Genomic DNA, 72,089 nt, shown 5'->3' with positions numbered 1-72,089 from the left:
CTCCGGACAACTGCGGTGGTAAGGCTAATCGATAAGCAACCTCACCAATCCTCTCAAGGATCTCAAAAGGACCAATAAACCGAGGGGATAACTTCCCACTCTTCCCAAACCTCATCAGGCCTCGTCTAGGTGATATCTTCAGAAAGACATGATCACCTACCTCAAACGCCAAAGGCCTCCTCCTACGGTCGGCATAACTCTTTTGTCGACTCTGGGCTGTAACAAGACTCTTACGGATAAGCTCAACTTTCTCCGTCGTCTCCCTAACTAACTCTGGACCCAACAAAGGTGCATCACCCACCTCGGCCCAACACACTGGAGACCTACACGGTCGGCCATACAAGGCCTCAAACGGTGCCATACCGATGCTAGACTGAAAACTGTTGTTGTAGGCAAACTCTACCAATGGCAAGTGCCTCTCCCACGTCCCACTGAAATCCAGGACACAACCCCGAAGCATATCCTCGAGGATCTGAATAGTACGCTTGGACTGCCCATCAGTCTGAGGATGATAAGCCGTACTAAAGGTCAACTTAGTGCCCAGTGCACTCTGCAAACTCTGCCACAACCTAGCAGTAAAACGAGGATCTCTATCTGAGATGATCGTCACTGGGACCCCGTGCAATCTCACTATGTCCCGAATATACAAGTCGGCAAGATGATCTACCGAATCTCTCACGCGCATAGGAATAAAGTGCGCCGACTTAGTCAACCGGTCTACAACCACCCAAATAGCATCACTACCCCGCTGAGTCCTCGGAAGACCTACAACGAAGTCCATAGTGACATGCTCCCACTTCCACTCGGCAATAGGCAAGGGTTGCAACAAACCCGCTGGCCTCTGATGCTCGGCCTTCACTTGCTGGCAAGTAAGACATTTCGATACGAAAACAGCCACATCTCTCTTCATACCCCGCCACCAAAATTGGCGACCCAAATCCTGATACATCTTAGTACCTCCCGGATGCACCACAAGGCGCGAATGGTGAAACTCTCGGAGTACTTCCTCTCGGCAAGACTCCGGTACAAACAAACGGTTTCGGTATCTCACACTCAGGTCGGGATACACCGTCAAACCCTTCTCAACTTTCCCACTGGAGATCTTCTCTCGGAGGGATTCTACCTCAAGGTCACCTCTCTGTGCCTCTAACACTCTAATCACAAGTGTAGGCTGCGCAACAACAGAAAACAAGGCCGCAGCCTCGACAGATTCGCCCAGTAGCAAATCAAACTCGCCAAGTGCTCCCAACATCTCCCATTCCCGGATGGCTATACAAGCTACATCACTAATGGTTTTCCTACTAAGGGCATCGGCCACAACATTGGCCTTTCCCGGATGATAATGCAACTCAAAATCATAATCCTCGATGAACTCCATCCATCTCCTCTGCCTCAGATTCAAGTCTCTCTGTGTAAACAGATACTTCAAACTCTTGTGATCCGAGAATACCTCGAACCTCTCACCATAAAGGTAGTGCCTCCAGATTTTCAAGGCAAAGATCACAGCTGCTAACTCTAGGTCGTGTGTGGGGTAATTCTTCTCGTGTATTTTCAACTGACGTGAGCCATAAGCTACCACTTTTCCCTCTTGTATCAACACACAACCCAAACCCTCTCGTGAGGCATCACAATAAACCGCATAACCCAACCCTCTCTCCGGAATAATCAACACCGGAGCGGTGGTCAATCTAACTTTCAACTCTTGGAACGACTTTTCACAAGTCTCACTCCACACAAACTTGACTCCCTTCCGAGTCAGCCTAGTCAACGGTGACGCTAACCTGGAGAAATCTTTCACAAACCGACGGTAATACCCAGCTAATCCCAGAAAACTGCGGATCTCAAACACACTCTTAGGCTGTGCCCAATCTTGCACTGCCTCAACCTTGGATGTATCAACAGACACCCCTTCCCCGGATACCACGTGGCCTAAGAATTTGACTTCCCCCAGCCAGAACTCACACTTCCCAAACTTGGCATACAGCCTATGGGCTCTAAGTAACTCAAGCACCACTCTCAAGTGTGCCTCGTGCTCCTCCTCAGAAGACGAATAGATAAGGATGTCGTCCACGAAAACAACCACAAATCGGTCTAAGAACTCCCGGAAAATCCGGTTCATCAAGTCCATAAAGACTGCCGGTGCATTGGTAAGCCCGAATGGCATCACCAAAAACTCATAATGGCCATACCGCGTACGGAATGCCGTCTTAGGAATATCTTCCTCCCTGACCCTCAACTGATGGTAACCTGATCTCAAGTCTATCTTAGAGAAACAACGGGAACCCTTCAACTGGTCAAACAAATCATCTATACGGGGCATAGGATACTTATTCTTAACCGTAGCCCGATTCAACTTCCGGTAGTCTATACACAATCTCAAGGCACCATCTTTCTTTTTAACAAAGAGTGTCGGTGCTCCCCACGGTGAAACACTAGGGCGAACAAAACCCTTATCGAGCAATTCCTGGAGCTGAACTTTCAACTCAACCAACTCTGCTGGAGCAAAACGGTAAGGTGCCATAGAAATCGGCGCCGTACCAGGCACTAAATCAATAGAGAACTCTATCTCTCGGTGAGGTGGCAAACTAACAAGATCTTCGGGAAAGACATCCGAATACTCACAAACCACCCTTGGCAATACAACCTGGGTCTCATCACTCTCACCACTCTCAAAGCTGGCAAGTAGACTACTAAGCTCACTTCGCCCTCGCGAATCATACCCCGGTGGCAAAACACTACCAACCCGGTCTCCCAAGAAATGGAACCACTCCCCGCTCAAGGTACATAACGTGACCCTCTGGTGGTAGCAATCAATAACAGCCCGGTATGACGATAACCAGTCCATACCCAAAATAACATCAAAACCCTTCATGGGCATGACAACAAACGGAAAAGGAAGCCTATAATCGGCGACCTCTATATCACATCCTCTAACACCCTGTTTCAGGATCAACTCACCACCCAAAGGCGATACCACACAAATAGGAGATGCCAACTGTGCTAACTCCTATTCCAAAACAGATGCAAATGCAGCAGATACAAAAGAATGAGATGCACCCGTGTCTATCAACACATTAGCAACTGAGTTGCAAAACAGAAAAGTACCTCTCACTACTGATGGAGCCGGTACTAAATCCTGCGCGGTAACAGCATACACGCGCCCCGTAGGCCCCTGGTCTACCTGCTCACCTCTCGGAGCAAAAGACTGCTGCACAGACTGGGATGACGAAACTCCCGGATTGGCCCTCGAGGCCTGCACAGACTGAGCTGGCTGAAAACCCTGCGTCTGCCTAGAACCAGACGCTCCCGAAGTGGCACTCAACTGTGGGCAAAACCTCTTCATGTGCCTAGGTTGTCCACACTGATAACAAGTCAAGAGCTGCCCCCTGCCCAAACTCTGACTCTGCGGTCTAGCTGAAGAAGAAGCAGCTTTCTGACCCCCACCCTTCTGCGGGCAAACAGAAACCTTGTGACCCAGCTGGCCACACTTGTAACAGTTGAAATCCCCCTGACCACCTCTCCCGGAGCCTGCACTCGGCACTGGGAAGGTCGATCTAGCAACACCACCCTGCGACTGCTGAGGGTTATAACCCTTCTGCCTCCTGCCATCACTCTGACTATCCTGGCTCCTCTTGGAGCCTCTCTGACCCTCATCCTCCTCCTGCATCATAAGCTCCATATGAGCTGCAGCGTCCACTAGGTGTCTATACTCTCGAATATAAGACCCACCAATTCTCAACTTGAGGCCCCGCCTCAACTTCCGCTCAAACTCATAGCAACGGCGTTCCTCAGACGCCACCAGTTCAGGTGCAAACCTAGACAGACTGGTAAAAGTAGCCTCAAACTCGGCCACTGACAAGCCCTGCTGATTAAGCCGGCTAAACTGATCCCTCAGCTTCTCCCTAGCTGCTGCTGATAAAAACCTCTCCTGAAAAGCATTCACAAACGCCTCCCAAGTACCACCAACACGAGCTTTCTCGTACTTCCACCATTGACCCGCATCTCCCTTCAGTTGGAAGGATGCCAAGGTCACTTTCAGTGCTCCGTCCTCGATGCCAAGCATCTCAAACGTCTTCGTTGTCTGTTCGAGCCATTCATCTGCCTTAAGCGGCTCTTTAGGATCCCCGATAAACTCGTCCGGATTACACCGAAAGAACTCCCTCTTCAAGAAGGAAGGCCCTGTCTCAGCTGCCTGATTCCCAGCTCTAAGAATACCCAAAGCTCCCGCTATCTCTCTGGCCAAGGCACCCATAGCCTGCTGACCTACTGGCTCGGCCACAGTGGCCTGCCCAACCCCCTCCTGTACTGCCGGAATCTCACCAGGTAACGGTACTTCCTGCCTCGCAGGTCTACCACGCCTAGCACCTCTTCCTCGTCCTGACATCCTAATAAAGGCAACACAGAACATTAGCACATTCATAAATGTGCCGAAACTAAACACTCACGTCCTAATACATGGACAACTGTAATTCACTCCACATAAGCACATAAACACATAAGCACTTACGAATTTCATTTCCGGATAATGATAGTCCCAAGGCGTTACTAGAGTTCCGGTTAGAAACAGCATTGATCAAGTGCTTTTCCAACAAGACTCCCAGAAACTCAAGGATCCAATCAACATCCCAGAAATTAAATCCCATACCCACATAGTCACATAAGCATGTTATCACTTAAGCACATAGCATATGATACCACATTTAAGTCTCTATCAAGCGAGACAAACCCATTGTGATCCTAATCACTTCCCACGTACCCAAAGTATTCGAACCCGGTACGCTCTGATACCAAGTTGTAACGCCCTCAAAATAATAACATTAAACTAACCACATTCCTTGATTTCATTGAGTTTCATTACATAAGTATTACATGTTAACATCAAAACAAAATGCCCTACGGGCTTACAGCTTTCCAAGTTAACACTTGGTTTCAACAAAAGAGTACAACTCGTTTACACATTAAGCCCTTGGCTTGTAGTTACATGTAATACATCAAAAGTAAAACAACTACACTATGTCCGCCTCTAGCCTCCCAAGCTATGTCCTTGGAGGTGGCATGCTTCCTGTACCTGAAAATGATATTCCCATATAGGGTGAGCCACAGCCCAGTAGAAATACACTAAACCAACCATGGACAGTGACTAAAACATTAGCAATTGGTAGTTGGTCAACACTGATACAATCACATAAATTACATATTTATGTCAACGACTTACAAGTCCCAATTACTTTTCATTTTCCCTTTTTCAACAGATAAGCATGCTAGCTCTATCATCATTTCCACAGATATGTATAAAAACAATATCTCACATTCAGATAAGCATAAAAGTTATATCCACATTCTCAACAGATATGTATATCAACAATATCCACGGATAAGCATACAAGCTGTATCCACACTCTACAACAGATATGTATATCAACAATATCCATAGATAAGCATACAAGCTGTATCCACACTTCACAAAGATAAGCATATGAGCTCTATCTTCACTTCTCTAGACAAGCATATGAGCTGTGTCTACGGAGTTCATCCCCTATCTCCTCCCAATACCTATCCGGTTTAGAGGTACATCCCCTATCTTCCCCTAAACCGCGGAGTACATCCCCTATCTCCTCCTCTAAACATAACGTATACAAACACAATGGTTCTATATACAATCACCCAATACATACAAATAATGTATTCTATCAACCGTCAAGTTCCATGACACATTTCATTGATTAGTTTCAGTTTACCTAATCATCATGCATTGTCTACAACAATCACGACTATCCTCCACTGATAGCCCAAAGCAGTTATTTCTAAAACAGAAAATAAATGCACAAATGGATATCCAATCAACATTTCATTTCTTCATTCTTCTCAATTAATTATCCCAATTAATTAAACAATGTAGTTAGGGCAATTCCCATAATTAACATTTCAACCCTTAGGTCCCATTTTCATCAATGATTCAACAATCATTCCATTCTTTTCATGCCAAACATGCATCTAGGTTTATTAAGAATAAAACCCCAACTTTTGTAAAATTACACAAAAGTCCCAATCTTTCACAAAATTACCAAAACCAAGCCCAACATCTCAAAATACCAAAATTTAAAGATAAAACCCATAGAGAGGAGTAGGATATCCCTACCTCAAATTCGGAGTCCCAAAGGAGAAGACGACAAAACCCAACGTGCTCCAAAACCCGAGATTTTCAGATTAAAATGAAGCCCTCGACGATCAACAACTTTTTTGTAAAGGCCAAAGGTGAGTAAATCACTCCTACTAGATCAAAACCTAGAGAGAAGGTAGAGTCTAGAGTGAGAGGCTCAACAATGGTGATTTTGGAAAAGTAAGAGAGAGAAGAGAAAGTGAAAAAGTGATTTGAAAAGTCACAATTTCGGGACTTTAACCCAGGTCTCCGCTCGAGCTCCCAACCCTACGCTCGAGCTCACAACACTGCACAACAAGATACTGGATGGGTATATTTCTCGCTCGAGCGCCAACACCTCCGCTCGAGCGTACAGGCCAAAAATCTGGGCAACTAGTTTTGGTTTCTAAACTCAACCAACCTGAAACAAATCCGCCCAACACATCCTATAACTCAAATACGAAGTAAAAGGATGTAAACAAAATAATAAACAACTACCAACATCCACGGACACATGTCCGGATCACGGTATAACAAGGGTAAACCCGGGATCGCTATAGTTATATTTTAGTTAATGGAATCTGTTGAATTAAATAAGTTTGGCTTTCGGATTAGCTCGATGTAAGTAATTCTAAATCAAAAACTAATTAAATCCTATTGAATTAATCATATTTTGTTTAGTTTAACTCACTTTTCGGCAATTTGAATTTTTTATTTTTTGTATTTTTTTGTTTTTAATAATTTTTAAAAATATTTTAAGCAAGTTTTTTTACTTGCTAAATATACTTAACCTAGATACATTTTAAGAGTATAATAGTTATGAAAAAAATCTTTAAAAAAATTCACAAAATACAAAAAATATCTATATTAAAATTCAGTATATTTGTGTATTTATTGAATTTTTAAAATATTTTTTCACAAATATTTTAATTTTTATGTGCATTTAGATTAGGTGCATCTAAAAAATAAAAAAATAATATAAAATATTAAAAAACTCACTAAAAACAAAAAACTCAATTTTCGCAAAGGAAAATGTTTAAAACTCACAAAATACCTTCACAATTGTATCCACAATGATGTGGTATTATATTTGTCAACTTCTAATTTATTACACATCCAATCATATAGGGGCCACCTCCCTATCACGTCATTGTAAGTGGCTTGTGGGTTTGAAAGCGTGGATCTCTAACATTACTCTTCTACAAAATCAACCAAAACCAAATAGACGCTAACAACATTAATCCACTATTGGCAAACATGGCTTTGGAGTGTTTAGTGGAGATTATTTTAAACTAAAAATTGATAATTAGAAAGTAGAAATTAAAAGTATTTCTCACCTAGCTTTTATAAAATTAGTGTTTTTCAATTTATTTAAAGTGTTTCTACCTGATAAGCTATAACCGTATACTAAATAGTCTAACACAAATTTTTAAATTAAAATAAAGTATAAGTTGCTTGTATAATCTCCACATTTATGTCACTCCATAAACCCCTCTTTCCTTTCTTTTTTTGTTAAAAAGATAAAATATATATATATATATATATATGTACTTTCAAACCCCATCATAATTATAAAAATCTTGTATAAAAGATAAAATTTATTATTTAAATATTTTATCTAACTATTATACTCTCAACTAGATTTTCAATTTGATCATGACGAACTCACCACCATGGTGTTTAGATCTTAGATCTCTCTCTCTCTCTCTCTCTCTCATCTCTTGTTCATCTCAATCAGTATCTCTTTCCAACACCACCGTCTCCCCCCACTGTCGCCTCCTGATCGCGTCAAATTTGAGATCTCAATCTTACTCTTCTGTTTAAACTTAGAAGTCTTACTTTCTCTCTCATTATATACATATATATTAATATGTCCAGACCTTTGCCTATGATTTTAGAAGTGTTGATGGCAAAGTGAAGGAACATGAGAGTTCTATTATGCCTAGCAGTGAGGTTCAATGCATAATGAATGATTATATGAGCTGTGCGAGCTCTAATCTGTTTGAGTTAGAGAACATTGGTGTGATTGGGGTTGGAACGTATAGAGAGTGAACAAAAATGCATATCAATTGGTTTATTTATTTATTTTATTTGTTTATTTGTTCATAGATCTAAAAGTAAAATTTGATTATGGTTCATTCATTTAGTATTATTTTTTGTAACAGTCAAATTTTATTCGGGTTAAAAACATGTTGATTTGCTCAACGATATAAAATTTTACTTTAAATCATAATAAATTTTATTCTGAAATATAATGTGAGTATGACTTTACAGGAGAGCTGATATATATATATGAGGGTAGTATAATAAAAGAAACAAGTTTTAAAATATTAGAGAGTTTTTAAAAGATCTATATAATTCTTGTCATTTTGAAAGGCAAATTAGACAATGAGAGGTCACCAAATCCCCATGAATTTATCATATTGGCAAACACAGCCTTAAACCGCTAAGAGAGCAGCAGCCTGGACACATTGAGGGTTCTTTGTTGCAATACAAGTGGGGAACCCGATTAGCCGATCGTAGCACAAAACCTATCACACACCTATGGAGGAGGGGTCCCTGCTGTGGGCAACTCACAGCTGTGACTGCTGTGAGTTAAAATGGTGGCGTTTTAACTTTTATTTATTTATTTAATTAAGGTGAGGGTTCATTAATTCTTCTTTCACTATAACAAACAAAACAATAAACCTAATAGGGACGCCGCCATCTTCACTGTAAGCAAAAGGTCTCTATTTACATGGAGTGAAAAGTTAGCTTTTATTTTTTATTTTTTTATTTTTTAACATTTTTGTCTTTTCTCAAACAGATTGAACAGTGTTCTCTATCTTTGCTTCACCGTTTTTTGCTAAATTTACAGACCATTATTGTTCAACAAACTGGTATGTGTATCTATCTATCTATCTATATATATATATATATTATATGTATATATGTTTTGTATTTTATTTTCTATAGTATGTTAGTGGGTTCAACAAGTATAATAGTTTGGTTTGTTTTTTGTGAATGGATTGAGAAACACAATTGTATATTATAAGAAAAAAAATTTATTATGTAATTTGTTTTGTACATATTATGTATTTTTGTATAAATATTATATAATTTTTTAAGGAGTTATGATAATTTGTAATTCATAATTTTTTTTTATAGCAATGTTATGTATTTTTGTGGAAATATTACACATTTTTATAACAATGTTATGCATTATGGTATAAAAAAAGTTTCAATAAAAAAATCTATAACCTTACTATAAAATGTGAATTTAATTTTTTAATCATAAATTGTTATAACTCAATAAAAAATGACAACATTTGTGACAAAAATACAAAACATATATAAAAAATTTATATAATAAGAGGGCATATGATTCACATCTTTAAGCGTGTCTGCCAAAAGATTCCCCATATTATATAATATACTAATTCTAATATAATTTTGCAATTGTATATTATAATCTACTAAGATACAATAAATTTCCAATGTTGCTCTACAAATTACACATCTTTTTTTTTTCCTCTCCCCTATCCTTTTAATTAATTTACATTATTAATTAATTTATTAGATTTCATTGAATTGTTTAATTACTCAGCATTTAAAATTAATTAATAACTTTTTTGCTCAGATTCTTGTTTCGTTTAATATATATATATATATATATATATATATATTTCCCCATATTTGTTAGTGTTGAAATGGAGGATAGTATAATGGACAATGGTGGACTTGAGGGATGCATCGAAGAAATGAGAGAGTTGGCCAAGGATAAATCACCATATCTTGGTATGGAAGTTTCCATCAGAAGAAGCTGCATATGAGTTTTATAATGAATACGGAAGAATTGTAGGGTTTAGTATTAGAAGAGATTATTGTAACAAAAGTAAGAAAGATGGTGTTATGACTAGTAGAAAGTTTGTTTGTTGTAAGGAGGGAGAGAGGGAAAAAGATAAACGGTACACGATGATAAAAAATTCCCAAAGTGAGACAAGAACAAATTGTAAAGCCTTCATGCATATATCTTTTAAGTGGGACTTGTCGAAGTGGATTGTGTCGAAGTTTGATAACAACCACAACCACCCTTTGCATCTTCCTCACTGTACTCATTTGATGCCATCTCAGAGAAAGGTATGTGATACTCAGGGTATAAATATTGACATAGCTGATGAGACTGGAATATCTCTTAAGGCTTCACATGATCTTATTAGTGCTATAGCAGGAGGAAGGAATTTGTAGGGTTCACGCAGGAGGATCAGAAAACCTACTTACGTGCAAAAAGACAGCGAAACTTGCAGTATGGTGAAGCAGGGAGTTTGTTAAGATATTTCCAGCAGCAAGTGGCAGAAAATCCATATTTTTACTATGCCATTCAGTTGGATGTAGGATGAGATGATTACTAATATTTTTTGGGCTGATCATCAGATGATAACAGATTATGGGCTTTTCGGTGATGCGGTGTCAATCGACACAACTTTTCGAACAAAAAAGGAGTACCGTCCACTTGCTTTATTTTCTGGCTTTAACCACTTTAGAATGACAGTGATTTTTTGTGCAGCATTATTGTATGATGAAACTGCAGAGTCATTTGAATGGTTATTTGAAACATTTTTGGATGCAATGTCAGGAAAAAAGCCTGTTAGTTTTTTCACAGATCCAGATCAAGATCAAGCAATGGCTAAGGCAATTTCACAAATCATGCCTGAGGTTTTCCATGGGTTGTGCACTTTTCACCTAATGCAAAATGCTTTGAAGCATTTAGGTTACTTGTTCAAGAGTGGTTCAAAATTTAGTAGCGATTTAAAAGCTTGCATTTATGACTACGAGAATGAGCATGAATTAATTGAAGCTTGGAATTCTTTGATTGATAAATACAACTTGTAAGAGAATGAGTGGATGAAAAGAACTTGGAGAAAAAGAGAGCAGTGGGCGCATGTGTATATGAAGTAGGTATTTACTGGAGGAATGCGAAGCACACAACTTAGTGAAATTCTAAATGGAACATTAAGGGGATATTTGAAAGGTGATCATAACATTGTTCAATTCTTTACTCACTTCAATCGGATTGTTGTAGATAAGCGGTATGAAGAAATTTCTGCAATATATGATTCTAGACAAAAGTTGCCAAGAATGAAATTGAAAAAGTCTCCCATTTTAATCTAGGTTGCGAGTTTGTACACCCTTCCTATCTTTGATTTATTTAATTGTGAGTTGGATACGTCCCTTTGTTGTCAAGTGAAGCAATTGCATGAATTAGAAGGAGAAGTTAAGTGCGTGATTGGCTTGTATGGTAATGGTGAAGAGTATATTGTGGGGGGTAGGGTAGAAGTTACTGGGCTAAGAGGTGAAAAAAGCTGTCAAGAAATACATTGTACTTGTAAGAAATTTGAGAACTTTGGAATTTTATATAGTTATGCAATCAAAGCACTTGATAGAATGAATGCTATGAAAATTCCCGAAAGGTGTCTATTAGGCCGATGGAGATTGGATGTAAAAGATTGTGAAGTTGAAGAGAAAAATGTTGTAATGGATGAGGATGATCCGAAGTTGTTAATATTAGCACGTTATAGAGATCTTTGTCCAAGAATGGTGAAACTAGCAACTCAAGCATCTATGCATAAACCTGCCTATCAATTGGTTGATGAGGGAATTAAGGAATTGTGTGTAAAAGTAAATAATATGATGAAGGGAGTTGGAAATTTTGGTACCAATGAATTAGATGTGGATGACCCCAACTTTGCACAAGTTAAGGGCATAAAGAAGAAAGATGTTGGACACAAAGGGAGGGGTAGATTAAAACCTTGGCATGAGATGATGAATAAGAAGACAAAAGTTATTTCACAACCTACCCGCCTTAGTAAGGTATTACCTACGTACTTTTGAAATTTCAAATGACATGCATTTATTTTTATAAATTGTGTAAAGTATTGATAACTTTTTGAATTTCTTTAGACTATTGGTCAATCAAGCAACATTACAAATGTTCAAAATTAATCAGCAAGCCAACCACAGATTAGCTATTGTTTTATGTTATTTATTTATTATTATTATTTTTTTTAATAAATTGTGTAATGTATTGATAAATTTAACAACTTATTTAGGCCAAGTTTGGCATACACAAAATAATCCATCTTTTTATTTTTTTTTCCATCACATCACCTTTCTATTTTTCTACACATCTTTTCGTAAAAAGACAAAAAGTATACTTATTTAGGTCATCCCAAACAACCCCTTAGACTATTGGTCAATCAAGCAATATCACAAATGTTCAAAATTCATCTTCAAGTCAACCACAGGTTAGCTCTTGTTTTATGTTATTTGTTTATTTTTTAGACTACATTGTATTAGTGTATTTACTTTTCACAATGTTTTATGGAGTATGATGTTGGAAGTCTCTATTGGCCACAATTGATAAATTATGGGTATAATCTTCTCACACGTGATACTAATTCATACTCACCAAGGTATCCACAATCACAACCTTTGTCCTTCCAAGCATTACATAGGCCACAAAGTTCTCAAGTAAGTAATATATATATATGTTTGTAATGTAATTTAGTCCATAAAATTTATTCTAATGAATTTTCTTTTCTTTTTCCTTTCTTTTTTTTTTAGGGAATATCACTTAATCTGGTGGGGCACAATTCAATGGAGACCGAATTTAGAAATGAGAGTTCTTTTGATTTTTCTATTTATTCCCAACCGCCTCCACAAAATTGACATGGGGATCCACTTTGTAGTTTTTATTTTGAGAATTGAAATTGAAGGTTTTTAGAATTTTGTTTGGATAATTTAGAATGGTTGAGATAGATTTTGGGATATTTGGTAGGAGATTTTGAAGTTTGAATGTCTCAGAATTTTGTTTTATTTTTTTATATAGATGTTGGATGTGAATTGAATATATTTTGGCCTTAAGTTGGGTTTTTTTATTTTTTATTTTTTTATACAACTATTTTTTTTTTTTTTGAAGTTACATTTTTTTTTGCTTATGGTTTGATAAATTAATTTGTTGAAATACAATTTTTTTTCGCTTTCAATTTCACTTTTGATGCATTTAAGCCAATTTTGAAAAAGTCAAAACATGTATAATTTGTTTGATTTTAATTTTAAAATTAATCTTTTTTAAAAAATACAATTTAGTTTCATAAATTGATTTGTTCCATGAATTATTTTTATTTTATTATATTTTCTATTTATAAAATAATTTTTTTTTTAACACAAACACACCCTTTCAACTTTACACGACTGCGGGACCAGAAGATGGCAGAGTCCCTATTAGGTTTATTGTTTTGTTTGAAGAATTAATGAACCTTCAGATTAATTAAATAAAAAAAAAAGAGTTAAAACGCCACCGTTTTAACTCACAGCAGTCACAGCTGTGAGTTGTCCACAGCAGGGACCCCTCCTCGGCCAATTTCCCTCTTTGTGCCATTTTGAACATTTTAATCCCATTTTAGGGTGTACTTTTATCTTTATTCCCAAAGTAGGGTAAAACGGTTTTTGTAATGCCGTTTTTTAGAAACCGGCTTTCACAAAACCGTATTCATCGATTAAAATAATAATAAAATTTGAAAATGAAAATCGGCTTTTCTAAAGCCGTTTTTAATTAAGATTTTAATTATTCTGAATTAATTAAAAACGGTTTTCGTAAAACCGTTTTCCCATTATTTTTTTTTTATTTATATTTTCAACATAAATACTTTTTGTTCAAATTTTTTTTTTTCATGAAAACCGGTTTTAGGAAAGCCGTTTTTTAAAATTAATTTTTTTTTATTTATATTTTCAACATAAATATTTTTTGTTCAAAATTTTTTTTTTCATGAAAACCGGTTTTAGAAAAGCCGTTTTTTAAAATTAATTTTTTTTTATTTATATTTTCAACATAAATATTTTTTGTTCAAATTTTTTTTTTATGAAAACCGGTTTTAGAAAAGCCGTTTTTTAAAATTAATTTTTTTTTATTTATATTTTCAACATAAATATTTTTTGTTCAAAATTTTTTTTTTCATGAAAACCGGTTTTAGAAAAGCCGTTTTTTAACATTATTTTTTTTTTAATTTATATTTTCAACATAAATATTTTTTGTTCAAATTTTTTTTTTCATGAAAACCGGTTTTAGAAAAGCCGTTTTTTAACATTAATTTTTTTTTAAAATTTATATTTTCAACATAAATATTTTTTGTTCAAAATTTTTTTTAATAAAAACCAGTTTTAGAAAAGCCGTTTTTACATTAATTTTTTTTAAATAAATATGTTATGACCAAAAATATTTTTTAATAAAAAACGTTTTTAGAAAAATCGTTTTTCACATTAATTTTTAATTTTTTAAAATTTATATTTTCAACTTAAATATGAAAACTACCAAATTTTTTTTTAATAAAAAGTGGTTTTAAAATATAAAGTTTTTACATTAATTTTTTTAAATTTAAATTTTCAACATAAATATTTTTTGACGACAAATATTTTTAATAAAAAATGGTTTTAGAATTTTTTTTTTTAATTATGTTTTCTCATGTGGGAAAGTTGGACTTGGGAATGAAAAGATGAGTAAGAGAGCAGCAATTTCAATGCATTCAAAGATGGGTTTCTTTAGAAAATTACAGCACAAATAAAAATAAAAATTAAAACGTAATGCTTGCTTTGAGTTTTCTAAAACATTTTTTAGAAAATTCTATTTTCTTATTTTTCAAATTTTTTTGTTTTTGTTGAATTTTTTAATATTTTAAGTTTTTAAACATACCTAGCATAAATACACTAAATGCCAAAAATACAAACAAACAGAAAAAACGAATTTTTGTAGTTCAAATTTTTTGAAAAAAAAATTCCAAAATCACTTTTAAAAAATTTTCAAAATTTCAAAGTGTTTACAAAACCCACCCTAGAGTGGGAATAAATATTTTATGTTTTAAATATTTATTTATTTTTTTAATGTGCACTATATTTGGGGGCTTTTCCCATATTAAGCCAAATTATTATCTTAATTCCCAAACTAGGCCTAGTTTGGACGGAATTTCCAAATTAGGCTAAAGCGCTATTACAAAACACGCTTTCACTATTTGGGGCTGAAAATTTGATGAACATTGAAAGCTTAATACAAATAAAAGTGTATTTCTCCACAAATAAATTTTGTCAACATTTTTGTAATAAAACTTAATACATAATATAAGAAGTCACTAATTTACTAAATACTCATACATGCGTGAAAACAACATAACTGAAGTTGCAAATCTAACAGTTTTCAGTTACATAGGTAGTACAGACATAAGTCTCCCACAAAAATACATTCTGGACACCATGAACTGAACACACAATACATACATCCTAGACACGATGAACTGAACACACAATACATAAACATAATAGTTAGACAGACAAATATTAGGTAGACAATCTGACAAACTCATTAGGGAAACACTTAGTCTAACACAGACATTACATATTAATGCAAGTTGTTATATTGCCGAAGTGTAGACATTAACACCTAATTCGCGCTTAAATCGGCAGGTGGCTCAGAGTCTGAACAATCCGAAAGCTCAGCGTCAGAGACAAGTTCAGGATCCTCCATGATACCCTTGATAGCCGCAACATTTGGTTCTGTTCTGTTCTTCTGGGCATCCTTCTTAAGTATGAGTAGCTGCATATCGCGGGCCAATCTATGACCCATTTGAGAAATCTCACGTTGTAGTGTTTGACATAGTCGATCAACATTATCAGGATCTTCCTTTTGGATCTCAACAGAACGTGCTTTTGGCACCTTCAGTCGTCTTTCCCGACATAATCTTTCGTTTTGCACTCGCTTTATAAATAGTGCGGGCCACTTAAGAAGTCTAGCCTTTGCATAACCATATCCTGTTTGATTTTCTGATGGATCCTCCACCAAACCACATGGATCTCGATAGTACTTGGGCATGACAAAATGTCGCTTCCCAAACCTATCATGATAAGCACAAGAGGCATCCAACAAAGGAAATGGTGGTTCATCTTCAGCATCGCCATTTCCCCTTCCCCCTCCTCGTCGTGAACTTTCACCCCTTTGCAAGTTCCTACCACCTCTGCGACTCCCACTCCCTCCCATGAACCATGTAGCCATGCTAATTTTTTAAAACAAATGAATGATAATTTCGTAGGGCGAAATAAGTTGTAAGGTTGTGTCTTCACCTTTAGTTGTTTATATAGTTGGTTATGAACAGCTTTAGCAAGATGCCTCTGCATGGTAGTCCCACATATACGAACAAGGTATGAGTTGTCACTAGAATGGAAAAACAGACTAAATCAAATATTGTGTGCCAAGTCATGTGACTTGACAATGCATCTGCATATACTGACAAAGTAAGGGTATGCTCACTGTAAGGTAAATCGGTGAATTCACTGTTGCCATGTGACTTTCTGAATTCAGAATCTCACATATATCAATAAAAGATGAGTTGCCACTGTAATAAAAAAAATCGAGGCAAAAATCAAGAAAACCAAAGCCTGTGCACCAAGTCACATGACTTGACAATCCATCTGCATATACGGACAAAATAAAGGTATGCTCACTGTAAGGTAAATCAGTGAATTCACTGTTGCCATGTGACTTTCTGAATTGAGAATCTCACATATATTAATAAAAGATGAGTTGCCACTGTAATAAAAAAAATCGAGGAAAAAATCGAGAAAACCCAATCCTGTGCACCAAGTCACATGACTTGACAATCCATCTGCATATACGGACAAAATAAGGGCATGCTCATTGTAAGGTAAATCAATGAATTCACTGTTGCCATGTGACTTTCTGAATTGAGAATCCCACATATATCAATAAAAGATGAGTTGCCATTGTAATAAAAATAAATCGAGGAAAAAATAGAGAAAACCAAAGTCATGAACTACTTGTTCTGTTTTATGTGTTTTAAGTATTCACATAATTCAACATACATTAATCCATTCATTAATTCAGAACATTCATTAACTTATTGCAATTTATTAAAGAAAGTCATGAACTAATAAATGTGCAGTTATAAATGTAGTTATTTCATAAACTTTAGGTTCATAAAACAAATACTTGAAATACATCCGTACGTTAGATGAACAACAACATTGTCTTACACTCCAGTAACGAAGATACGAGAGAACATACAAACATATATGAAAGATAAAGGTGTTTGATTTCTCATTCCTCATCTGACATGTAGTAGTCAGAGAGATATTTTTCATTGTTTAAGACATTATTTCGCTCAATCACTGTCAAATCTCTGTTGCTTGCTTCTGCCATTTCGGTGGCTAGCTGAAGCATGAAATGTCGACATCTCCGCATCAACATTCTGTTGTTCTCCTTCTTAATTCTGCTAACTGCTTTTTCATAGTCACTCACATTTCGTCTAGCCATGGTTAATGAACGACGATGAGGTACCGGTGCCCCAAAGTTACGTAGATCATTAAACAATCCTTCTTGCTCTGTTACCCTAAACGCCCATTCTGCTCGGATACCAGCATAATAATCCTTCGGACTCGAGTACTTTTCGCTCTTGTAGTCATAAGTAAATGGAGGTAGCAGCCACACTTTCTGATTTCTTTGTTGGCGTGAACTTCCTGCACCTCTTGAAGACATTGTTCATAAAATGAACAAACAAATAATAATAGTAATTGTAGATATATATTACTATTGTTATGACTTGAACAAACACCATACTAGGGGTATCGGTATTTATAGACATCATAGTGGGGGTTAACTAGAGATGATCTAGTGACTATAATGCATGCTGGGGCACTATAGAAGAAGTGATACCCGTGATATTATGACATGTTATGCATTTCATGCAATCCTGAGTACTCGTGACGAAGTGTACCTGTGATGTAGTCACGGACGTGGTTGTCAGATAAAATCATATGCATCAAGTGGCATGCATCTATGCATCACTGCACAAAGTCACATGCATCACTGTATCACTGCACAAAGTCAGATGCATCACTGCATCGCTGCACAAAGTCACATAGCATCTGAGAAAAAAATAAAGCATCCAAATTATTACGCCTGTTCAAGCCACTGTCGAGCATCACTAAGAAATGTTGGACGTATCACTGCGCCGAAGTACAATTTATTATCGTACCATACCTACTGTGTCCATGTGAATTATGCACTTCATAAAAATTTTGAGGGGGTGTCAGAACAAAATAACAATAAATTAATAAATATTTCAATACACCTAAAAAGTAAACAAATTGTACTTCGGCACAACAGTAGCCAGGCTGACACCATCTGCGGCACAACAGCCGATGCTACATGCCTTAGATTCGTTCATGACTTGACAACAGTGGAGTCATGGCATCCGAATGCACTGTATAAGGCCAGTGGCATGCATGTGATCGAACAGGAAATGCTCTATTAATTTTTTGCACTCGCTCTATTAAATTTATGAAATAATTTTTCACAAATTTTTTACTTTTTGTTTTGAAATAGCAATAAATTATGCAATTCATAAAAGTCGAAGTGACAACTCCTATCAAGTTGATGCATAGTTCTTCAGGTCATAAAAGTTGACATGACAACTCTGATGCATAGTTGTTTACAATAATTTCATACATACAACTACCATGTATATATATATACTATAAATATCGCATCATACCACAACAAAAGTCTTACAGCTATTTCGAGCGATATCATCATGAGATATATGGTGGTTGATCTATATTCAGCAATGGGTCGCTATTGGGTTGCAGATGGAGATGAATTTCAATACCCATTAAATCCAAATTTGCGTTACTCGCGTGCCACCATCAATACCATGAGAGCTGAGTGGGAATTTCGCATAACTCGAGCAAACGTTCTCGTTGAGTTATGTCGTGAAGTTAATATTAAATTTCCTCGCCGGTTAGCCATGCGTATGCCAACTGACACTCCACAGTTGTTGCAAAGGGCATTGCATCGTATCCGCGACGAAATTAATCGCATGACCCAACGTTTGCAAAGGTCCTCACTAATGAAGACCGCAAATGAGCGTGCCGAAGATGGGTTAATGGATGATGCACACCAGTACTTCGCCTGGAGCATGGATGTTATGTATGAATCTGATGTTGAGATGTCAGATGATGATGATAATGAATGAAATTGTTTGGATGAATGACCAAACCATTTATCTTGTAATGGATTTGTAATGCTTATTCTCTATGTTATCAATGAAAGGAGATATTTCAATTGTTTTTCAATAGTTCTTGTAATTCTACAAATAGTTCAATGAATGGATTTGTGTACTTATAGATATAGTTATTTCATAAACTTCAGGTTCATATAACAAATAGTTGAAATACATCCATACGCTAGATGAACAACAACATTGTCTTACACTCCAGTAACGAAGATATGACACAACATACAACCTAGAAGTCGGACTAAAATATTCAAAATGCCCCAAACAGGGAAATTGGCCAATCAATCCCAACAGCCGCACCATTATCAATCAATCTTCCATCATAAACCCTAACCCTAATTTTCTCTATTCAGCCTAACAAAACTTCTTCAATCCAACACACTTAACCCTACTAGTTCAATAAAATATAAACTACCCTTAACAACAACTACTCAAAACAAAAACCCTATTAAATCGGACTTCAAATTACATGTGCTATATATAGCAATGTTTTCGCAAGGCTGATTTCCTCTTCCTCTTGTAATTCCTGGTATGATCTGAGAATTCAAAAAAAGTTTGAATTTGGAATTGGAAATGAGAGATCGGATTGGATTGGATTGGTCTTACAAAGATTGGATTGGATTGGTCTTACAAAGGATTTGAAAGTCACTGCTCAACATAAAAATCAGAATAAAAGAGCTCAAGATAAATAAGAGGTGCAACCATAAAGAAAGGAACAAGCCTTTATCATTATACACAAAATTGTTAATAGACAATTCTACTTCATCAAGTTATGCTGTACAACCAATAAATTCCTCCGCTTGTTCTTTAAAGGGTTGAGAATCAACAAACAGAGCATCTAACAAAAAATGAAACAGGCCTCTAGGATCATAGACTCATGATCATGAAAATCCTTGGACTTCAAAACATTGAGAAGATCATGCTGAAGGCACCCTGCAGCCTGCTTGAATACCTCAACAATTGAATTTGTCATGGTGTTTCCTTGTAAAATTTTGGGGGGAGGGCTGAGACTTGATGGCCCCGAAAGAGAAGAACCTAAAGGCTGACCAAGAGGAGTAAGCAAAGATTATTTGTTAGATTGAGCAGGTGACAGACTCGGCATTGCAATGTTTGCTGCTTCAACATCAAATGTGTCGACATCTTGAGGGACAAAAATGGGATGAAATGCAGGGACAACACCTGAGAAGAAATGCAAAATAAATTTGAAACTTGGTTGCCAGACGTGAAGAAAAAGCTAACTGAAGTGTATATTCATACTTACAACAAAAGAAAGGCTTAGGAGCAGGAAATATCAGGCATTGAGATGGTGAAAACACAAGCCGTCCACACCAACCCTTAACATTAAACCCTAAAATTTGACATATGGTCATTCCCTTCAAACAATTATCTGTCAGGGCCACTGTGGTCGTAGGCAAGGCAGAATCATTGTGGTAGTAAGTAGAACCTACACAAGGTGAATTCATATAAGAACCACATTAACAAAATTATTTCTCCACAACCATTCATTCATTCAATTATTCATCCAAAATTATTTCTCACCTGTAACCTGTGCATATACAAAATTATTTCATTCAATTATTCATTCAAAATTATTTCATTCAATTATTTGTCACATGTAACCTGTGCATATACAAAATTATTCATCCATCCATTCATTCATTCAATTCTCAACCATTCAATAAAAATATTTCTCCACAACCTGTAGCATTCAATTTTCAATCATATACACAACTTAACTATTAACCGTACATATCAAAGAAAATAAGAATCCATAAATATAGTATAATCTAACAAATACATATACAATCCGAACCAACAATTACAATTCAAACTAAAAAAAAAAAACTTAATAACAAAACATATCAGTTGTACATGTTTTCCATTAAAAAAAAATATAATGTAAATTGCGCCCATGCAAACATCATCAATCTGGCCCAAAAACATCACTGTATCCATGCCAACATTATCAATCTGCAACAAAAACCAGTGAGGTAAGTAATAAAAAATACAGAGCTTGATTTCTTTTTAAACAGAATATGGTTAAATTTATTTAACAAGTCGAGTTAGCTTATGGAGAAGGAAAAAATTAGACAACTAACTCAGATGATTTTAGATGAATAACACAACGAATATACCAATTGATATACCATCCTATATCAACTTTGGCATCGGAGCTACAACGAGAGTGTTTCCTATCGCTTTCTACATCAATCACGATATGTAGGAATGGATGATGTTATTAGTACAGCATGACCATGCTTAGTTAGGAAAAAGTACACCATGGCCATGACTCAAGAGCAAAGAAAGAAAGTTATGAAGTCATTGTTGGAGAAGTCGATATTTACCTCCAACCGAGCTAGTTTTAGCTCTGCCTCCAGTGGAGTAATTATGGCCTCAATAGGAGGCATCTCATCATCTTTCTTAGCAGCATGGACTCTTCGAAGGGTTGCTTCTGCGGCAAATTGTGCAGCCAAAGCTGCCTTTTTCTCATCATTTATCTTCTTAATCTCTAGGTTCTAGAAAATTAAGGCAAACCCATCAGCACATGTAGAATACAACTTCTACGAAGAGCTGGCTTTCAACAAACAGAATCACAACACAAAGTACCTTGCTTTCCAGAAGAGCTTCAGTAGCTTTTAGCTTCTCATCTACTTTATTCAGTTCATCAGTTAGCTACAATGGCGTTGACCAAAAGAATCAATGAGCAACATCACTATAAATATATTCAGAAAGAGAGTAAATTTAACTTGTAACTTAATCCTTGAATGTGTCAAAAATCAATTCAAGACTATTTAATCCAAGCTTTTGGTGTTGAGCTTGATTTCTGTATTAGCAAGTTCTTTCAAGTGAAGATGAATATTTCAAATTTAAGGATAAAGCACAAAAAAAACAACAAAATCCTACTTCTTACCCAAAGAGCTCCATTCTTTCATCAACTAACTATAGTAAGTGAAGATGAATTTTATAGATTGGAGGAAAAAGGTACAAAAACAAGACAAATGCATTTTTTGGAAGAAAATAAAAAATAAATAAGAACAAAATGAAAATAGGATATTAATGTGCATAAAAAGTAAACCCTATGGAGAAAGTATGAAAATATGTTGTAAGAAAATCAAACACCAAAAGATTTATTGATTAATTTGACTATTACGTGAATGGTCTAGAAATTTAGTAATGTAAAAATAATACTTAAGGAGAAATATAAACCATCGTGTTCAATCAAAAGAGAACTTCCACATTACTTGTTCGTTCTAACTCCTAGTGATGACATCAATATAAGGTCCTTGAAGGTTCAATGCCATTTATAAAGATAAAAATAAATAAATTAATAAATCTAATAAAAAATTACTTAATAGGTCCACAAGCAACCATAATGGTAATTGCCCTTCAATGTTTGCCATGTTATCGATCTGCTATGAACCACTTTGAGTAGATCAACTAAACAAGCCAACCAATATTGGTGAAATTCAACTATGGACTGGTAATAATATAGAATGTTACAAGACATAGAAAGTGGGATTTTATAAAAAAAAAAATTCACTAATATTGTACACCCCAAAGAAAATGTAGTTCAGCTCCTCGGGAGGGCTCTCAATAGAATATGGATATCTGAATTTAAAACATGTTCAAGTTCAAGAAATGATGCATATTAGTGTTTCTTGACTCCTTTAGTTGAATATTAGTGATTAACAAAATTCATGTTGTTCAAATGAGTTATTAGAGCTATAGAAAAATAAGTTCTCATTCTATTGCAACGAAATTTGTCAATGTCAATCAGCTGAAGAAGTACCATCAAAACTAGAAATTCTTGGTAAGAAAATATGAGGATTGACCATAGAGTCAGAGAAAGGCCACGATTTCATATCCATCAACACATAGGTAACCCTGCTTGTTGATATAGAAAAATTAACTGGAGAAGGTACAGATATGAGCAAACTCTTGGAGCTAAAACCAATTAAAATACCTCTTCTACTGCCTTCTCTTTTACACGTTCAGAGTACTTTAATGCCTTGATTTCTGCATGTGCATCTCCCAATTCCCTGTCCTTGTCTGCAGATGCGAAGAAACAACATAAACCCTATCAGATAACTGGACTAACCCCAGCCTACATTTAAAAAATAATATAAAAAAATCTTTTTAAGATCAAATTATTGCCATGCATTTATTAGCAAAATTTTCAAAATGTCATTGCTAAAAGTCTTAGTTATTTTTCGGCTTAACTTTTTAGTGGCTATCATCGCAACAACATGAATTGATCTCCAAATATTTGTTACAATAAAATTTTCACTTTTGGAAACAAAAAAAAATAATCTCTTAAACTCTAATATGTTGTAACAAAAAAATTAATCTCTTAAACTCTAATATGTTGTAACGTCACCATGCATCCATGTTTATATGCATTTAATTTGATTGAATTCATTAGCACTGTCTAAAATCTTGTTCATCAAGTTGGTAATGCTTACTACAGTTGAGCTTGACAACATGATCGGAAGCCAAATCCATGTTGGGTATTCTTCTAGTATGCGAGTACAAGACAGAAGCAAAGACAGTAGTAGTGAGACATTGTGAATGTAAAATCTCGACTAAATTAGCTTGCAATTATTTCCATTCCGGGACAAGAGAATCTTAAGCAGATTTGTAGGTGATATGAAGAAAGGATATTGTGCACTGGCAAGAGAATGAAAAAGAAAATGCAAATCATAAACCGTGATCCAATGAAGGGTTAAAGGAAACTAATAGTAAGCTTACAAATAAATTCATGAACGAAGTTCCACACTACAAAGGTAACGCCAAGACAAAAAAAATAGCATCCAAGCTTGAAATATAAGTAGGCTGTACCAAAGTGTTATCTAATAAGGTAACCCGGTACAGTTATCCCTTATAATTGAGAAATCGGAAAAGTAATCAAACTTTGAATCAGAATATATGGATCTAAACCGAAATTAAAACTCAACGGTTCCCTATCAGAGGAGACGCATGGACCTATGAGTACTTCTGTACTGCCAAGTTTGGCCATCAAGAGGCTAAGAACCAGTAGTTGGAACAGAATTAGATTCTGATGATCCAACTATTTCTTCAAAAACTTCCATGTCAATTGTCATATCATCATTAACATCAGCTTCCTCTACTTCTGTTGTTACTTCATCATTGCCACCTATTACATGTTCAACCCCATTTTCTACCGGATTAGAGGCCACCTGAGGTTCCTCATCTCTTTTGTCAATTTCCTCAGGTTTTTGCATCATTGCAGGTGGATATGGATCAGCAGAGATTGTCAGAGTAGATGTCACCAACAAATTCTACAAGCAGAGAAAATAAATGAGTCATCGTCTGGAAAGTATTCTGGTGTAATCAAAGTTTTGAGATGTTCAAATGGGGTATCTGGAGAAATATCCCATTCTGCATTTGTTAATGACTGCAGCATACTGAAAAAACTACAGCTAGCAACTCCAAAGGTTTGTACTGAACGAGAATCGAATCAAAATGTGATTGTATGGCTATGTCACAAAGGGATACACCACTCATACACCCCCTACATATCATAAGCACAAGTTTTTTCAACTCAATTATATGCACACATATGCATTATATATGGCTTTTCTAACTATCTACTAGCTAATAGACCCTGAAAAATTGTTCAAATCATACATGATATTAAACATCCAGCTGAAACATGCTATTCTAAGGAAAGGGACCTTGAGTAGCTCTACTGTATTTGAAAATTTGTTTGCAGTCAAGCCTCAGCAAAGATTCACTTTTCAGAAGGAAATAATAGATGCAAATGTCAATGCACTACTGAAATATTGTCTACTTCAGCAATATTGCACGCATGTAAAAAATTCAAGATGCCATTTTAAATAGGCCAAACTAAAAAACACACCTACATACCTTTTCTAGTGCTAGAGCAAGTTTCGAGAGATTTGGATAAATGCATCTCGCACTCAAAAGGATCTGATTCACAGAAGGTTCAATGAAATAAGTCATATGGAAACATAATACAACTTAGATACAGATATTTGCTAGGCATAACATATATTTAAACATAGAGAGCAGTAAGCAATTGTTTCAGCAAAAATAAGCCCAACATGAAACAACCCTAGGATGCCCTTCCCTCAACAACAAGGCAATCTCCAAAACTAACAAACAAATAAAATTTGGGATTCCACTGATTCAAAACCTCAAATAAGGTTTGAACCATCACCAGAATTCAGTGCACAGTTGTAACCAATTAGGAGATTGTTGAAGTTATTAGGCAGGGTACAACAAAATGAAACATGATACTCATAATGGACAAGTATGATCACCTCACAAAGCCTCTGCAGGGTAAAAGGAGGACCTTCTATAAAGCTGAGAAGAGCTGCAGTGGAGAATAAACATTCTGTGAATGCTTTCAACAATATCTTACCAAAATTTCAGATTAGGAGAACAAATACATACATAGCTAGAAAATCTCACTAATATACACAATCAGAAATATCCAAAATATCCATCAGTATTATGGAGTTATGCACAACACCTTTCCAGCCTTTATAATGGTTTACTATGCATGAATTCAACAGAGATATGGCTCTTAACAGAGTTGACAGAAATAGAAAGTTACAAGTAACGAGTATGGTTACAAGCATTCACGGAACCAATACAAAGAAGTTATATTTTGATTTTCTCCTTTTTTTCATTTTTTATTTTTTATTTTTGAAGAAAAAAAAAATGATTGCATTATTAATGAATACAAAAAAAATCATTTGAAGTTCTAAGTTAAATGATCAATCATATAGTTTAGTCAAAAGAATAATTTAAAATGATCCACCAAATTAAAGAGCAATAGAGAAGTCTTGCAGGAATAAATTAATAGGGTTATTTAGTAAAATATTATGATATCTGCATTTATATACTGCAATACCACAAGTAAAACTTGAGACTCACAGCAGAGACTGCTAGAAGCAGTGATGATACCATGGTGAGGAATTACCTTCATCCAGCCTCTTCACTAACTCTGGGTAAGTCTCTCATAATGCAGCACTTTGTTGTTCACTAGTCGTCTTCGCCTCCGGATATTCAAACAACACCTTCAGGTTGAGGAGGGAGGGGGAATTAAAGGGTTAAAATCTTTGAAGCAAAGATTTGAAATGCTATCATGATCCCACAACAAAATAAAAACTACAAATGATCACTCATTCACTACAAAGTATTTGAATACCTACATGCAAGCATACCTCCCCATACCTGCTTTAGCCGAAAGGACAGCAAGCTCTTCAATTTGTCCCAATCATGCCTGAAACAATATAAGCAATATGACTATTTCACAAACAAAAATGAAATAATATTTATGACTCATACAATATATAATCTTGAAGTATACAAACAAAACAAATAACTTGCAAATGCATGACATGCGAAGCTGCATATGAATTTCTAACTTTATACTAGCCTATGATCTTTTCCTCACGTCATTTAAGTTTGTTGGTAAAGCAGCAACACATGCATATCAGATTAGGAAAATACAATTTAAGCATTGCACTGCTAATTGGAAACACATGGCCATTATAGGGCTAAGGGCCAAGCATTATCAATGGAGGAGGATTCTACTCGAGCAAAGAGTCAAAACAACTCAACCATGCATGGATCAAGCATGCTTAAAGAACACCCAAGGACCTCATTAGCTCACTTTAAAGAACATTCAAAGGGAATAGGCCAAAAAAAATTCCAAGCCACTTGCCAAGTGGAATCCTGAAGTAAAGTTCTACTAAAAGAAGGAATCATATAAACCCCAAAAGGTGTAGGGATTAATGGTGTTTTGTACACCCTCAATCCAAAAAAAAAAGGAAGGGGGGGGAAGTTTCCATGAAGATCTGGTTCTTGATTTTGATCACTCTGGCTTAAGCCTGACTTAGTAGTTAACCTAACTCTGATACTATATTAAAATATGTAAGAGAGAGAGAGAAAGAGAAATTTGTATCATATTAAATGTTGTAATAATGTATACAAGATTGCATCATATAGAAGGAGATAAATCTAAGTATAGTAATGAATATAATATGGTATGTATAATAGATAAAATATATAGTTACTATATTTAACAAGTAGAATATTGACGATGTTAACTTTGATAAGTAAATTACTCTATTGCCCTTCATGATGTAAAATGAATTACTTAACTACCCTTGCCCTGTCTTTCCCTTGACAGCAATACAGCCACCATAGGCCCCTTACGGTAATTGGTCTCAGAGGTATTGATGCAGAGAAGGTAATGAGATGAACATTCGAACACAAACAACAACAACAAATTTAATAAAAAGATATTCTCTTTGGTAATAATACTAATTCTCCACAATAAATTGGTTTTTTTTTTTTCTAAAGTTTACAATAGTTATTTATAATAGAACGAGGTTCTAATTAAGCTAAAAGATAAATTGAAAAAAACAATATGTGCTCATCAATCTTAAATCAAAGGAATTATAAAAATTATCAAATATGAAAATATTTGCGTTAAGCTCAAATCTAAAAATTACAATGAAAAATACATGTTATGAACAAAAAAAAATCTAGTCCCAATTGGATTCGTTTAAATTGAGTTATATGTGAATCAATTATTTTCAAAACTAGCAAAATTACAAAATTGAAGACATAAACATTAAAAATTATTCAAAATTCATCGTATGCCATGACGAAGCAATGAATATTGTTGGCCATGTCATTTTTCATATTTCGATCAAATTTCACATGATTCTAAAGACATGCCGTATTACGTCTATTAATGTTTTAACATTTATCTTGTTTTTCCTAAATTTCAAAAATTCTATAGCAAGCATGTATCCGATATGCATCAAATTCTCAAGTTAAGAATTGTATTTGCCGCGTATATCAATTGATGAGAGAGAGAGACGTGTGATATACGTAAGTTCTAGAGAGAGAGAGAGAGAGATTGGAGACATATTTGCATGGGGAGTGTTTCTTACCATATCCGGAAGTTGGGCAGAAACATAGGATAAATATTTGTGTAATGATAGGGTAGGGATGCATGTGTGAATAGCTAAGAAACAAATAAAGAGTTGAATGAATCAATATAAAACGTGGCCGATAATACTCTTTTGACTATTTTGTATCTATCTATATCTCTATAGGTTTGTATGTGCACTTGTCCCTCTTTAACACCCCTACCTCTGTTCTACAAAAACCAATCTCTACCATCCATTTCTTTCTCTTCTTCTATCATCGTAATCCACCTCACTTTCCTTTCACATGGATTCTCTCTCTCTCTCTCTCTAATTATATGTTTGTATGTGCACTTGTCCCTCTTTGACACCCTAACCTGACTTTTCAACTAGAGCAAATCATTACCAATCATTCCTTTCCATTCTATTTAAGCTAATCCACCACACTCTCATTGACAATCCCCAACTCAGCAATTCTCTCTCTCTCTCTCAAATTAATTAGAAAAACTGTCATTTGTTGTTGATTATCTTGAGCTTTGTTCTAAAAGAGAGAGAGAACTGAAGAATCATCTTTGCACTTCTCTCTCCTATATTGGTTGTGAGCTTATCTTTGCTTCGCTTCTCACACCAATTTGTATCTGTGAGAGAGCTTTCTCTTTCTTTGGGTTTCTCTTTTGCAGCTCTTATTCTTGATACATTTATATAACTACATTTGCACATGTAAGCTCTCTCTCTCTTTCTTTTCCTTGAATCTCTATTTCAATCACATTCTGTATGATAAATCTCAAGACATACTTCATTTTGAAGGTGGTTGTTAGGTCTTCAATAAGATATTGGCTTGTTATTAGGAAGAAATGGTTGGAATCATCATGCTATTCATCTAAATATAGGCATTTGATTGATTTATTCATCATTACAGCTCCTAATATTAACTAAGTTTTCGTCAATCTTACAAAATTCTTTAAAATATCATAGAAACTATTTTCATATATATGATCACAACCTATCAAATTAATTTGAAAAATTATTCACAAATATCATTTTTATATCATGGAACTGACGAGAAAATTATTCAAAAAATTCTGGCGTTGTTGAATGAAAAGTTTACAACCCTAATTTCGAAATTTAAAATCCCAAATCTGAAACCCTAATTTCAAAATTTAAAATCCCAAATCTGAAACCCTAATTTCGAAATTTAAAATCCCAAATCTGAATCCCTAATTTCGAAATTTAAAATCCCAAATCTGAAACCCTAATTTCGAAATTTAAAATCCCAAATCTGAAACCCTAATTTCGAAATTTAAAATCCCAAATCTGAAACCCTAATTTCGAAATTTAAAATCCCAAATCTGAATCCCTAATTTCGAAATTTAAAATCCCAAATCTGAAACCCTAATTTCAAAATTTAAAATCCCAAATCTGAAACCCTAATTTCAAAATTTAAAATCCCAAATCTGAAACCTAATTTCAAAATTTAAAATCCCAAATCTAAAATGAAATCCCTCATTTATGCGATACAAACCTGAAGTGGGTGTTTGATGAAGGTGTTCCGCCGGTGGTGTGCTTCCTCTTCGTCGCCGGTCTTCTTCGGCTGAGAGAGGGAGAAGAAGATGGGTTGGATCAAGTCGTCGGTCTTCTTCGGCTGAGGGAGGAAGAAGAAGATGGGTTGGATCAAGTCGTCGGTCTTCTTCGGCTGAGAGAGGGAGAAGAAAATGGTTTGTTTCGTAAGGGAGAAGAAGGAATGAAATGGCTTTTGTAAAACCGGTTTTCATTAAAAATGTTTTTGGTCAAAAAAACGACTTTTGTAAAATCGTTTTTAAAAAAAAAAAAAATTCTTAAAAACGACTTTTCTAAAACCGTTTTTTATTAAAAAAAATTTTTTGTCATAAAATATTTATTTAAAAAAAATTAATGCAAAAACGGCTTTTCTAAAACCGGTTTTTATTAAAAAAAAATTTTGACCAAAAAATATTTATGTTGAAAATATAAATTAAAAAAAAAATTAATGGAAAAACGGTTTTACGAAAACCGTTTTTAATTAATTCAAAATAATTAAAAACTTAATTAAAAACGGCTTTAGAAAAGCCGGTTTCTATTTTGAAATTTTATTATTATTTTAATCGATGAATACGGTTTTGGGAAAACCGTTTTCTAAAAAACGGCATTAGGAAAATCGTTTTACCCTATTTTTGGAATAAAGATAAAAACACACCCTAAAATGGGACTAAAATGTTCAAAATGGCACGAAGAGGGAAATTGGCCCCCCTCCTCCCACTCGTCTCTCTCTCTCTCTCTCTCTCTGACTCTAAAAATCAATAATACAAGCTTCAAAAGAGACTACTCCAAAATACAGAATTTGATAGATAGATAGAGCATTTGAATGGAGAAAGGGAAAGGAGTGGTGATGATGGGTCGAAGATGGGCCGTTGATTTCACTGACAATTCTACCACTCCTTCCTCTCGCGACATCCCTGATCCCCCTGGCTTCTCTCGCGCTTCTTCCGATCAGGTCTCCTCTCTCTCTCTCTCTCTCTATATATATATATATGTATGTATGTAAGGATGTTTTTACATTTTGGGTTTAGTTGGGTTTGTTGTTATTTGCTCATCTGATATGTTTGTGAGATTCTTCTAGGATGATTCAACACTAAGTCGCCAAAAGAAGGATGCTGAAGCCAATTGGAAATCTCAGGTAATTTCAATCTGCATTTTTTAGGGTTTTGATCTGTATTTTTTCCCCCTGTTTGTGGGCTATAATTAATTTTCTGTTTATGCTCAAATTTTGGATTCTCGTGGAAAAAAACTCAAAAGTTGTAAATGCCTGGCTTTGAGGTGGCCTAAAATACGGATAATTTGATGTGTTTTGAGGTGTAAAACCTTGAGATTGTTAGGATATAAATGAACTCACTGTTTTGTTACTTCATAGTTTACGAGTCTAGTATGTGGAATAATTAATCCTCTTGCTCATAGATTCACTTTCTACTGAATACTGATTTATGTATGGTGTCATTGTGTCTATATGAAAATAATGGAAATTGAGACATTACCTTTACCAGACAAGTTATGAAAGCCTGTTTTCCACCTCCTTAATGCGCGCCCAATTTTCTATCACTTAATGCTATTTTTTCCAAGTTAAATAAATGTAACTAACTAATAACAATTTGTTTGCTATTCAACCTCTTGCATTTTGTCATGTTGTCCTCAGAAGGTGTGACAATTTAGAACAAAGAGTTGCAATAAACACTCGACTTCATCTTATCAACTTGCTCCCCTACTCTTTTTTTTTTTCCCTCCATTTTCCCATTCCATTGTTGTCAAATTGTGAATCATTTTATGGAAATAATGAATCGTGGATCGTAAGATTCATTTTATTTAATATGATATATAATTTTTATATTTATATACATATGAAAATACACACACAGTGGATAAAATGAAGTAAATATTAATTAACTAAATCTTATATATGTATATACATATAAAATCATGCATACCAATATAACTAATTAATACCTTATATATCTTGATAATTTGGCAAATATAAGGTCATTTCATGCATTTTATAAAAACAGAAATAGAACTGAGCCATGGTGAATCGCAAATTGAATCACATAATTCACTCAATTTCCTATTCAACAAAACGATTCGATTTTTTTTGTTAAAAACTCATATTGAATTGCATGAATCGAGTTGTTAATTGTACAATTCTAACAACCATGTCTCCATCTATTAAGCTAAACTAATTTCTTAAAGACATTTGGATGCATCAAAAGAGAGACAATGGGAAAAGCATTGGAACTTGTGAATTACTGCCATTTTTCAGTAGGTCTGACGATTTGTGGGGTAATGTTGTTAGTTTAGATGGTGCAAGTTGCTGCCAGAAAAGCAACTTCTGAAATGTTGATGATAATCTTAGTGACAAGGCCTTTCATAGCCGTTTTCCGTACATGCAATGCTAATATTTGTAGGTTGCAGTGGAGAGCAACCTAAGAAGTACTGATATGGACACGTAAATTTTCATCAAAAAATGTAGGACGCGACACGTAGAAAACATATAATTTTGGGAAATTTAGTAAAAAGTCCCTTGTAAGGGGTGTGTATTGCTTGAAGTCCAACATAAATTTTCTTTATCCACAAACTCCCTCATTTTGTTTGACTAGGGCATGAAGGACACGCATTGATTTTTGGGGCGTTTACCAATCAGTCCTATTAACTAGACTTATTAACCTACAAGTCCTGATTGATAAATGTCACTGTAAATTTATTCATAATAACAAGAGAAACTGATTATCAAGTGATAAATTTATCAATATGGTTTAATGGGTAATAACTCCCAAAATTAGGACCTTTTGGTAATTTAACTTTGATTTTTATGGACATTTTTGACCTCTGTGTAATTCAAAAACAATAGAAACATTTCGTCTCCTTTGCCCACCCACAATCACAACAACCCAATTCAGTTCTAAAATCCCCCAATTGCAATCTCTCGTGAAAATCATGGAAAGAAGAAAAAGAGCAAATCTGGAATTTCACATGAAGTACATTTAGGGCATCAAGATTTAAAGATTTGGAATAATTTTTAGTCCTGATGTCATTATAGTAGGTTTTAGTAATTAAGGCTACAAAGGTAATTTCAATAATTGTCGGACATGAGTTGTAGGGGGCGCCCATGGGTTTTATTTTAGGTCAAGTTATTAAATGGATCATTATATATAGGTTTTATTATGACTAAAATAATTTTAGTGGTCAAAAGTCCAAGTTTCCTATTTTGATATTGAAGTAGAATAAGAAGTCATTAGAGTTTTCTATTATGATTAAAATAGAATTGTAAGTCATAGTTGGTCTAGAATATTAGTAGTTGCTAAATATTTTTAGTTTCTAAATTTGAGTTATAGTCCTGGTAGAATTAGGAGAGTCATTACCCTATAATATGTGTAATCTCAATGATTCAATAGCAAAGTTAATATTATGAAAATTTGAGATTGTGTTTGATTGGCCTATCCCTTGTGAGGGTGAAGCACCTCTCTCTCTCTCTCCCTCCCTCTCCTGTCCTGCTATCCAACAAGATTACTATTCACAACACTGTTCACAGTGCTCAGAATAGTCACCGACTGCCCCTAACCACTCGTGTTTTCATTCTCAAAACCCTACCATTTTACAAACCCATAAACACTAATTTTTTAAATACTTTTGCAGCAACAAAAGTCTACAAAATTCAGCCCTATAACGCTATTGTTGTTGCTGCCATTAAATTGGGCTCACTACTTGTAGGAAAGTAATCCCTACTCGTTGATATCAGAGCTTCAAGATCCTACATTGTTCTTTACCAATCTTTTGATGAATTTGCTTTCTTTATTATAATGTTGACAAGCATTGAATTAAATTGGAATTTTGAAGCCTTGTCAACAAATTATAGAGCTACTAAGAAAGATTTTGCGATAATTAAGGATGATATTGCTACAATAAAGGGTGATGTACATACTATCAAGACAACTTTTAATGGATTGAAAACTTCTATGGAAGGATTGTTGGCTGCTATTTTATAGAATGATATCTAGGAAAAAGTTGATAGTGTAGAAGATTTTGAAGAACTATGAAAGAGCAAGATGAACATGTTGCTAATATTGAGGATATTGAAGAAACGAAGGCAAAAATTAATTTGCTTACTAAAGAAAGCATGAAAGATTGTCATGATCAAGGTTCTAAAGCCAAGGATGCCAAAGAAAATGATGTGAATGTAGCTGAACTTTCTGATCTTCACCAGAAAAATGAAGCTCACATTGAGTTTATTATTCCTAATAAATTTGATGTGGTCAATGGGCTGATGACAACATTGAACTTTTTGATTTTCTCATCGTTCGTTCAATACAATCAATTTGAATGGTTGCAAGTGCACGATTCTATAATCCTTATACTTAAACATTAGAAAATTGGAGGTCGACTTTTTTTGAATGTAGGGGAGAATGATGAAAATAATGGAAAGAAGAAAAAGAGCAAATTTGGAATTTCACATGAAGCACATTTAAGGCATCGAGATTTAAAGATTTGGAATAATTTTGAGTCTTCATGTATAGTAGGTTTTAGTAATTAAGGGCATAATGGTAATTCCAATAATTGTTGGACATGGGTTGTAGGGGTCACCCATGGATTTTATTTTGGGTCAAGTTATTAAATGGGTCATTATATATAGGTTTTATTATGACAAATAATTTTAGTGGTCAAAAGTTCAAGTTTTTTATTTCGATATTGAAGTAGAATTAGAAGTCATTAAAGTTTTCTATTATGATTAAAGTAGAATTGGAAGTCATGGTTTAGAATATTAATAGTTACTAAATATTTTTAGTTTCTAAATTTGAGTTGTAGTCTTGGTAGAATTAGGAGAGTCATTAGCCTATAAATATGTGTAATCTCAATGATTCAAGATCAGAGTTAATATTATGAAAATTTGAGATTGTATTTGTGTGATTGGCCTATCTTTTGTGAGGGTGAAACACCTTTCTCTCTCTCTCTCTCTCTCTCCCCTCTTCTTCTATCCAACAAGATTACCATTGACGACACTGTTCATAGTGTTTAGAACAGCCACCCGACAGCCCCTAAACACTCATACCTGTTTATGAACCCTTAAACTCCTATTTTTTAAATACTTTTGTAGCTACAAAATCCTACAAAATCCAGCCCTATAAGTCTATTGTTGTTGTTGCCGGTATACTTAAACCGGGCTCACTACTTGTAGTAAAGTAATCCCTACTCATCCTACATCTCTCTCTACTGTATATCTCTCTGTGTGGAGTAGTTGTTGGAGCTTTGGAATGGGAAGTTTTGAGAAGTAGGTGAAGGAGAGAGCGAAAAACCTCAAGAGATTCTTCAATAAGGGAGTCAAAATCGTTGGTGACTCTTGTAAGAAGGGCTAGCACAAGATCAAGCACCCCAAACACTAATCTCTCTCCAAGAAGGGCTTCTTTTTTGTTTAATACGAATATTTCATTCTAGGTTTTGATTTTGAACTCATTAGGTTGTGGCTATCTTTTTTTACTCAGTTTTGCTTCGTTTCGTTTTGTTTCCCCCCCCCCCCCCCCTCCCTGCAGATGTCTTGTTCAAGAATGACAGTAAAGTTTTACTTTGGTAGTGCATTCTTGAGTTACTTTGGTAATGACAGTAAAATTTTACTGTGAATTAGAGTAAAATTTTATTGTGAAATAGAATAAACTTTTACTGTTTACATCAATTTTGACAATATTTTTTATTTCTTTATTTTAAAGAATTTTATAGTCAACCTAGATCTTGTTTGATAGATCTTGAGGATGAGGAGAGGATTCTAAAAATATGAATTTATTAAAAACCGATATCTAGATCAAAAGTTATAGCATTTTAAAGTTTAAAATATTAAATTAGTCACTAAGGATATTTTGGTAATAGTGGTGTGTGCTTGACTTTTCAAGAAAAGCTTTTTGTGCTTGTCCTTATTGCATTAAAGTTTTATTATGAGGGGGCTTTGACCAAATTCCCCTATAATTTTATGTGTTTATTATATGTCATATTTTTAAATTTAATATTTATTTGATGTCAAATATTTAATTTCATCAAATTTATCAACCTTAGATATGTTATTTTAGTCAACGTAGATCTTGTTTGATAGATCTTGAGGATGAGGGGAGGATTCTAAAAATATGAATTCTATTAAAAACCGATATCTAGATCAAAAGTTATAGTATTTTAAAGTTTAAAATATTAAATTAGTTATTAAGGATATTTTGGTAATAGTGGTGTGTTGGATTTTTCAAGAAAAACTTTTTGTGCTTGTCCTTATTGCATTAAAGTTTTATTATGAGGGGGCTTTGACCAAATTCCCCTATAATTTTATATATTTATTATATGTCATATTTTTAAATTTAATATTTATTTGAAGTCAAATATTTAATTTTATCAAATTTATCAACCTTAGATATGCTATTTTAGTAAAAATAAATAAATAAATAATTTTTTTTTTAAAAAAAATGGTCTTCAACGTGTCCCCCACTTGTCCCACGGGTCCTAACATGTCCGACACGTGTCTGTGTCGAACACCCGTACGTGACCTCCGAAGCGGGGTCTATGATAGAGAGCAACTAAGATTGAAGCTAAACTAATATACTACCCCCGTCTCATTTTTTTTGTCCACCTTTCCATTTTGATCCGTCCCAAAATATTTGTCCACTTTCTATTTTGGGTATTGAAATTTTTTAGGTTTTCAAAATTACCTATTATATACAAGTACAAACACATTTTAAATTTCAAAATTAAAGGGTATTATGGTAAAAAATATTTTAAATTTTGAATTGATGTGTAATGATTGCTTGTCTCCTTAATAAGTTGGATTCCCCAAAATGGACAAATAAATTGGGACGGAGGGAGTAGTTGATTAACAGATAACATGTTTTGTCTGATTGCACTCAGTCATTTCGTTAGGCTCTCTAACTTACTTCTATATGAAATCTTTTTGTTTTAAATTATAATTATCAGTTTTTTGGCACTATAATTGCTAATTTGCTACTGACAGCTGTGTATTCGTAATATTAACTCAATGCTGATTTCTATTTGAGCAGAAAGCATGGGAAGTGGCGCAGGCCCCTTTCAAGAATTTGCTCATGATGGGTTTCATGATGTGGATGGCTGGAAATACAGTGCATTTGTTCAGCATTGGTATTACATTTTCAGCTCTTTGGCAACCCATAAGTGCTCTTCAAGGAGTTGGGAGAGGTAAGGCACAGAATGTTGTTTTTATTTTTATTTTTTAACTTTCATATTTCTTTCAACTTCCCTTTGTTTTTTTACATTGCAGACATATTTTCATAGCCTGGGGAATTTTTTTCAGTGGTGGCGTGTGTATGTGTGTGTGTGTTTTTGGGTGGGTTGGGTTTTGATATGAGAAAATTTCTTTATGTTTTTATTCCTTTATCAGCTTCACTCATTCTAATCATCCCGATTCTTCTTAGCTGGGACCTTAGGTCAACTTCACTTTTGTGTCTCCTCTTGTAATATAATGTGTGACTCTTAGTTGTGGTGGTGATTAGTCAGGATAATGTGATACCATACTATTAATAGAAAAATTGAGTTCCAAACGGAAAGTAAGAAACCATTGATTGAAGGTCATTTGTTCAATCTTTAATTAGTGGTGAAGTTTATTCCAATTAACCAAAGTTTCCTGGCCAAGTCCCCGAGAGTTTAAGAGGGCAGGATTTGAGTTCACATTGGAGGCACATTATATGGAAACATAGGAAGAGGAATTAAACATTGACGAGGGTAGTTGCATGACTAGGTTTCAAACTACTTTTGGGTGAGATTAGCGTTAATAGTGGGGTCAATATTGCCACTCCAGCTGTCATTTTTAGTGTTTCAGGAAAATAGTGGGGAAAAGGTAATTGAAGAACTTGGGATGTTGCATTTATAGTATAGCTATGGGAAACTAGTGAGATGGGTGCTAGTTCTGTGTTCCTTTCAAAATCCTAAGTTGGAACTCAAGGGGGTTGGGCTTTCATATAGTCATATGAAGAGTTGTATGGTTTAAGAACTTTATCATGCACCTGAATCCTGTGTTGCCATGGTCCAGGAAACTAAATTGGAGTTTGCTGATAAGAAGGTTTGTAGGAGGGTTTGTGAAAATTATTGGGAGCAATTGCTAAAATTATTTTTAGGAATGGTGTTTTCTCGTCTGGTGGGATTATGGAAAATTTGGAATGAGAGGATGTTGAACAACTATGTTACATGGACTTGCCATTTTAGAGCAAGTACCCATGTTGACACCACTTTTCAACTAGATATATGGGTGTGTTAATTTGTGACAAACTTTTTCTTTTTTGATTGGAATTGTAAATCCAAACAAATGAACCAAACACAAGAAATTGTCACCTCTTCAGGTTTATTTGTTGCATAAGATGAAGAAAAAAATACATTTCTCAAGAGCAACAAAGGGAATGATATCTTGGAAAGGTTGACGAGGAAGACAAAGCAAGTTCAGTGATGGAGGTCTAATGCCAAATTGAGGAAGATAAAGTAGTAATTGCCATTTTTTTGAACAGCAGTCATCGCAATTTTGCAGAGAGATGGATGTCCAGCTATCCCCTTGGCATCATCATCATCATCATCATCATCATCATAAGTAATTTCCTTCTTCTGGTGGCCACCAATCACGACTTGGTGTACAGACGATCAATCTGTGTTCAAGATGATGTTAGAGTCGGACATCTTCATGCCTCGGGGTTCGAGAATCAAGCGCACAAACAATTCATAAGGGTTTGCATACAAGTTCTAATGATCTAACACATATTGCAGATATGAAGGAATGCGATGAACAAAACATGTATCCAAGAGTTTTAAGACTGGATTAACAGAAAGAAATTTACACTGTCTAGGTTCGGATTACAAAAGAGTCACCCCAAAAGAGTTCTAATTGCTAACTCTAAGCCCAAGGTTGATATACATGTATTAGAGATGAAAGAATACGAAGTGGCTATAGCAATAGTATCAATTAACACAAGGATCAAATGGAATTTTGATGATCGATAAAATGGAATGGATCACATTACGGTTTCGGACTTTAATGTGGTCAAGGTTATGAAAGTACTTACTAAACTAGATATCTAGCTTGAAATTGCGTTGGCCATACGCATGTCAAACTAAATATCCAAGATTCATCACTAAGTAAAGACTAAGCATAAAAATGCAACTGTTTATAAGAATTCTCGTACTAGATAGAGTAATCAAGGATCAAAAGTTGTCAATTGATCGTCTTAAGACGATATACTTCAATGAATTGGAAAGACTCAATCAAGATAGAGAAATGATGATTTTTCATTCGAAGAGGTGTCATCAATTCAAGGATGCAACTAACGGTTAAGTTATGATGGTTACTATAACTAGGTTGTCTCTAACCATAAGCTGAAAAACGTGGGTAAAGGTCGAACCCAGGCTTTGATACCAAGTTGTGACACCCCAAAAATGGATTCTACATGTCAAAAAATCTTAGAGTGGTTATTTCCGAAGTCATCAGACCATCCGATTAACCTGGATGCATTAGGATGCACCGTAGCACCAAGGACCGAGAAACACTGGATAAGATTCAGCTTCTTCTTCTCTGAGTAGCTTGCACGAACAGACCCTTTTCCAACTTCCTAACCTTGCTTCGACCTATCTTTCGGACTCCATAACTTTCTCAATTCTCAACGGTTTTACTTCGTTCTTTTGCCGATCTCTTCACCTTGCTCCGTACTTCGTCTCTTGCTGCCCACGCCTCTCCCTCTCTCGGTGCTGTCTCTCCCTCACCTTGACCCTCACCTTCACCTTCACCTTCACCTTCACCTTCACCTGCTCTCTCTCTCTCTATATATATATATATATATCAATCATTTATATATATATATCACATCCACCATGCAACACCAACCCACCACCCATGTGAGCTTCATCATTACCACCTCCCGAACTCCATAGCCACCACCTTTAATCTAACTCCATTACCACTTAGAACCACTCGCCACAGCGTGCCATAGGTGAAGGAGGATGATGGAGGAGAAAAAAACAAAAGAAGAGATATCTTTGAATTTTCGAAGTTGGTTTTGGGGCTAGTTTTGGTGTGCTGAAACCACCCATTACGGGAAGGAGTGAGAAGGCGATGTGGTGTAGGACGAAATACGTAGCAAGGTGAAGAGATTGGCGAAAAAACGGAGTAAAACCGTTAAGAATTGAGAAAGTCATGGAGTCCGAAAGATAGGTCAAAGCAAAGTTGGAAAGTTGGAAAAGGGTTTGTCTGTGCATGCTGCTCGGAGAAGAAGAAGAAGAAGCTCTAGTGCTTCTCGACCCTTGGTGCTACGGTGCATCATAGTGCATTTGGGTTAATTAGGTGGTCCGAAGACTTCGGAAATGACCACTCTTAGGGTTTTTCGATGTGTAGAATCCATTTTTGGGGCGTCACATCCTTCATTTAGAGATTTGATATATCTGACACCTAAATATACACCTGCACCTAGGGCTGCAAATGAATCGAATTAATTGCGAGCTTAACTTGGCTTGACTCATTAAGGGCTTTGCTTGGTTTGTTACATGTATAAACGAGCCCGAGACAGACTTTATGCTGGTTTAATAAACAAGTTGAGTTTTAGCTAGAAAAGCTTGGCTTGTTTATTATGTATTTAAATATAGGATAAATATATTATTAATATAATGTAAAATGTGTTATATATGCGTATTTAATATAGAATAATATTTAACAAGCCGATCGAGCTTGATTATCAAGCCAAACTTTTTCTTCATTATCGAGCCGAGCTGAGCTCAAGCTGAATTAATTTTCGAGTTGATTTTTGAGCTTGATGAACAAACAAGTTGAGCTCGAGCCCTGCAAAGCTTAACTCGGTTTGACTCATTTACGGCCCTACTTGAACCCAATACCCACATCCGAGTCCATGTAACATTGGTGAGCAATATAGATGAGGTTGTTAGTACTTATTTTGATTCTATCAATTTTATGTTTGTTGACGAAATTATGTATGGTGGCTTAGGTTGTTCTATTTGTTTGTTTGGGATGGAATTTATTGTCATTAAAACCTCTTAAGAGTAAAGGAAAAACTTGGTCGCCTTTCTGCTACATAAAGCATGGGGGATTTTCATTAATTTTTTCTTTTTTATTATCAAATTCTTGCAATCTCATTGACTCTCTTCTAAGGCTTTCCACCTTCATGTGGTCTCATTTGCAAAAGAATCCATTGGCAATACAGTGAATATATTATCAGTCCGTATTGATCGGGAGAATTTTCTTTTTCTTTTTTCCTTTCTTTTCCTGGATGTAATAGAGGAGGCATTTTCTAGATCTATTATTTCATGTTATGGTCATATTGTTCTTTCCTCTAATCCCATCAAGTTGGGCTTGGTTCCATTTAGACATGCTGCTTAATCGTGGCTTAGCTTAGGAATTTTCTTTCTGGCCCTCTTTTAATGAATGGTGAATGGAGATGGGGGAAGTGGAGTGAGTAGTTTTAAGTTCATGAAAAGACTTCAATTTGTTAACGAAAGTTGAGACAATGGTATAAATACCTTTTTGGTGATTTAGTGAAGTGCAAGATTATATCATATTTTGATATTACTGATGGATTTGAGGATAGATAGGACTAGTTTGAGGAGTGAGCTATGAGGAATTCTAGCTATAGAAGCTAAATTCAAATGGATTGAGAAGGGAATGGTAACACTAGTGTTCAACAGTTTTACTGAAATTGGTAATGGGAGGAAGAATAATCTTATTGAGAGTTGCTATTGGGTAGTGGTGAAATTTTGGAAGACTAAAACCTGCTTTTCAAAGAGAGTTTCTAGTAGAAAATATCTTTATGCCTACTCTTGTTAGAGTGGCACGGTGCTTCTTGTCAATATGTAGAGGATGCAGGAGCAACAACTGAGGGAAGATGATCCCAAAAATTAAGATCTACAATTTTACTGTGGGGTATTTGGTAGATTTGATGCATTGACTGCTTGTTGATAGGTTTATTTGTCTTTAGGGTTGTCTGGCATCTATAGATGCTTCCCTTGATGTAAAATGAGATTTGAGTTAATTGATTGATTTTCTTTGTTAAAGAATGAGTGTGAGCTGGTCTGTTGATTTGGTGTTGATATCATGGCAAGCCCATGTAAACTAGGGTAATTTGTTGTCTTCTTTCCATATTCTATTTTTTTTCCTAGGAGGAATCAAGTATGTTGTATTTAGCATGGGCAAGAGTGCACCAATTTTAGGGAGGATGAAAGTTCATTGAAATTCTTTGACAATGTGCGCATCAATAAAAGCGCACCAATTCCTCTTTTATAGTTTGAATTCCTAAAATGATCAATTCAAAAAGATTGAGAATTTTTTTTCTGATAAGTATGGAATTGTGTTGGATGGACACCAAGGAGCGTCACCCCTATACGTAATAGGAAATGAGAAGGAAGCAGATACAAAGAAATCAAAAAATTATATCCCATTCCCAAAATGTTACTCTTCTATAAAATCTACCAACAAAAAGGAGCTTTCACAAAAGTCATCTTTCAACCAAAAATGAAAAGATCCTAGGAAAGTAACCTTAAGGCTATGCATAATTATCTATACATCTTTAAAAGTTTGTCGGTTTCTTTCTGCGATTGCACCACAGTAAGTACATGGGAGCCACCCTCCGCAGTCCACACTTCACACTCTTAGCACATCACCTATGACCCAAATGGTTGAAAATCTAAAGGATGAAACTTACATAAACCAGCTAACTCCAATCAGAGAAAACAAATAACTATACGAATCTCTAGCAACATCACAACGAATTGGCAGGTGATCCGCTAACTCCACTGTTTCGTACATGCTACACAAATTAGGCAAAAAGAATCCTCTCTTACCCAAAATTTAAATGGTGACGATAGCATCCAAAACAGCGGTATAAACAAAGAAGGTTACCTTGGTAGGAACATCTGATTCCCATATATGCTTCCAAGGAAACCAACCCACACCACACCACAACAAACCCCAACAACCCCCCCCCCCCCCACACACACACACACACACACAATTAGGTAGAAAGATAGATATGATTTTGAACCTTCTCCCTTTGCCTTTCCATTTCTATTCATCCTCCCCATTCCCATTTATTCTCACTCTATAAAGTTACTCCAAAAAGGCCTTGACAAATTCCAACCTCCAATCTAGAGCTCTAACAGTATTCTTGCTTCCAAAGGATTAGTAATCAAAGATCATGATATTTGTATTGGCTACGATCTTGTAGAGCTGTGGAAAGATTCTAGATAAATGAGCATCCCCACACCACTGATCCATCCAAGACCTCACTCTATGACCATCATCATTTGCCAAGTAAAGATCCCTACCAGATTAACTTAGTCTATTCTAATTTCTTTTCAAAGTGCCACCCCATAGAGCTTGTAACCTCTTTGGATGTCCACGTTTCTATCTCTGAATCATACTTGCTCTCCACTACCCTCCTCCAAAAGAAGTAAAATTGCTATGAAAGATAAAAGATGTATAAGATGTAGAAGAATGAGATAAAGAGGAGAAGGAATGTGAGAATCAATCAAGGTTCTCTTCCTTGTCACTTACAAAGTTATATTTGTACTCCAATAATCTCAAGTACAAAAATATCCTTACATCACATAACATATAACATAACACTCTTCTTCATGTTTTTTTCGATGTACAACTTACAAACATTATGATGGAAAACCTTACTACTAAGTCCTTCAATAAAAGTATCATCCAACTGCTTTTCAAATATCACACAGAGCATACCAACCAAACCATTGTTCAACTTTTGTTTAAAGAAATGCTTGTCAACTTCAATGTGTTTGGTTTTTTCATGTTGATTGGATTGTGAACAATATTGATGACAAACTTAACTGTCACAATATAAATTTCATAGGTCAATCATCATAGAACCCCAAATGTCTCAGTAAGACCTGAAGTCACATGTGTTCACAAATTCCATCAGCCATACTCTCTACTTGCTATTTTGTATTGGCATCGGATTTAGCCATCACTGTTAGCTTTCTCTTTTGTCATGTGGCAATTTTTTCCCTATAAATGTATATTAGCATGAAGTAAGGTTTTAACTCTGTTGTGGCCACAGTAATGGTGGCGGTGACGCAGTTTTAGGATGTAACAGACGTAGCATAATGTTACAACAATCAGATTGGAGCTGTGAGTTTTTTTTTTTTTTCCTTTCTCTCACAACTTTGTAAAATCTTACTGATACACATGTTTTTTAAAAATCACATTCGTTTCGGGTCTAAAATGATTGTTTTTGACAAGAAAGGGTTTGTAATGGTTTTTTGGTATTTTAATTTAATTTAAGCATGATCTACCATCAGTACTACATTTTATACTCTTCTTCTTTTTTTTTTATTTTTTTTATTTTTTTGCCGCTAAGAAGAAAGTTTTACTGATTTTCTTTCAACACCTAATCATTTCTTGTGTCATTGTTTAAAAAAAAAAATTGCTAAATGGGAACCTTTTGGATATTTGGTTCAGATGGCCACTCTTATGAACCCTGTCATTGGAGAGTCTCAAAAAGTATGTTCAATTTCTTAGGTCTTTGTACAAACCAATAGATGAAGTGCATGTGGTCACAATTCACTTACCTCAAAGAGCTTGTCAATAAGACCTTTTCACCATATAAATTGAGGCTAAGGCCTCTTGTCAAAAAGGTAGTCCTATTTTATTTTATTTTTTGATCATCAACAAGAAGGGATTTTATTAATAAAGAAAAAAGGAGATGCAAAGTGAGGACAATACGTCCTCTTACAAGCAAAGGAAAGTAAAACCACTATCTAATTATACATAAAAAAAGTAAAGATTCACAAACAACTTTCCAGTAAAGTTAAGATTCACAAAGTGTAGTCTTGTTACATGCTTTGGCAAGCATTGCTCTTTATGGTTGGCCGAGCTAGCATATTTATATTATATTATATAGACTTCCCTTTTGAACCTGATTTTACTGGATTTTGAACTCATCCACCTTGTAGATTCTCTTTGAACAACCCACTTTGACACCTTAAATGCTAGCCCTTAGAAGCAATTGAGCATACAAATCTATTCATTGCTAGAGTCACCTCCAACAGTAATTTATACCAACCACAAACTGAGGGCCTTTGTTTTTATTGAAGGATGAAGCAAGAAATTCATAATGCACCTCTTTTAATTTATTAACATAATTTTATTATATGGAAAAAGGCGTTAATTTATTAGAGTCTTGACATTCTCAGAATCTTACAACTAAATAAACAAAAAAGGACATTTTAATGTTAAACAAATAAATAAAATAGACAAATTAAAATTAAAAAAATGAATCAGCCATTTATTTACAACTTACAACTACTTGTTATCCCAACAATGACAACCTGAGATGGGGAGGAGGGGGTGTGAATTGGTTTTTTCAAAGATTTGAGCAATAATGAAAACTAATGCGTTTTGACCTAACTTAGAAATGTAGAAGGGTCTAATGTAGAGAGAGAAAACAGTGTAAACAAACTCTAAATGATGAATATTCAATGCGAACAATACACATGCAAATATAAGCAGAAATAAGAAAGATGAGAAGAGATATCAACACCATGATTTTTAGTGGTTCGGCTTAAGTTTACATCCACTCCCCAAGTTTCCGTATCTGGAATTTCTCCACTATCTTCAAATAGTGCTACAACCCTTAGCTTTTCTGGAGGTATTGAACCCTTACAACAAGTGATTAACCATTAATCACTTCAGTAGCTAATTATGGATCTGATGCTAGTCACATCTAACCCAAGTGATTTTGTCCCAAAAGCCACTCACAAAAGTTACTTTCGCAAGAGCAAAAGGAAGGGGTGCAAACCCTTTTACAATGAAAGGTCAACTGTCAACAAAAATCTCACTCAAGAGTGTATATCCCAGTGATGAACACAACTGAATGCTGTCTTATCGTATAACAAAGTGCTTATCTTGAATATCTCCAATGTATCCATGTGCTTTCAACTGAGAGTAGAATGCTTAATTAGATCTTCTAAATTTTACTGTTAGAGCTTAAAAAACTTGCCATTACAATAAACCTCAAAGAGGATAGAAATATTTCCTTTGTTTGTGTAAAATTTTTACTATTTTCTATTTTGTTCATTGAAGGTATTAGGGCTGTTCACAGATCAAGTCGGCCCGGGTTTATAGTTAACCCATTGGCCGAACCGACTATTTCAGGTGGGAGATTTTGTTACCCGTGTTTGACCCAAAAAAGTTTTGAAATCGACCAAATCATGCCTTCGGTGAGGCGGTTGGATTTCAGTCGGTGTATAAAATTTGAAGAATCACAGATGACTAAAATGAAAGTCTCAAAAACCTTAATTTCAAATATGAATGAATGTTCATCTCTTTACTATTTTTTTTAAATCCATGAAAAATATATAGAAATTTATACTAAAAATGAAAATACAAAATGATCAGCAAAAAAAACATAACAACTCATAGATTGTCACTTAGCTGTACATAATCTTCAAATCAACAGTGAACTTGGAGCTTGAAGTTGCAATTGAGAAAGGACTCATGGTCATTGTCTGTGGTGGAGACATCACAACCTTTCACTTGAACAGCCTTGCAATCCAAATTGGAGTTGGGAAGAGTTTTGCCATTTTCAAAGTGATGGAGATACGAAAACCAGAGGATGGGACATTGAACAAAGAGGGAGTTGAGAGGTTAGATGTTCTGGAAGGGTTTTGGGAAAAGAAGAAAAGAAACATAAAGGAAGAGAGAGAGAGAGAGAGAGAGAGAGAGAGAGAGAGAGAGAGAGAGAAGAAAAAAGTACACAGGAATAGAGTGTGTTTTGGGGAGATAAAAAAAAAAAAGGTAAAGAAAAGAGAATTTTGGGAAACGAAAAAAATATATACAAGAATAAAGATACTGTTTTGGGCTATGAAGCACGGACACGTCCCTGAGGCTTGCGTATGAGTGTCGGACACGTGTCGGACACGGACACGCGTACGACACGCTGTGGACATGTGTCCGATACTCTCCCCTACGTGTCCCCTTTTTTTCAAAATTTTTCAGAGTCGGACACGAGGTTGGACACGCGAGGACACGATTCAGACACGCAGGTGGATCGAAGAAGCCCTAGAACTGTTGGAGAGGAGAAAGAGAGAGCCAGATCCAGAGACAGATCGAGGGGAGAGAGAGGGAGATAGATCGAGGGAAGAGAGAGACAGATCGAGGACAGAGAGAACAAGCCCTAACCTATTCTTCTTCTCTCTTCTGCTTCTCTGTTCTTCTGCCTTCGTTTTCGCTGCTTCGTCTTCGTCTTCGCATCGTCTTCCTCTTCCTCTATCTTCGTCTTCTATCTTCTATCTTCTTTCTTCTTTCGTCTCTCCTTCTGTCTCTCTCTTTCTTCTCTTCCTTTCATCTGATTTTATGTCTCTCTCCACTCCACCCCTTTTTTTTTTTTTTTTTTTTTTCCGTTTGTTTTATTATTTATATCCATATTTTTATTCAAATTTATAAAATAAATTATTTTTATTTAAAAAAAAATCAATTTTTATTAAAAAAAATTAGATAATATATTTATTAGTTTTATTATTATTGTAATTTTATAAGAATTAATATTTTTTAAAATTTTAGATATAAAATAAATAAATAAATAAAATTATATATATTAAACGTGTCCCTAACGTGTCGTGTCCCCTATTTTTTGAAAATTTGCGTATTTACGTGTCCGTGTCGTGTCTTGTGTCCGTGTCCGTGTCCGTGCATCATAGGTTTTGGGAAATCAAAAAGTAAAAGAAAGGTAAAGAAGAGAGAATTTTGAAAAAAGAACAATATATATGAGAATAGTACTTTGGGAAAAAGAATAAAAATGTAAAGAAGATACATAGAGAGAGTATTGGGGAAAAAAATTGTATAGGAAGAGAGATAGAGGGCTGTTGGAAAAGAGAAAGAAAACAACAAGATGTACAGAGCGAGTTTTTCGGAAAAAGAGAAAAAAATAATACGGGAAGAAAGAGAGATCGTCTTGGAAAGAGAGAAGGAATGCAAGTGAAGAGAGAGAAAGTGATAGAGTTTGAGAAGACATAAATATCTGACAACTGAATACACTTAAACAGTGAGAAGAGATAAGGCTGTAGAGAAAACATGTAGAAATTTATGTATTATTGATTGATGAGTTTATGATTGATCTGATACATTGATGTGTTATATTACAAAGCAGAGTAGCTCATTATATAGGAGAGGGTTTGGGTAGTAGGTGAGGAGTAGGTGAGGGTAAATTGGTGGTAGGTGTAGTAGGTGTGGTAGTAGGTGGTGGTAGGTGTAGGTAAATTCTAACAGCCCCCCGCAAACTCAAGGAGGATAGAAACTAACCAACTTGAGTTTGGAGAGGAACAAAACAAGAAAATACATAAAAATAAAAAAAAAGATAGGAGACACTGTATGGTCGTGTCAGACCGTTGGTGAAGACACTGTATGGTGGTGTCATAACGTGGTAGAGGACACTGTATGGGGGTGTCATAACGTGGTAGAGGACAGTGTATGATGGTGTCATAACGGTGTAGAGGACAGTTTATGGGGTCATGTCGGACCGTTGTAGAAGACAGTTTATGGGGTCATGTCGGACCGTTGTAGTAGATAATGTTGTGACAGTTGTTGTGACAGTTTACAGAGTCTTGTCGGACCCTTGTAGAAACTAACCGGAATCTATGTCGGGACAGTTTACAGAGTCTTGTCGGACCTATAAAGGAGCTAACCGGAATCAATGTCGGGACAGTTTATAGAGTCTTGTCGGACCCTTGTAGAAACTAACCAGAATCAATGTCGAGACAGTTTACAGAGTCTTGTCGGACCCATAAAGGAGCTAACCGGAATCAATGTCGGGACAGTTTATAGGGTCATGTCGGACCGTTGTAAAAGTTGCACCCTCAAAAGGTGTGCCCAATTTTTCAAAAGGCGTGCCATCAAAAGGCGTGCCCACTTTATCAAAAGATGTGCCATGAAAAGGCGTGCCAGTTTGTCGGGCGTCAAGAGGCGCGCGATGCGCGTGGCTGCCTCGGCTATAAGACAGAGGCTGAGGCTGAGGCAAAAACACCTGTGAGAGATATTCTGAGAGAGTTTTCTGAGAGAGATTCTGTATAACACTCTGTTGCCTAGAAAATGGCTTCATCGTCTTCCCGCGGGCTGCTCACCCTCTTTCCCGACCTCAACGAGTCGAGAGAGGGAACTGGTGGTGGCACTGGAAACTCAACCAAGCGCCCTGGAGTTTGCTCCGTTGAACTTTCCGATGCGGTCGGTGGAGCAAAGAATGGCAGTGCAGTCGGATGTGGAGGCCAATCAGTATACTCTGAAGGCATGTGTGGAAAGCATGACGGCGGTCACAAACTTGTCGAACCGGCTGCAGAGTAGGACAAATGAGGTGCAGCATTTAAACTCCCAGCTGGCTCTGCTCCAACGCATGTATAAGGATGCGCGAGCAGAGATAAGCGTGCTAAGGGCAGAAAACAAGGAGCTGAAGCGGAAGGCCACCGTGATGTTCCGATTTGGAGGGCCGCCATATGCGGCAGTGGAGGAGCAGGGAGTAAATGTGCTCGGTGGCGTGGGAAATCCGGAGGCAACATCGTCAAGGGCCGTCCAAGACGGAGGCAAGAAGAAGAGACCTGCGGCAGAGTAGAGAAGAAAAATCCCGCCTGTGGAAGTTTTTTTTTTTTTTTTTTTTAATGTAAAATGGTGATCGGGGTGAGCCCCGATATGAATAAAATAAGGGAAAGTTTGGTGTGCAAATCTGTATATGTTGGTTTTGTTTTTGTTTTGTTTTGTTTTGTTTTGTTTTGTTTTTTTTTTTTTTTTTTGGTTGAAAAGAAGAGATAAAAAAAAATAATAAAAAAAAATAAAAAAAATAAAAAAAACAAAGTAGTGGGCTCACGTGGATGAGTGAGGGTAAAGGAAGGAAAAGAAAGAAAGGTGAGTGGATGTGTCTGGGTCTGTTTAAAAATAAACAAAAGTTGGTTGGGTGGGAGAATTTAAAATGAAAAAAAAGATAGAAAAAGCTGAAAAAGAGGGAGGTTCCCGAGAGAGAGATAAGAGAGAGAGTGTGGGTGTGTGTATGTGCTTTGTGAGAAAAAGACAGACCACGTGAAAGTGAGTCAGCCACCTAGTGGAAGAAAAACGAAAAGATTCGATCGAGAGAGATAGTGCTTGTGTATTTTTGTTTATTCTCCCCCTTCTTTGACCATGCGTGCTCCTTTTCTCTCTGTCGGTTTGGACATTAGAAGGCAGAAAAACTTGATCTACTCCGACTTGCTTAGCTGCACTAAGATATCCTGAAACATTCGTAAGTTTCTCCACAGTGGTATTGGCTTGCTTTACAACATAGTCCAATGTTTTTGTTGTAATATCATGAAACTTCCCCTGTCCAGTGTACAGAACAACACATCCAACTATTGCAGCAACGGTGAAGAGTATGAGGAAAATAAGAGAGAGAGCATAAGCTGTTCGAGAATAGCCATAAGGCGCCCTTCTACAACAGAAATAGCAGAGACAGATGAAAGATAAGCACAGTCCAAAGACCACAAACCAGATAGCCGCAATGACAAAGAAGGGAGCAGCAGTTAAAGCCACGGAAGCCCAGTAATGGGGCTCCCTAATGTTCCAACCCCCTGAGTATTTCTTGAACCCATTAAGAGGGTCTCTTCTGTGAGAATGTCAAGGCAAGTCTCCACCGCCGGGAATGCGTCTTTGTTCGACAACCATTCCAGTTCTTCCTCTGCAATTTCCTCAGGGAAGGAGAGGCTTTGATGATGATGAGGGTCTGGGTTGGAAGACTCCAGCGAAGAAGAAGAAGAAGGGGTTTTGAGGGTTTTGTCGCCAGCGTCCAAAGTAAAGTTGAGAAGGTCATCCACCATGAAACGCGCACCTGGGTCCAGACCAGTTTCCATTCCTTTCTAGAGAGAGAGATCGAGTGTCGTCTAGTAGAGCCGAGGAAGAGTACGGGTTTACCAACCAAGGACCCTTGGTTCTACCTTGCGATGGGTCGGTCTTCGAAGAGATCCTCCGAGTCGTGTCCCTGTCTGACTCGGCCAACTCGGGTCGGTTTGTTAATCTCGACGATTTCCAGCGATGTTGCGACGTGGGTCGTAGGAGTAATCTTGATGGTTTGGGTGAATCTGGACCGTTGCTTCACGGGTTGGGTGACGAATCAGTTTGTTGAGGAAGGAGAGAGAGAATTAGAAATTTTGGGTTTGTCCGGCGGACGGCCAAGGCGAGGCTGCCGTCCGCCGGTGAAGCGGAATCACTAAATTCTCAACCTTGCTCTGATACCATGTAGAAATTTATGTATTATTGATTGATGAGTTTATGATTGATCTGATACATTGATGTGTTATATTACAAAGCAGAGTAGCTCATTATATAGGAGAGGGTTTGGGTAGTAGGTGAGGAGTAGGTGAGGGTAAATTGGTGGTAGGTGTAGTAGGTGTGGTAGTAGGTGGTAGTAGGTGTGGTAGTAGGTGGTGGTAGGTGTAGGTAAATTCTAACAAAACATAATTGTTTATTGTTTTTAGATATAATTCGGTCGGTTTGGATTTTTCGGTTATATCATATTTAAATCCGTTGCCAACCAAGAAATTACTTTTTCCCAACATTGGAACCCGCAGCTGACCGTTGACTCTTTCAAAACCTTCTGTTTTTGGTTTTTACGGATCGGTCGGTTTGGGCAGGTGATTTGGATATTTGAGCAGCCCTAGAAGGTATTGTCCTCCCATGTGCTACATTCTTTTAGTTATAATTTATCTTCATTTCTTATGTTTAGAAATGTGTTAAGTATTAGTGTATAAGGGTAGTTATGTCTTTTGTTCCTTTAGTCTTTTATTAAAAGTATGTGTAAACCCTAATATGTTTAGGTGTGTGAATAGTATACAGCAGTAGCTCTCTCTTTTCTTCCTCTCTTTCTTTTCTTTCTTTTATGCAAATCTAACATGGTATCAGAGCCTCATCTTCCTCCTTGAAGACTCTTTTCTTTTTCTTGTTTCTTTCGTTCCTCCCAGTACACAGAAAAAAATCAGGAAAAAAAAAAAATTCCTTTATGGTCGAAATTTGATGGGTTTTCACCCTAGATTTTTATTTTAATTTTTTGATGAGTTTTTGAGTGTTTTTCCAATTTTTGTTGATTTTTGAAAAAACGGATTGATTTTTTTGGAAGTCCCTGCTGGGGCTTGTTTTTGGCTGTTTTTTCCCTTCCTCCCTCTACCTTGGGAGCCGACTGGGACTGTTCTAGGGTTGGGAGGACTGGTTTTGATGATTTGGCAAGGTTTCACTCTATTTTTGTCAATTTTCCTCAGTTTCAGCACGTTTTCTCTCAGTTTCTGACTGGTTTTGGTCTCTCCAGCCCCTGTTTCGGCTCTGTTTTTGTCTCTAGAGGTAACTTTTGTCCCTAAGTTGAGTTTGTGGATTTGTCTCTGTTGGTTTTTGCTGTTTTGGGCTAGTAGTTGCTTTTTCCTATTGTGGGCATTTAATCTTCAATGGCTGAGGGTGAGACTAAGGATACAATTAGTGATGAGGGTGGCCTCCGTCGTGTTATGACTCTTACCAACAATCCCTCTCTTCAAATTAGTCCCGTTAAATTGGATAGTTCCAACTATTTGATTTGGTCACGCTCCTGTGGTCTTGCTATTGCTGCTCGCCGTTTGACTGGCTACATTACTGGTTCTCTTCCCTTACCAGATGGTGATGACTCACTCCATACTCAATGGATTTCTGAAAATGCTCTTGTTATGACTTGGCTAATCAACTCTATGCAGCCCATTATTAGTCGGAGTTTCCTTTTATTAGATACTGCTCATAAAATATGGACAGCTGCAGCCCAAATGTACTCCCAACAAGGTAATGATGCATAGGCGTATGAGTTGAGGAAGAAGCTTCGGAGCTTAGATCAGAAAGATAGATCACTCGCAGTCTACTATGCTGAGTTGAGTAGTTTGTGGCAGGAACTGGACTATTACTAAAGCTTCCAGGCTATTTGTTCTCGGGATGCCACGTTTCAGCAAACCGTTGAGAAAGAGCGTGTGTATGACTTCCTTGCTGGCTTGAACTTGGAGTATGATCAGATTCGTGTCCAGGTGTTGGGTCGTTCACTTTTTCCCACCCTACACGAGGCTTATGCCCTTGTCCAGCAAGAGGAGAGTTGCCGTAGTGCTATGGTGCATTCCTCTATTCAGGATCGTTCTGCTTTAGCTGTTGCTCCTCCTACTCGGGCTCCTCGGCCTAGTCCGATTCAGTTTGGGAGTCAGGGTACACTGGTTGATCGAGATCGTTTGAAGTGTGATTATTGTGGGAAAGACAGACATGATCGAGAGCATTGTTGGAAACTGAATGGTCGCCCTACTCGGGATGGAGGTCGTGGTAGTACAACTCGACCCCAAGCACATGTGTCCGAGATTGCTGTGAGTCCTTCTTCTGAGCCTAGCACTCTTTCCCAGGATGAGTTACACACTCTTAGACGTTTCATGGCTTGACTTGACTCTCCTTCTACCACAGTTTCTTCTACTTCCGCTTCTTCCAATTTTGCCACCACAGGTATTCCTGCTAGTGCTCTTAGTACCTTATCATCGCCTTCTTGGATTATTGATTTTGGTGCCACCGATCACATGACAGGTGCCTCTAGTCTTTTTTATTCTTATTCTCCTTGTTCCGGCCGAGACAAGGTTCGAGTGGCTGATGGCACTTTATCCTCTGTCTCTGGCAAGGGTTCGGTTCATTGTTCATCTTTGCTTTCTCTTTCATTTGTGCTTCATGTTCCTACTTTTTCCACTAACCTGCTTTCTGTTAGTAGTCTTACTACTTCTCTAAATTGCTCAGTGACATTTTTTCCTACTCATTGTGTCTTTCAGGACCTGGCTATGGGGAAAACGATTGGCAATTGTAGAGCACAAGGTGGGCTGTACTTTCTGGATGCCGTTCCTCCTGTCGTCCCATCTCAAGCTCTCAAGTGCACTATTGGCTCTTCTCTTTCTCTCCTTCATCAATGGCGTCGCCATTTGGGTCATCCTTTCTTTAATGTTTTAGAGAAACTTTTTCCTTCTTTAGTTCGTGATTGTCCTAGGAGTATTTTTTGTTGTGATGCTTGTGAACTTGCAAAGCATAAACGTACTTGTTACCCTTCAATTAATAAAAGAAGTACTTTTCCTTTTATGCTTATTCATACCGATGTGTGGGGCCTTTCCCCTGTGGTTTCTACTTCTGGGTATAGATGGTTTGTTACTTTTATTGATTGTTTTTCCTGTGTGACTTGGATTTACTTGCTTCGAATTAAGAGTGAAGTTTTTTCTTGTTTCCACACTTTTCATAAAATGGTGACCAATCATTTTAATGCTCAAATCAAAATTCTTCGTAGTGATAATGGGACTGAGTATGTTGATGGAGTTTTTTGGGCATACCTAGAGGAGCATGGCATTCTTTATCAGACTAGTTGTGTTGGTACTCCTCAACAAAATGGGGTTGCCGAACGCAAGAATGGCCATCTTCTTGAAGTTGCTCGCTCTCTCTTGTTTACCATGAATGTCCCTAAGTCTTTTTGGGGTGATGCTGTTCTTACCGCTGCTTACCTTATCAACCGTATGCCTTCCAGTGTCCTCCAATTCCAGATTCCTCTTCAACTGCTTCCTGTCGCATATCCTACCTCTTCTCTTCCTCCTCGAGTGTTTGGGTGTGTCTGTTTTGTTCATTTGCAACCTCATACTCGTGGGAAACTCGATCCTAAGGCTGTGCGTTGTGTCTTTATTGGTTATTCTGCTACTCAGAAGGGTTACAAATGCTATGATCCACACACTTGCAAAGTGTATGTCAGTATGGATGTCACTTTCCGTGAATCTGTGTCCTTTCCTTCTCCTCCGGGGGAGATTAGTAGTGGTATGGATGAGATTGCGGATGAGGAGATGGCCTATCAACACGAGTTGTCTTTTTTCCTTCCTAGTTAGCGGACTATTATTTGTGGTGAGGGGGAGCCTAATAGTTCTCTTGATGTGGAGCCTGACATTAGTGGTCATTTGGACAGGGCTGATTTTAAGACTTATTCTCGGCGTTCGAAAGAGCAAGCATCCCTTATGCCACCAAACCCATCATCATCCCATCATGCCAGTTCCAGGTAATGCATCTCAGTCTATCCCTCTACCTGTTGTTGAGAGTCTTGTTGTCAATGATTCGAATCTTCCTATTGCTCTCAGAAAGGGGGTTAGGGCCTATACTCAACACCCCATTTCTAAATTTGTGTCATATGATTCATTGTCTTCTACATATCATGCTTTTGTTTCGTCTTTGTCTTCTGCATGTATTCCCCAGGATTGGACAGAAGCTATCAATGATCCTAAGTGGAAAGTAGCTATGGTAGAAGAGATGCAAGCTCTAAGCAAGAATAACACTTGGGAGTTGGTTTCTCTTCCTAGTGGAAAAAAGCCTGTAGGGTGTAAATGGGTGTTCACCATCAAGCAGAAAGCAGATGGAACAATTGAACGGTACAAAGCACGATTAGTGGCCAAAGGATTTACTCAGACATATGGAATTGATTACCAAGAAACCTTTGCTCCTGTGGCAAAGATGAATTCCATTCGAGCTATTCTCTCATGTGCAGCTAATTCGGGATAGCCTTTACAGCAGTTAGACGTGAAGAATGCATTTCTCCATGGTGATTTGGAGGAGGAGGTATATATGGATATACCACCAGGATTCTCATCTCAGTCTACTGTTGGGAAAGTTTGTAGGTTGAAAAAGGCGTTATATGGTTTAAAACAATCTCCTCGAGCTTCGTTTGACAGATTCCTAAAGGCTATGTTGAGGTTCGGATATAAGCAAAGCAATGCAGATCACACAATGTTTGTCAAACGTCACACAAATAAGGTAATTGTGCTTATAGTATATGTGGATGATATAGTTGTGACAGGTAATGATGAGGAAGAAGTGACACATCTTAAGATGCTGTTGGCCAAGGAATTTGAGATCAAAGACCTTGGTTCGTTGCGGTACTTTCTTGGGATTGAAGTTGCCAGATCTGACAAAGGCATCTTTCTTTCTCAGCGGAAGTATATTCTAGATCTTCTCGAGGAAACTGGCATGTTAGGCTGCCGACCTGCTGATTCGTCAATTGAGGCTAATCACCATCTTTGTAGTGGTGTTGGTGGTCTTGTGGAGAAGGAAAGGTACCGGCGACTTGTGAGAAGACTTATATATCTATCCCACACTCGTCCAGATATTGCCTTTGCGGTTGGGATAGTGAGTCAATTTATGCATGAGCCTCGTGCCCCTCATTTGGATGCAATGTATCGTATTTTGAGGTATCTTAAATCTGCTCGTGGAAAGGGGATTTTATTTTCCAATCATGGTCACTTGAGGTTGGAGGCATTCACAGATGCGGATTGGGCTGGTTCTATAGATGACAGGCGATCTACCTCCGGTTATTGTGCATTTGTGGGGGGAAATTTAGTGACATGGCGTAGTAAGAAACAAGCAGTGGTGTCCAGATCTAGTGCGGAGGCAGAATACAGGGCTATGGCACATGGTACATGTGAATTGATGTGGCTCCAGTCCTTGTTGAATGATATTGGGTTTGTTTGTAGTGTACCATTGACACTGTACTGTGACAACAAAGCTGCCATTAGTATTGCTGACAATCCTGTTCAGCATGATAGAACAAAGCATATTGAGATCGACAGACATTTCATCAAGGAGAAATTGAATAAGGGTTTCATATGTATGCCTTTTGTGAAGTTTGCAGATCAATTGGCTGATGTCTTTACTAAGGGTCTTAGTAGTAAGGTTTTCCATCCTATTTGCTGCAAGTTGGGCATGGGAGATATCTTTGCACCAACTTGAGGGGGAGTGTTAAGTATTAGTGTATTAGGGTAGTTATGTCTTTTGTTCCTTTAGTCTTTTATTAAAAGTATGTGTAAACCCTAATATGTTTAGGTGTGTGAATAATATACAGCAGCAGCTCTCTCTTTTCTTCCTCTCTTTTCTTTCTTTTATGCAAATCTAACAAAATGTTATCAAGCTTTTGGTCCAACTGTTGTAGCAATTGTAATATCAGTTTTTTAATATTTGGGGGGGGGGGCATACTTGTATGTTTTCCCAAATTTATCTGCAGAAATTGATGAAGCTGTATGCTGTTTCTCCAATGTTTAAGGCATTGTATTTACAATGCACCAAAAGAGATATCATTTTGCAGAAGTTATATGGTCAAGGCAGCTAATTTGATGCCTGATTTTAAATAATTCATCTCTGCGTAATCTTTTACCTTGCAACATCCATGCATGTTTGTTAAACTCTATAATGTTTAACTCTGAATTTTTTCTGCAGTTTTCCAGCCATACAAAGACAATAGAGTAGACCTTCTTGGACCCAAACTACTGTTCATTGCCCTTAATTTAGGGGGCTTAGCACTAGGTGTATGGAAGGTAAGATGCATTTTCCTTTTCTTTTAGCTTATATAAGAAATTTTCTAAGTTTTCATCTCATGAATTTTTTTTTTTGGGGGGGTTACTTATCAAACTTGCTGTTGGCAGCTTAACTCATTGGGTCTTCTCCCAACCCATGCATCAGACTGGGTTTCATCCTTACCCCCTGCTCAGGTTCAATCCTTGAACCTAATGGCATGCATTATTTTTTGCCCCCCCCTTTTCATACGCGAATAATGTTTTACTTTATAAAAATTATCAATGCTATTGGAGTGTTTTACTCATCTGAATTAGTGGATTAAAATCTGACATGAGGATTAACCATTGGAGGGCTAGATCTGGTACAAACTGCATGATATTCAGTCTCCTTTGTAGACTTAATTACTCGATAGGAACTAATGGTACTATAACGTTTAAGTCTCTCAACAATAAGAAAAATCAATTGTTTAGTCCCAATGCAATCTTGAGTCATCTGCTTCACTTCAATTTTTTCCCAATACCATTTATAAAGGATCAGTTTGTTTTGATATCCCAAACTTCTTGGAACCTAGTTTGAGCTGTAATCACAGCAGATATGCAGCTTTGTTGAAAAATTATCAGGAGACTTTTGCCTTCAGTAACAAGTGCAGAAACACACATTTGAAGGTGGAGTTTAATGTATAATAATTCTAAGTTGGTGTTGCTCTTTTTGGCCTTCGAAAACATATTGTTCTTTGCTCAAGTTAGTTTTGGCCATACAGAAATTGCTGTTATGCACTGTATTTGAATTTTCAAGAGATTCCAAACCACTAGTTCTTTCTTTCTTAATACGAAACAAGTTCTATCTGGTATTGCAATTGGCTCATTCGTTAAAGTGTTTTTTGTTTGTTTGTTTGTTCCCCCCCCCCCCCCCCCCCCCCAAAAAAAAAAAAAATGATAATGAGTTGTAAGGCAGAGATTGGTTTTTGGTGACTACAAAATAATGGATACTTTTTACAGAGAGTTGAACCACTAGAAGCTGTAATTGATTTGAACAGATTGCATGGTTTCTTAGTATTGCATAAGTTGCATTGCATTGTGGTTGAAAAATAAATCAGATTTAATGGAGGAGAAAATGAAGATATGAAAGAAAAATATGAAAGAATGGTTCCACCTAGGGAGATCTGGTTTTCCATAAAGAATGCAGATATCCAATCTCAAATTCTACTTGCCACTGGAGATGTATTCAACACCCGAGGTTCATGCAATTAAAAGGGTTGCGTTTATGTGCTTAATCTCTTCCCAAGTAATTTTATGATCTTATCATTGTCATTCTGAATTCATCTTGTAATTAACTGGTGGTTGAATTAGTCTTTACAAGGTTTTAGTGTAACAATGTCTGCTAAATTAGGAAGCACAAAAAAGTCTAAATAAACTCTCTATAAGTTAATTTGTTTTAACTCCAAATAAACTACTTGTACGTTGACTCTTCTGATTTAAAAAAAATATATGTATATAAAATAAAATAAAAATGGGGAAAAAATAGTGGTCCCTTGTCCTGAGGGGAATGGGTTGTGACTCCTACATATTTTAATGATAGCAACCAATCAATGTAGCGGGCCTGACTCTGACTTCAACTGTAAGTCAACACTTTGAGGGTTACTCTCTTTAGGAGGTTGACACTTCGGGGGTTAATGAACTCCTTACCACTGGTATTCTGAGTCGGTCAATGAAGCTCATAGATTTTTCATTCTGTAATAAGCAGATCTCCTTATTCGGTTTGACCTTTTTTGATGTTTAGTGTCCACTGTAAGTCATGGTTGTAGGTTGGAAGAGTTCTTGATGCTAATTCCAAGGCATGAACTGCAATTTTTATAGTTTCAGTTGTCTTTTGAATTTCATGTTTAGAGATCTGTTTGTTTGAATTTGCCCCTAAATGTACTTTAAGTTGCGCTCACAATAGGCTAGAACTAGAAGAGAGGGTCCTGAACTGACTTCCAATTATTTCCCTTATAGTGTCTTAGTGCATGATGCTTTATCTTAGCTAAGTGATGCCAGCTCCATCGATTACAAATTTTGATGATATCAACCAAATCAATGTAACATCTGACTCTACCACTAGCTAAGAAGCACGGATACGGATACGGGATACGGGTACGATACGATACGGATACGGCGATACGGCAAAATTCGAAAAAGTAGGATACGGATACAGCGGGGATACGTTCATAAAAAATATTTTTTTTCACAATTTTTAGTAATGTAGCATACACAAAAATAAAACTTCAACAATTTTTAGTAAACAAATAAAACAAAACATTAATGTAGCATCACCCATAACAAACATAATGCATCATCCATAACAAAAAATTCATCAATTCAATTAAATTTCAACAATTTTAACAATATAACATCACCCATAACAACCATAATGCAATTCAATCCCAAATTAAGGGGGAAAAAATTTACAAAGTTCATTTATTTATCAATAAGTTTATTTATGTATTTATTAATAAGTGTTTTTTACCTTATTTGATTTATTAATAAGTTTACAAAGTTTATAATTTTATAAGTTGACAAATTTTATTTTTAATCAGTTTATTTATTTATTTATTTACTAATAAATTTTTTTACCTTATTTTATTTATTTATTTATTTATAAGTTTATTTATTTATTTGTTTTATTTATTTTTTTTACCTTATTTGTTTATTTATTTATTTGTTTTATTTATTTTATTTATTTAAACCGAATAATATATATAAGTTTTTTTTTTTTTAATTTTAAAATCTTATTTGACTTGCAAATCTCAGAGTATACATTCAACAATTAAAAAAAAATTTAAAAAAATAAAATAATGACAGATGAGATGAGATCGAGTTGAGAGGGGAGAGGGAATGAGATCGAGTCGCGATCTCCAACCAGACAGACAGATCGAGCTCGAGAGAGAGAGAGTTCGTGAGATCGCGACTCGAGAGGGGGGAGGGGATGAGAGGGAGACAGAGGGAGCGAAAGGGAGAGAGAGAGGGACGAACCTCAAAGCCGATCGTGGAGCTCCTGTCTGATCGACGATCGGCGACTGCTGTCCGAGACGATGACGAACTCCGAACTCCTCCTCCTTCGCGGCTGCTGTTTGACCCAGGTAAGAGAGAGTTTGGTTCTTGTGTTTGGTTCGACCTTGGTTTGACCTAGCTGTACGAAGAACTCTATATTTTGTGTTTCATTTTATATTTTTTTCATATTTTACAATTTGACCCCAATTTAAAGTTTTTAAATTATTTTTTTGCCCCGCCGTATCCATACCGTATCTTGACCGTATCCTTACCGTATCCTCGCGTATCCGAGCCGTATCCGAAATTCAAAAATTAAAAAAAAAAATTGGATACTCCATTTCCCGTATCTGATACGTATCCCGCCGTATCGGGCGCGTATCCGTATCCGATACGTATCCGATACGCGTACGGGGGCTATTTCGGAGTATCCGTGCTTCATAGACCACTAGTGTAAGTTGACATTTTGAGGGCTATTCCCTTTAGGATGTTGGAATGGTGCATCTTTAGGGCTGGGCCTAAGGTTTTGGAGGCCCAAAGCAAACCCCCAAGATTGGGGCCCTCTTGTCTATTTTCACAATTATATCCTCAATGCTAAGATTGAAAAAAAAATCATAAATTGACGTCGTTTGATTTTGAGTTTTCAAAAACAGTTTTTGAGGTTTTTTATTTTTCATGTTTTATTGTCATTAGTGAACTTTGTTTAGTCAATTTTTTTATTTTATTTTGTATGTTTTTAGATGCATCTGCTATACTTAAAAAAGTAAATTTTTTGTGAAGAAATCTAAAAAGTGTTCAATAAATAAATAAAAAAATACAAAATACAAAATGTATTGAATTTTTGTATTTAAAAGTGTCTAGATTAAATGGATCTAAAAAATATATATATATTTTTATATTAAAACATTAAAAAAAATTCTCCAAAATTTAAAAAATACATATTGAAAACATGACAACAATTTTGAAAACTCAAAACTAAACATCACAACCACAAACCTTTTGTTTTTTGGGCACTCGGGCCACAAGTCCATTTATGCAGCTCTAATCTCTTTGGGCCAAAAAGGCAAAATTTGTCCAAAATGACAATTATCTGTTAAAATTAACATATCCATCTATTTGTTGAAATTCACCAAACTATGTATTGAAATGTGACATATGTCACTCATTCAACAATCTATCTGTTGAATATTACACATTTCTCTGCCTCATCACCACTGCTTGCTGTTGCCGGCCGTTGCTGACTTTTCTGCCACCGATGACTCTTTCCATCGACCGTTTCCGGTGTCTCCTTCTTACCAAACAAGATTTTACCTTGGATCTAATGACTTATACCCTTAGGGATGGGCTTTTCACCATTTTTTTTTTCTTTCTTTCTTTCTTTCTTTCTTTTTATTTATTTATTTTATAATAAATAAAAAAAGCCCTAAGAATTACATCACAACAACCACAAACCTAAATAAAATCAAATTATGTATCGAATTTTTTTTACAATTATTCATACATGTGTACATTGGTTCAATGGTAAAACCTTGGCCTAATAACCTTGAGGTTATGGGTTCAAATCTCGGGGGGACCACTTTACAATTATACATACGTGTACATTGGTTCAATGGTAAAACCTTAGCCTAATAAGCTTGAGGTTATGGGTTCAAATCTTAGGGCAACCACTTTGTGCATTATGCCAAAGGTTAGGTGTGTACTCAATCTTTTCCCACCCAAATACAAATTAATCTATACTATTTTGGCGCTGTTTTTTATACATACATATGAGGCTACATCCAAAAAGAATTCAATTTTTTTTATTTTTTTATTTTGTTTACTTCCCGTAGAAACCCAATTGTAGATTACGTTTGGTGTAATTTTAATTCAAACCCCAAACTTTTTTAAAATATAAATTGGGCCTTCAAATTGTGTCTTTAAAGTGACCTTCTACACTTCTATTTGGACCATTTTCATACAGGTGGGCCTCTTTTTATTTTTATTTTTTATTTTTCGAACTATAAAAGCTTGTATTTTTTGGGGCCCTTTTTGCAGCCATTTTTTGGGGGCCTAAAAGCGGTTACTTTTTGGGCTTCCCCTCAGGGCCGGATCTGTGCATCTTGGGCATTTGGTATTTAATTTTTAATTTACTTTTTACATGTGGTGTTCCCAGTTAATCAATAAAGCTCTGTAGATTTCTCATTCTCTATAAGTAGATCACTTATTTGTTTTCACCTTTCTTGATGTTTAGCGCCCACTATAAGTCTTGTGGCTGTAAATTGGAAGAGTTGTTGATGCTAATTCCAAGGTGTGAACTTTGGTTTTCATAGTTTCAATTCTCTAATGAATTTCGTGTTTGGGGATCTACTTGTTAGTTGCCCCTAAATGTACTTTGAGTGGCTCCACTTGGTAGGCTAGAACTTGAATTATGGTCTTGATATGACGTCGAAGTATTTTCGTGTTGTATTTCTGGATTCCTTATCCCAGTTAATTTGTGCCAGCTCCGTCATGGATTCTTTTCTTTCATGCATCATCATGATTTAACCAAGCATATAACTATTGACAAAGTAGAATGGTGGAGAATGATTCATATATAGCTTATCCCTCTTGATTGAAACACAAGGCTTTGGTATAATTTTTTAGGAAATTGATACTCTACAAGGTCTGGTTTTGAAGTTTTTACAGAGTATTTATTGGTCCAAGCAATTTTTCTACTTGCACTACTAATGATTGTTGCTAAATGATTACAATTACTTTATGTTTTTGGACTTACCCTTTATTGAAAATCTCTCTCTCTCTCTCTCTCTCTCTCTCTCCATGTCCACATACCACACAAAGTTACAAACACTTGCTTGTATGCAATTGGACTAATTTTTAATTTTCAACGACAACTTAAAAAATTCGTCACAGAAAAATGTCACTAATTGTAAGTTTTAGTGACAATTTATACAAACCGTAACAAAAAAAAAAAGTCACTAATTGTTAATTTTTAGCGACGTACAAAAAATCATCTCAAAAAATTATTTGTAACGACGATTTTACTAGGACTTATTTGCAATAGGACTTGATGGGAATTAAGTCTAACTATTAGGACCTATTGGTAGTTTACCCTTTAAATAAATGTACTTTAATTCTTATATTATTATTAAGTCTTATTTTTAATATTTATAAAATAATTATAACATCACGGCTTGATTCGGGTTCAATCTGACTATTGAATAGGTGGCTTGTCCACCTGATCTTTTTTTCGATTTATTTACTGGTTCGGTTTTTAAAACATTGTAAAGTAGGAGATATAATCAAATCCCTTCAGTTAAGGGATTGAAATAAATTAAAGATACAAAAAAATAGCTAACCATTGATTTCTCTCTCTCTCTCTCCCAAAAAAAAAAAAAAAAAAAAACGTGTTTCTTGTTTTCTTAGAAACAAAAATATGAAACGTATGAGGAACTTCTAGTAAGTCTGACTTAAAAGAGGAGCTAGTTGATGCAATAGTGTATGTTAGAGTTAACCATTGATAATAATGTTTGATCATTGGAATAATTATTGATGTATGTTTGAAATTATAACCAATAGTAAGAGAAAATGATGAATCAACTATGAGCGAAAACGTTCGTGTCAGAGGGAGAGGGAGACCGGCTAATCCTTTGCTGATGTTAGATCGTGGGCCTTGACGGAGGTTGTTATTTTTAGGTCCACGGTCTTACGAGTATGTTGGTGCCGATACCAGAGGTTGCCGTTTGGTGTCGGTGGTGGAACGAAGACAGGGTTGACTCAGTGAGATAGTTCTGATTGGGGCTGAGATGAGGTGGTTAGTAGGCCAATTCCAGCAAGCAGAGGCGTCGGCAAACAGTGGTCTGTTTCTGGGTCGTGTGTCGGGTGGAAGCCGGAGTGTGGCAGCGTGGGTGAGGTCAGAGCAAGACGGGCGTGTGATGTAGGTGGTCATGTCCTTGGGGCAACGTCGTCAACAAATGTTCATTTCGGTGATGAATGGAGGTTGGGAAGGCTTAGCTTTGGTACTAGAGGGCTTCGATCTAGGTTGGGGGTGGATTGGCTGAAATCAGTCTTGGTGGTCGTCGGGTGGTAGGTTTTGGAATTGGCGGCCGGCGATGAGGAGGCTAGTGCGAGATCGGGGCCATGGTTTCCGTTCGTCAATCGCGGAGCCAGATGGTGGGAGACGATCTTGGAACTACCTTTCTGGGTTAGCGTATCCTAGATTGGGGCAGCGAATTTTGGGCTAGGGGCAGCGAATTTTAGCCAGCCTTTTGGGCCTAGGCCTAAGGGGCTAAGACATTCACAACAGCCTAGTCGGGGGGTTGTGTTGTTGGGTCAAAATGTGAGGGGTGGGAGGCTATCTGGGTTGGGCCATTCAAGTCTGGGTAATAAAAGATTTGGGCCTGTCAGTGCAAGGCCGATTAGGCCAGTTGGGTGATCGACCCAATGATGGGGCCGACGGCCTTTGGGTATATCTTCAGGGCCACCTGTTTTGCATCCACGAGGTTTGGCCCCACGTTTTCAACCCATTGTTGAGGGAGGTCGGATTCATCCTCATGTCGAAGCCTACTTGAACTCGTCTGTTAGTCGGGTTTTCGAATCTTTGTCTGCAGTGATTAGGTGTGAAGGTGAGGTGATTGCGAACGCCGACGAGATGGAGGGTGTTCGACCGTCATTAGAGGAGATTCTGTTGTCAGCCCATGCAAATAGGCTTTTCGCGTCTTCAATCGAGTAGAATGAGGGGGGGTACCAAGATGGAGTTGTTGGCTTGGTGTTGGGGGTTGACAATGGTTGTCGGGAGAGAGCGGGACAGTTTCTGAAGGGACCTATAGGTCAAACAGAGGGCGAGCCATCAGTTCTTCTGACAGAGGCTCAGGATAGTCAGACTTGGGTGGTGGTTCCATTGTAGGAGGAACAGGCCGCGGTTGGTCTGCAGTCACACGTGCCAGAAAGGTGGGAGGATTTGGCAGATGATGTATCTGATGGTCTGGCTGTGTTGGGATGACGACGCCTCAAACTCTTGGCTTCTTCAGCCACTAGCAGTGTTACATGTTGGGTTGGGTGGAAGAGTGTCTATTGATGGAGATTGCTTTGGGGCTTTGGAGCCTTCAGCTTCGGAGGTTTCAAATTGGGTTTTGGGGAGAATTAACGAGGTCAATCGGTTGTTGGGGATTTCTTTTGAGGGGTATGAGGCAGAGGCTATACGATTATTCTCGGCGGTAGAAATGTCTTGGTGTGGTGGGATTCCGTCAAAGGAAGTTGTTCGGAATGGGGTTCATCGTCAAAAAGGGGAACGGGAGTTGCGTAATTTGGAGTGTTCTATTAATTATGATAGTCGTTTGGGGGCGCAAAGGAAGAAGGTGTGGCCTGAGAGGGAGAAGCATCTTTTCTTGAAATGAGACTGAAGCTTTTATCATGGAATGTGGGTGGGTTGAATGACAGGGGGAAGCGTGTGGCAGGGGGAGCATTGTTGAGAAGTGTGAAAGCAGATGTGTGTATTCAGGAGACCAAAATGGAGTGTTTGGGTAGGGATATTATTCAGGAGATCAGGGGTGGTCGGTGTATTGATTGGGTGTTCCTTTCGGCGGTAGGTGTGGCAGGAGGGGTTCTGGTATGTTGGGATAGTAGGGTGGTGGTGAGAGAGGAGTCAGAGGTTGGGGCTTTCTCAGTGTCGTGATTGTTCAAATGTGTGGAGGATGGTTTTCGTTGGGCATTTACAGGGGTGTATGGGCCGATGCAGGGTGTGGAGAGGCGGATATTTTTAGAGGTGTGTTATGTTTCTTCGGAAGACACTGTGGTGTGTAGGGGGTGATTTTAATTTGGTGAGATGGCCAGTTGAATGATCTCGTGAGGGTTGTATATCGGGTGTGATGCAGAACTTCTCTGATTTGATTGATGAGTTGCATTTGGTGGATATGCCTTTACAGGGGGAGTCATACATGGTCTCGGGGCCGGTTTTCTTCCCGAATTGATTGGTTTTTGGTGATAGGAGATTGGGAGGAGCACTTTCCAAGGGCGGTTCTGCATCGGTTGCCTAGGCCAGTTTTTGATCATTGGCCAATTCTATTAGATGGTGGGGGTATTCATAGGGGGTCCTTTGCCCTTTCGTTTTGAGAACATGTGGCTTCGATCGGATGGTTTTGCAGATAGGGTGAAATGTTAGTGAGAGGGATATACTGTGTTCGGTTCTCCGAGCCATAGGTTGGCGCAGAAGCTGAAATGTTTAAAGGCAGACTTGAAACACTGGAATAAAGAGGTCTATGGTCTTTTGGATGGGCAGAAGGCCACGATGTTGGCTCAATTACATTCTTTGCATGAGGTGGCAGTTCATGCGGGTTTGGCGGAAGAGGAGTTAGTTCAAAAGGAGCGTTGTGGGCAGATTTTGTTCGAATTGCACAGACGGAGAAGGTTTGTTTTAGGCAGAAGTCTAGGTGTTCGTGGTTGAACGAAGGGAATCGTAATACAAAGTTCTTTCATCGGATGGCAAATGTGCATTGCATGGTGAATTAGATTGAGAAGAGTCGGGTTAACGGGGTGGTGTTGACAGATGCGGAGGAGGTTTGGATGGGGATTGCTGGGTTTTGTGCATCTATTCAGGAGGCCGGAGGAAGGCTGGCGTTCGGGGGTTGTTAGTCTAGATTTTGATATGCTTTCGGATTTTGATGGGTTGGAGCAGCTGTTTACAGAACAAGAGGTAGTGGGGGCTTTGAAGGGGATGGGTGGAGATAAGGCTTCTGGTCCGGATGGTTTTACAATGGCTTTTTTTCAGCACTGTTGGGAGATTGTCAAGGGGGATGTAATGGCAATGGTGTCGCAGTTTTATCAAACGGGCCAGTTTGGGGAGAGTTTCAATGCGACTTTTGTTGCTTTGATTCCTAAGGTTGGAGGGGCTGAGGATATTTAGCAGTTTCGTCCTATTAATCTGTTGGGTAGTGTGTACAAGCTACTAGCGAAAGTTTTAGCTAATAGGTTGAGATTGAAGGTGGGGGAGGTGGTGTCAGAATCCCAGCATGCTTTTGTGAGTGGTCGTCAAATTTTAGATGCAGTTTTAGTGGCCAATGAATGTGTGGATTCTCGATTGCGGGATGGTCAGTCAGGTGTGATTTGTAAGTTGGATATTGCAAAGGCTTACGATAATGTCAGCTGTGATTTTTTTATGGCTATTATGAAGCGGATGGGTTTTGGGGAAAAGTGGAGGCGGTGGGTCTGGTTTTGTATTTCGACAGTGTGGATGTCTGTATTGGTGAATGGGACGCCGGTGGGTAATTTCTAGACGTTTAGGGGATTGCGGCAAGGGGATCCATTGTCCCCTTTGTTGTTTATTCTTGTCCTGGAGGCGTTGAGTCGGTTGTTGTCTCGGGCGGTGTAGGAGGGCTTGTTGGAGGGTTTTATGGTGGCAGATGATGCTTCGATTTTTTGTGGGGTTAATCCCAAGCAGTTAGGGTATCTGCGATGTGTCTTGTTATGCTTTGAGGTGGTTTCAGGTCTGAAGGTCAATTTGGCGAAGTCAGAGCTGATTCCAGTAGAAGAGGTGGCTCAACTTCCGTCTTTAGCAGTAATTTTGGGCTGTAAGGTGTCTTATTTGCCGGTATCTTATTTGGGGTTGCCTTTAGGGGCTCCTTATAAGGCCAAGGGGGTGTGGGATGGGGTGTTGGAAAGGGTTCAGCGCCAACTTGCAGGGTGGAAGAGGCAATGTCTATCGAAGGAAGGGTGGCTAATTTTGGTGAAGAGTGTGTTGGGTAGTATTCTGACTTATTTAATGTCTGTTCATGTTATTCCTGTGTCGGTGGCTCGTCGGATGGAAAAGTTGCATCGTGATTTTCTCTAGGCAGTGATGGTGGGGAGTTTCGGTATCATCTCATTAATTGGGAGCAGGTCTGTTGCTCTAAGATGACTGGGGGGTTGGGGTTGCGTAGGCTGTGTAGGTTTAATTTGGCTTTGTTGGGGAAATGGTTATGGAGGTTTTCTCAAGAACAAGATCACTTGTGGCACAGGGTGGTAGCTTCCAAGTATGGGTTGGGGAGAGAAGAATGGTGTACTAAGGTGGTAATGAGTTCTTTTGGTTGTGGGTTGTGGAAGGGGATTTGGTTGGGTAGGGTCCAATTCTAGGATCGAGTCTAGTTTTGGGTGGGCAATGGAGTAAGGGTGCGGTTTTGGAAGGATAAGTGGTGTGGGGAGGTTACCTTGCTAGAGCGTTTTCCTTTGATCTATCGTTTGGTGGTGGATCCTGATGTATTGGTGGCGTCTTGCTTGGCTGCAGAGGGTGAGGGTTTGGTTTGGGATATTGTTCTTCGTCATTATACGCAAGATTGGGAGGTTAGGCAGTTGGTCGATTTGTTAGCCTTTCTATATGGGGTTCAAGTTAGGCGGGAAGGGGGCAGATGTCTTGGTTTTGGAGTTCCAGGGGCTAAAGGTGTTTTCTTAGTCTCATCTTTTTATTTGTCCTTGTGTGGTGGTGAAGGGGGGGTTTTCCCTTGGCGTTCTGTGTGGGTCGTTGGTGTTCCATCCAAAGTGGCTTTCTTTGTGTGGACAACAACTTTTGGTAGGATCTTGACTATTGACAATCTTATCCATCGGCATCATATCTTGGTTAATTGGTGTTATATGTATTGTGCGGATGCGGAAACAGTGGACCATTTGCTGATTCATTGTCCGTTTGCTTCTCGTTTGTGGGTGCTTATTTCTCTTTGTTTTGAGTGGTGTGGGTTTAGCTGAAGCAAGTCAGGGAGGTTCTTTGTTGTTGGGGGGGTGGCTGAGCGGGGAAGTGGCGGCGGAAGGCTTGGGCTTTAGCTCCTTTGTGTTTGATGTGGTTGCTTTGGCTGGAGCGGAATCGTCGGATTTTTCAAGGAAGTACTTTGTCCTTTTCCTGTTTCGAGACTCGGTTTTTGGGGGTTTTGTATAGCTGGTTGTCGGGAAAGGTGAATCCAGATTTATTTGTTATCTTGGATTTTGTTGATGATTTAGTGGGTTAGGTCCCTCTTTTGAGGGATTCATTTTGTTTTCTTTTAGCATCTTCTTGATGCTGTGGTAATAAAATTTATTTATCAAAAAAAAAAAGATAAAAAAAAATCATGGTAACCACAAATCATGGGATCTTCATATATTCTGATATCTTTCATGTTTTCTTGTTTTTTTAACAATATAATCTTATCTCCAATAGAACTTTCTTTCTTGCATGCATGCGCGCGCGCACACACATTCTCATTTTAATGTTAACATTTAAAATTTATGATTATACGTGGTGCATTTCAACTGAATCCCTGATTCTATTTGTGAAGTTTTCATTTTTTTTAAAATTTGAAAACCTACTTGATCTCATAAACTTGTGGTGTCATCTAGAGTCTGGACTAGTACTACTCAGAAGTCAGAAGTTAAGTAGTTGAACAATTTGCCTTTGCATTTTAATTTATGTATCTCTTCATGCTTTATAAGAAAAGGGTGGTTGCAAATGAACAGAATTGTTTATAAATAGGCTTGAACTTGGCTCGGCAAGGGCTCGTTTGAACTCAGTTTTGTTAAATTTTTATTGCGTTTGAGCTCGAGTTCGTTAAAATCTTAATAAACAAGGCAAAACATATTAAAGCTCAGCTAGTTAGCTTGGTTCGTTAGTTGGGCTCATTTAATATTTATTTAAATAATATAAAAATATGTATAAAAATAGGATAATATGTTATTTATATGACTATAGATAATACATTTATATAATAGTAGTGGTAGATATTATTATTTTGGTAAGATATTGACTTATTTTTAGTTTGTTTATATATATTATATATATAATTGTATAATCAAAGTTTCAATTGTTACTTTAGTCTAATACTCAAGTATGAATTTATAATTTATTTGGCTCGTTAAGGCTTATGAACAAGTTCGTGAACAGGCTCGAGTCAAGCTTAAGCCAACTTGGCTTGAGCTCGGTTCGTTAAATTTTTATTGAGTTCGGGCTCAAGTTTGAACTCGTTAAAATCTTAATAAACAAATTCAAACATACTAAAGCTCGGCTTAGCTCACTTGCAGCCGTTTGAGTCATGGAAACAACTTCTCCACTGTCCAAATCTTTCCCTTGAGCAGGTGTCTCGTGCACTAGGTAGCCATTCTCTGTCTCCGTCTCCATCTCTGTCTCTGTCTGTCTATGTCTCTCTCTCAGCCACACACACACACACACACAAAAGATTCACTCTGGCAAACCGAAAGGATTCATTTACATTTGACCACTATGATCTTTCATGAGTTGACCCATGAAATGCATACTCATCCTAATCTAAGTACCACCCACAATCGAACTCTTGTTGACCAGGCTCGACCCTGCCATACCAGGAATAACAAATTATTTGGAAGACTGTTACTGATTTTTGTCTTCATGTATTTCTTCTCTTCAATATAATAATTTTTTTTGTTTATGAAGGCATAATTAATCTTGTACCTGTGTTTATATATTGGAATTAGAATGACTAGAAGGAAAATCGTTTGAATCACTCCAATGGAAATTTATTTTTGAAATTTAATTTGCATTTTATTGTTCTTATTGAACTCCTCTGTCAAAGTGTTTTTGATTAAGATGGCTTGTGTATTTGTTGCTTCCTGACTTCCTTTTAGCATCCAACTGATTGAGACTTATGTTGTGTTTGGATTTTGGATTTGTGGAGAAAAAGGAAAAAGAAAAGGAAAGAGAGAAGATAGGGAAAGAAAATTAAGTAAAAGAAGTTTAAAAAAAATTTATTTTGTTTCCCACACACACACGCACACAAAAGGAAGAAAGAAAGGAAGAAAGAAAGAAAGAATGTGTGTAAGTAAATTCAATTTCCCATTCATTTTTTCTTTCCCTTGACAAATTGATGATCAACAAACAGCATTATGTATTTATTAAATGCTACTTCTCATAAGGTTTATATATTTTATTTTTATAACTTCTTAGTATTTCTCATAAGATTTAAGAGTTTTGTTTCCATTTCCAGGAGATTGAGTATTCCGGTGGGGGTATGCCTTTGCGTTAAGGTGGAGAAGATGAAAATGCCTACGAATTGAGGTCAAAAGTAGACTTTATTGGACCAGAAATGGAAGCTTCGGTTTGTGTTATTTGGTGTTGATGAACTCCTCCATGGGCATCACTAACATGGCATGGTTTGGTCATATTATGATTTCATGGACTATCATAGAACTCTCTTCATCATTTTGGGAATATGTACTAGCTTATAGCATCTTCAGTTGTCCGTCCATGGCTTATAGTTTATTTTATCCCTATGTTCGCACATTTCAATCTACAAATATTGTAGGTGAATGATTGTCTCTAAACCAAGTTACTTGAAAATTAGAATTGAGTTGATAGAAAGGTGATGTGAATGTTTTGGAACTTGACAGGGAGTTTGGAAGATGTGTTGTTGAGGAAGTGCTGGAATTGTTTGGGGGGTATTTGAGAAGATGGTTAGGTTAAAATAGCCTACTAAAAGACAAAATAGGTTAAAATAGTCAACAAGACAAAATGTTATATTCAACCCATAATTATTATTAATTTTTTTTTTATAACCATCAAATCAATTACAAAAAAAAAAAAAAAAAAAAAAAAAAAGGAAGAAGAAGAAGAAAGAAAGAAAGAAAGAAAGAAAAAAGTCAATTAACTTTCCAAACACATTATTTTAGTTAAGTTAAAATAGTCAAAAAAAATTAAATAACTAAAATAGTCGATCTTTCAAACAAGGCCTTCATGTATTTTGATGGTCCTTATTCAATTGATATTAACTTTATATATATATATATATTGTGGGATTATGAATGTATTTGTTTAGTGAAGGAGAATGGAAGTGAAATGAAATTACTTATAAATGTATATTCAGTTCTTTTTTGGGTAAGTAAATAATAAATGATTTTTTTTTAGAAGTATCTAGTTATTTTAATCTCACTTCACTCTCTCCCTTTCGTATTTTCCTCTCCTCAAAGTTAAGATTGAAACATAGCCGTAGGAGCTGTTCAACAAATTGAAAATTTGATACTGAGTGT

At 36.8% G+C, this 72,089-nt stretch overlaps 2 protein-coding genes, 1 long non-coding RNA gene and 1 other non-coding gene across 4 annotated transcripts; 1 reads left to right on the top strand and 3 right to left on the bottom strand.

Annotated features, from left to right (window-relative positions):
- Positions 1–17,119: 17,119 nt before the first annotated feature.
- Positions 17,120–18,152, bottom strand: LOC145789547 (uncharacterized). The gene is made up of 2 exons (XM_082866336.1): positions 17,956–18,152; positions 17,120–17,698 (listed from the first exon to the last, which is right to left on the bottom strand). The coding sequence occupies exons 1-2, from the start codon at positions 17,999–18,001 to the stop codon at positions 17,280–17,282; spliced, it is 465 nt and encodes a 154-aa protein (XP_082722462.1). The 5' UTR covers positions 18,002–18,152; the 3' UTR covers positions 17,120–17,279.
- A 1,765-nt stretch (positions 18,153–19,917) lies between these two features.
- Positions 19,918–23,363, bottom strand: LOC145789546 (uncharacterized). The gene is made up of 5 exons (XR_014327599.1): positions 23,222–23,363; positions 21,865–21,930; positions 21,603–21,773; positions 20,519–21,228; positions 19,918–20,436 (listed from the first exon to the last, which is right to left on the bottom strand). It is a non-coding gene; the product is annotated as an uncharacterized LOC145789546 (long non-coding RNA).
- A 617-nt stretch (positions 23,364–23,980) lies between these two features.
- Positions 23,981–26,709, bottom strand: LOC114276421 (uncharacterized). The gene is made up of 6 exons (XR_014365928.1): positions 26,705–26,709; positions 26,482–26,530; positions 26,228–26,324; positions 25,563–25,615; positions 25,147–25,209; positions 23,981–24,557 (listed from the first exon to the last, which is right to left on the bottom strand). It is a non-coding gene; the product is annotated as an uncharacterized LOC114276421 (transcript).
- A 3,737-nt stretch (positions 26,710–30,446) lies between these two features.
- On the top strand, positions 30,447–71,424 carry LOC145789551 (uncharacterized). Its single transcript, XM_082866339.1, has 6 exons — positions 30,447–30,699; positions 30,826–30,882; positions 36,773–36,926; positions 57,019–57,116; positions 57,225–57,290; positions 71,051–71,424. Exons 1-6 carry the CDS (start codon positions 30,571–30,573, stop codon positions 71,087–71,089), a joined length of 543 nt encoding a protein of 180 aa, XP_082722465.1. The 5' UTR covers positions 30,447–30,570; the 3' UTR covers positions 71,090–71,424.
- The last annotated feature ends 665 nt before the right edge of the window (positions 71,425–72,089 follow it).

Source organism: Camellia sinensis, chromosome 4, assembly GCF_055761805.1.
Source record: "Camellia sinensis isolate YWXY chromosome 4, ASM5576180v1, whole genome shotgun sequence".
NCBI classification, from domain to species: domain Eukaryota; kingdom Viridiplantae; phylum Streptophyta; class Magnoliopsida; order Ericales; family Theaceae; genus Camellia; species Camellia sinensis.
This window is presented reverse-complemented; position numbering and strand designations above follow the sequence as displayed.

Bases quoted from the DNA above. Each gene is read 5' to 3' on its own strand.
- LOC145789551 (XM_082866339.1), top strand. From the start codon at position 30,571: ATGGAGAAAGGGAAAGGAGTGGTGATGATGGGTCGAAGATGGGCCGTT. The intron at 30,700-30,825 runs GTCTCCTCTCTC...AGATTCTTCTAG, and splicing joins CTCGCGCTTCTTCCGATCAG to GATGATTCAACACTAAGTCG. The intron at 36,927-57,018 runs GTAAGGCACAGA...TTTTTTCTGCAG, and splicing joins TCTTCAAGGAGTTGGGAGAG to TTTTCCAGCCATACAAAGAC.
- LOC145789547 (XM_082866336.1), bottom strand. From the start codon at position 18,001: ATGCATATGATTTTATCTGACAACCACGTCCGTGACTACATCACAG. The intron at 17,699-17,955 runs GTACACTTCGTC...CAAGAGGTGCAG, and splicing joins CGTCCGTGACTACATCACAG to GAAGTTCACGCCAACAAAGA.